At 37.7% G+C, this 72,089-nt stretch overlaps 6 protein-coding genes across 6 annotated transcripts; 4 read left to right on the forward strand and 2 right to left on the reverse strand.

Annotated features, from left to right (window-relative positions):
• Positions 1-12,238: 12,238 nt before the first annotated feature.
• Positions 12,239-13,419, forward strand: LOC129002208 (uncharacterized). Its single transcript, XM_054429856.1, has 2 exons — positions 12,239-12,261; positions 12,514-13,419. The coding sequence occupies exons 1-2, from the start codon at positions 12,247-12,249 to the stop codon at positions 13,417-13,419; spliced, it is 921 nt and encodes a 306-aa protein (XP_054285831.1). The 5' UTR covers positions 12,239-12,246.
• Positions 13,420-23,348: 9,929 nt separating this feature from the next.
• On the forward strand, positions 23,349-24,257 carry LOC128988820 (uncharacterized). The gene is made up of 2 exons (XM_054410498.1): positions 23,349-23,372; positions 23,631-24,257. The coding sequence occupies exons 1-2, from the start codon at positions 23,358-23,360 to the stop codon at positions 24,195-24,197; spliced, it is 582 nt and encodes a 193-aa protein (XP_054266473.1). The 5' UTR covers positions 23,349-23,357; the 3' UTR covers positions 24,198-24,257.
• Positions 24,258-29,947: 5,690 nt separating this feature from the next.
• LOC128983704 (uncharacterized) lies at positions 29,948-31,285 on the reverse strand. The gene is made up of 2 exons (XM_054403106.1): positions 31,263-31,285; positions 29,948-30,571 (listed from the first exon to the last, which is right to left on the reverse strand). The coding sequence occupies exons 1-2, from the start codon at positions 31,275-31,277 to the stop codon at positions 29,987-29,989; spliced, it is 600 nt and encodes a 199-aa protein (XP_054259081.1). The 5' UTR covers positions 31,278-31,285; the 3' UTR covers positions 29,948-29,986.
• A 12,334-nt stretch (positions 31,286-43,619) lies between these two features.
• Positions 43,620-46,909, reverse strand: LOC128988506 (uncharacterized). The gene is made up of 2 exons (XM_054409864.1): positions 46,888-46,909; positions 43,620-44,246 (listed from the first exon to the last, which is right to left on the reverse strand). The coding sequence occupies exons 1-2, from the start codon at positions 46,900-46,902 to the stop codon at positions 43,671-43,673; spliced, it is 591 nt and encodes a 196-aa protein (XP_054265839.1). The 5' UTR covers positions 46,903-46,909; the 3' UTR covers positions 43,620-43,670.
• Positions 46,910-53,798: 6,889 nt separating this feature from the next.
• Positions 53,799-54,950, forward strand: LOC129002217 (uncharacterized). The gene has a single exon (XM_054429867.1). The coding sequence runs from the start codon at positions 53,799-53,801 to the stop codon at positions 54,948-54,950; it is 1,152 nt and encodes a 383-aa protein (XP_054285842.1).
• A 1,647-nt stretch (positions 54,951-56,597) lies between these two features.
• LOC129002225 (uncharacterized protein F54H12.2-like) lies at positions 56,598-57,920 on the forward strand. Its single transcript, XM_054429876.1, has one exon. The coding sequence runs from the start codon at positions 56,598-56,600 to the stop codon at positions 57,918-57,920; it is 1,323 nt and encodes a 440-aa protein (XP_054285851.1).
• Positions 57,921-72,089: the final 14,169 nt, after the last annotated feature.

Consider the following 72,089-nt stretch of genomic DNA (forward strand, 5'->3'; position numbering starts at 1 on the left):
CAATGATATGTTTGCTGCCTTTTCATGTTAAACCACTGGAGTGATTCAAATTATTTATTGAAAATGACATCAACAAAAGCAAACAAAGAAGAACAACAATCTGGTTTTTACACAAAAGATATGGTGTAGGGATCCCTATTCTGACACATAGATAATGTTATTCTGAGTTTGTTTAAATACCGGTATTGCAAAAAGTTGTTTTACATTTGAGCTTTTTAGGGACTTATGTCCCTACAAGCCACTAGTATTTATTTAATTAGTGTCGGGGTTCAACTTAAATGTAACTGGATAATTGGTTAAACTTGTTGAAGTGTATAATAAACATCACAAATCTTTGACTAAATCTAACACTTTATGTTCATGTTATTAAGTGACAGGAGTTAACTCATGTACCTGGAAAAATTGATTGTGCTTGCGTTCAAACTAAAATACGAAGAAAGAGATCATCATAGAACTCGGTCGGGACTTTGTAAACCTAATTTAAAATGTTATATAACAACAGATTTGAGATGAACAGATCGATCAAAAGCCATGTAAATTCAATTAACTAAATAATTACGAAGATTTTGATTTTGCGATATTTCCTTTCCCTACCTATTATCATAAAAGTTTCAGATAGGCTGCTTGAGTTAGAAAAGTGGTGCTATCAAAAAGTAAACTAACTATAATAAAACATATTTATTACGTTGGGTGAACAAAAATTATAATGACTTCAAATTAAGAAGAAACTGTTTACAATTATTTTTTGCTCTATGCAGGAGTCGTTTAAAAAAATAGAAGACATCTTATAGTCATGTAAAATAAATCAAAAAGCGAAAAAAGACATGGAGCAGTAAAAGTTTCTATGTTAACTAAGTTGAAGGCCCAGGTGAAAAGTGGAACAGATTCTTGATGAACTTCATTATTTACGGCGCACGCTGAAAACTTAGTTAGACACAAAATGAGCTTGGGAATTGAAGCTTTAACATTCTAAATGCATAAGGTAGAAGTGATATACAATATCATTGCTGTAGAGACATTTTGCTGTCGTATATATATTGTGTTATTTACGGTACTATTATTGTAAAAGGTTTTCTATATTTGGTATTTGTAGTGGCAAATCAAGTACCCTAAAAGCAATATATTTAACTTATTAAAATATTCGGCCACATTAATACAGTTATCTTTGGCTCAGAACACTTTTTTGTAAATTTGTTTGGAATTAAATAATAAGGGTAATATATAAATAGCTATTAAACTATAGAATCATAATATTTCACAAAAAAACCCGTGCGGTACCGGGTTAGAATAGCACCGCAGCCTTCTCGGGCTTGTCGTAAGAGGCGACTAAAAGGGTGACCGACGAACTCACTGGGAGTCCCTGGGAGTGCCCCTGTTGTGTTGCAGGGGTTGATGTGTGCTCTGCACTGCCGATGGGTATTCTTAGTGGGTCGTGAGAAGCCAGCCACTTCGGTCCTTGGTCAGGGAGTGCGGCATGGATGTAGAGGTCGGGCTCTGCATTGTGACGGGCGACCCCCGGCACGTCAGGTATCCGGTGCTGGGCAAACGGAGGTCAGGCCCCGGGGAACTGGGGTAGGGGTCTTTGTCCCCGAGGGTATACCCGTTCCTGACTGATTCCGGGCCGCTCCTTGCCGCACGATGCGCTGGAATAAACACGATGGATTTAAATAAAACCCCTCATAACACATTTTTGATTAAGAGCTCAAATGAGCCAGAAAAGACGTTGGAAGTGGAGCGGAACGCTTTTGTCCGTAGCTCCAAGGTGCAGCGGTCGCCACCACCGAAAAACGTGAGAACATCTCCCCCACCTGCCACCTTCAAATGCACCAAGGAGTTCCCCCATTTAGGAGCTCCTTCGGAAAGTGGAGCTGGGAACGGTGCGGAAAGCGTCGGAGATGTAGGTGTCGAGCTGGTGTTGCCAGCAACTCTCCCCCACTCTGCCAGTTCTGCTGTAGGGATGCCGGAGGAGCCATTCAAAGCACCGCTGAGGTCGGAAGGCTCTGAGATGGTGCTTCTGCGTCAGGAATATCTTGACGCAGAGAGTGACATTGAAACCCGGCTCCAAGACATGGAAGCTACGATCAAGGCTATGCTGGACACCTTCCGGACCCAGAAAGCCGTAAATCAAGTGGTCAAAAACGGCATGGCCAAACTGGAGGATGACCTTGGCTTCGTTTTTGCCTGCCGGGTGGTGAGTAAGGCAGCCATGGAGAAGATTGCCGAGAAGGTTGTGTCTCTGTCTGACGAAAGAACACTGCCTTCTAAGAAACGTAAAAGGCCTTCCACATCGGACAGTCCTCAAAAAAGAGAAGAAGGCGTCCAAACCAAAAGGACCACGGTAAAGGCCAAGGCAACTCAGACTGATCTATTGTCTGCTGTGCCCAGATCCTTTTCGGACATAGCTGCAGCTCCTGCAAAGAGCCAACAACCACAGCTACCTACGACCCCCCTTCAGGGAAGTTCCCGAAAGGGGTCAGTCGTAGAGACACCTGGGGCTGCGTGGGAAAAACGTCGTTCCCGAAAGGAGAAGAGGCAGTTGAGGCGGGCGGAGGTCGCCTCTATAAAGAATGTGGCAGTGAAGGCACAGCCGACCGGCGTGGCCCAAACTGGGCCCGGCTCGGTCTCTGCTCCGAAAAAGTCCCGGCCAAAAAAGCCCAGGACGGAGGCAATCCTGGTCAAGCCCTCAGGGGGGAGATCTTTCGCCGAGGTCTTGGGTGCAATTAAGGCCAAGGCTAAGCCAGAGCAGACCGATACGGTTGTACGGTCGATTAGACGAACCCGGGACGGGGACGTTCTCCTTGAACTGGGTAAGTCGAAAGACAAAGCAGCCTTTACTGCCGAACTGAAGGCAGCTGTTGAAGGCCAGGGCACCGTCCGTGCTCTTGAACCAAAGACATCAGTCGAGGTTCGAGACATTGATTGTGTGTCGACGGAGGTTGATGTTGTTGAGGCCCTGAAGAAAGCTGTCCCCGAGCTTGGCGGGCAAACGGCTTTATTTAAGGTGTGGCTCACAAAACCGAACAGGAGTCAGCAGCGGATGGCGGTCGCCGAAATGGCAGACGCACATGCCACGAAAGTGCTGGGACTCCAGCATCTGAGAGTCGGCTGGGTCAACTGCAGGCTCAGACGGAGAGTGGAAGTGAAGAGGTGTTTTAAATGCCTCTGTTTCGGCCATTCCTCCCGAAACTGCAAGGGACCCGACCGAAGCAAGAACTGCCTTCGGTGCGGGGAGGTCGGTCACGTCCGTAAGGACTGCCAAGTCGAGTCCTGTTTCCTTTGCAAAGAAAATGGGCTCGCTGACAAACACTTGAAGCATATAGCTGGGTCTGGACAGTGTAGTGTATTCAAATCTGCACTACAGCAAGCGAAAGTCCTTTCACGAAGATAAGAATCCTTCAGTGCAATCTTGAGCGATCCAGGTCGGCTGACGCACTTCTATGTCAGCTTGCCCTAGAACACGATGTCGACGCGCTCTTAGTCAGCGAACAGTACCAGTACCGTGATAGGGACCCATCTTTTTGGTTCCCTGATAGTCTTGGTACTGCTGCATTCTGGGCGCGTAATGCAGCGAAAGTACAAGTACGGGGTCACGCGAAGGGCCGAGGTTTCGTTTGGGTTCGGTGCCGGGATGTCACTTACTTTAGTGTCTACCTCACTCCCAACGAGGCCATCCGTGAATTTCGTGAGAAGATAGACCGCCTGGAAGAGAGCGTGCGCAATACCACAGGACACGTCGTCGTGGGTGGGGATTTTAATGCTAGGGCTGTCGAGTGGGGAATGACCCTCACCAATTCCCGGGGCAAGTACATTCTGGACTTTGCTGCCAGAGCCGGACTCGTTGTCGTCAACGAGGGAAACACGCCAACTTTCCGGCGCCCCGGGATGCGGGGAACGATCCCAGACATAACCCTTGCATCTGAGTCCCTTTTGCCAAGGATCAGAGCCTGGAGAGTTCTGGAGGATTACACGGGCAGTGACCACCAGTACATTATTTTTGATGTCCTGGATGGTCATCAGAGACAAGTAGCCGCGTTTCGTCAAGTGCCCGTTCGATGGAATATTAAAAAATTGGACGTGGCAAAATTCAATGAAGCCATCTTACGAGGAACACCGGTGGTTCCCCCCGCAACTAGTGTGGCTCATGCAGAGGTGTTAGTTACATCCATGATGGGACTAATCGTCTCCGCTTGCGATGAGTCTATGCCTCGCGGAAGATCCCGGTGCAATAAGCGACCTGTGTACTGGTGGACTGCCGAGATTGCGGAATTGCGTCGGTCAGCATTGAGAGCCAGAAGACTTGCTACCAGGGCCAGAGAACCTGTAGACAGACGTCGTAAGTCGGATGCTTACAGAGTGGCTAGGAGGTCTCTTCGTCGAGCCATCAACCGGAGTAAACGTAGTTGCTGGGAGACATTAAGGGACGATATCGATTCCAATCCGTGGGGCTTGGGTTACAAACTGGTAACCAAGAAACTTGGCACCCGCTCTCCACCTTCCGTCATGGATGGGGCCACTATGGAGAGGATAGTCGAGTCCCTTTTCCCGGCTCACACGTTGCGCCCACTGCGGGATTTCGGAAGGGTGGATGACGTACCACTTTTCAGTCTTGGAGAGGTGGAGGCGGCCGTCCTATCCCTGAAGAACAATAAGGCTCCTGGACCCGATGGGGTACCCGGCGAAGTTCTCAAAAAGGTTTTGACTATTAACCCCTTGATCCTTTTACGCATGTACAATGCCTGCCTAGTCGAAGGAGTTTTCCCTTCGTGCTGGAAAACAGCTAGGCTTGTGCTTGTTGGGAAGGGGAAGGGAGATCCAGACCTGCCATCCTCTTACAGACCTCTGTGTATGTTGGATACGGCTGGAAAAGTCCTCGAGAAGTTGATACGTTCCCGACTGAATTCAGCCGTAGTCGCTGCGGGGGACCTGTCCCCTCGGCAGTATGGATTTAGGATGGGGCGATCTACGGTTGACGCTGTTGAAGAGGTGAAGCAAGCCGTGATGAGAGCTGAGGATTTTAACCACTACTCTCGAAGGGTTGTGCTGCTCGTCACTCTCGATGTGCGAAACGCATTTAATTCGGCGAGGTGGTGCGATATGCTGGATGCTCTGGAGAACACCTTTCACGTCCCGGCATACCTCATGCGTATCATAGAGGATTATCTCCGGTTCCGCCTCCTCTTGTATGACACTACAGAGGGCCCACGGACGATGAGTGTCACTTCCGGTGCTGCCCAAGGTTCCATACTCGGCCCGGACCTCTGGAATGTCGCGTATGACAGCCTCCTGAGGTCTGAAATGCCTGAGGAAACTGTTTTGGTTGGGTACGCGGACGACGTTGCAGTTTTGATAGCTGCACGTAGCGTTGAGCTGGCTCAGCTAAAGCTGAACCGAGTTATGCGTACTATAAACGCATGGATGACAGACCACGGTCTCTCGCTTGCTTTGAGCAAAACTGAGATCGTGATATTAACAAAAAAACGGATTGACACCATCGTGCCGTTGAGGGTAGGGGCCGTTGAAGTCCAGACCGTTCGTTCTGCCAAGTACCTTGGGATTATGGTGGACAGCAAGCTTAGCTGGCGGGATCAGATTTTCCGTACGGCGGACAAGGCCGCTAGGGTGGTCTCCTCTCTTAGCCGGTTGATGGCCAATGTCGGAGGGCCTCGGTCCAGCCGTAGAAGGCTGTTAATGTCTTCTGTCCAGTCCGTACTCTTGTACGGTGCTGAGGTGTGGGCAGACGCTCTAAATAAGGAGGTATATAGGATGCGGCTTGCCCGAGTGCAGCGTCAGGCAGCACTAAGAGTTGCATCCGCCTACCGAACAGTGTCCGAACCCGCCGTCCTGGTGGTTGCTGGAGTCATCCCCGTCAAACTTTTGGCGGCGGAGAGAAAAGCAATTTATCAGCGCCGTGGGGAGGACCAGGCACGAACAGAGGAACGCACCCGCACCTACCAGCTGTGGCAAGAGAGCTGGGAACAGGAGACTCGGGGACGCTGGACCAGGCGACTGATAAAGCAAGTCCAACCTTGGGTTAATCGGCGGTGCGGAGAGGTGGACTTCTACCTCACCCAATTTCTGACGGGTCACGGCTTTTTCCGGTCGTACCTGTTCAGGATGGGCAAAGCCGTGTCACCCGATTGCATATACTGCCCAGGCATTCCCGATGACGTGGAACATACATTTTTCCACTGCCAGCGTTGGGAAAGGCCCCGCCTGGAGGCTCAACAGTTAGTAGGACTGCTGTCGGTGGACACGGTCATACCGATGATGACGGAGGGTGAGGACAATTGGACCTGTGTGTCACATTACATCCAGGGTATTCTCCGCGCCAAGAAGCTCGACCTTGACCGGGATGCGGTGTAGGTCTTAAAGTATCCAAATGCCATAAACGGTGAGAGCCCTGAGGGCTTAGGTAACATGTTGGCCTGACTTGAAGTAATGTGACAAACAATTCCAGATCTGTGTCCAACAGAGTAGAGGGGGTTTTTTAGTGAGTAGTCTGCGATAGATTCAGGAGTCTCACACTACAGGCTGGCTACCTGTGTGCGTAAAAGCATTTTTACCTCCTCTCCCTTAAAAAAAAAAAAAAAAAAAAAAAATATTTCACAAAAAAATGTTTGCAATTTTAATTTATGTGCGGTTCAAAACATTCTGCTTCAAATATGTTTAAAATAAAAATAAGGTATAATGTATATAAATAACTATTCAACTACAGAATTATCAAAACTATTCAATAAATAAATATGAAAAGGGTTGTATTTTCATATTAACTCATGTTCACTAGCATCGTCCTATATACATTATCCTACTAAAACAATTATAGTATTTATTAAGCCAAAATAATTCAATTCGCTCTACAAATCTAAATTATGCAGGTTTAAATCAAATCTCCGTTAAATGTTACTAAGCTATACAAGCTACCCCAGACTCGCCGCTTAATACAGTACTTGATAAGCGGATTAAAATCTGTATCATTTTGTGATCCACAAACAAAATTACTTGTTTCGAGTAGATTTTTGATAATCCTTATCAGTGTAAAATACATAACACATACAGCACATGATTATTATTAAAAGCAATATAGCTGATGTAATAAGTAATGTAAATCACATTCATATTATCATTGATATTTCATGAATATAATACGCTGTAAATATATACAATTGACTCGGATGAGTGAGTCAAATTATGTTGGTTGGTATAGTGTTTAAATTTATATTTTTCTATGAAGAACATTACATTGTGTTGTTATGAAGAATGTTGTGAAAAATGTTATAGAGGGGGGGGATCCCCTTGCAAGACACAACATCCAACATCCTACAACATCCTAGGTGTACAGCAGGTGTACAATAGGTTCGCATTTTCGTCGAAAATTTAAATATGTTTGCTCCTCGTTACAGCATACATGAGGGCCACACAAGATCATTTGTGTTGTTATGTTCATGTAAGTTTGAATTTCCTTATATTATTAAGGGTTACTGTTGAAATACATTACAGATTCATTTTTATTAATTCATTTCGTACACATATTTTGCAAGATGTGGGTATATTGAAATTTAAAATAATAGTTTACTTAGATGAACATGTCTATAAACGCTGCTCCATGGTTAATCTATTTCAGAGAGTTGACACAAAGGGGACAGCTATGAAAAAATCCAGTGCAAAACCTGGTGTCAGGAGATTTTAAGTTTTCAGTCAGTCTGGAGAGTCGGCATTAATTAGAATTTTTATGGCCACATTTAAAAACTTTGTTTTAACTAGGTTTATTATGATATTCTGTTATGAACGAGGGAGTGTTGTAATTACAGAAGTTTCTACCCTAGAGATTAGTTCGTTATCGGTTCGGACACGTGATCCTTCATAGCTCTATTTCGGCAAGAAATAACTAGTCCAAAAACCTCATCTTTTGATGTTGTAAGAGATAGATTCTCGGTCAAAATTTCTTTTATTGATCATATTATTCAATCGCATACTTTTTATTAAAAGGAGTTCCCTGATACAGATTTTTTCTTCTTCTTTCCTCACCTAGAAGATGGAGTTTTACTTTTTATACCTAGGTGAACAGCTTTAGGAGTGTTCTAAACATTATTGTAAGGATACTAAACACCTAAATGTGCTAAAAACCATTAGTGTTTTGCATATTTTAAATCTGACCTCGCCACTTAGCCATTAAAAAAGCCGCGTTAAGTTCATGTTACAAAACTACCTTCTACCAAATACCTTAGGTAGAAAATACATAAATTATACTTTGCATAAAAGTGTACATAAAATATGAGTCTTATAAATAATTATACTATTTCGAATTAAGATGTTCCAAAACAAAATATCTAGAATAATAATGTAATACCGACAATAGTAGTGGGAATATTTAGAGCAAGGCTTCAGGTTGCATAATCTCTTTGCTTTGAAGGTTTTTATGTTCGGAACGAAGCAAACACTTAGTGTTGAAACGCAGTTCTTTGTCACAATACACATTTTTATGCTTTTATCTTATGGTACTTAACATTTAGCCGTAAAATTTAGCTCACAAGAGTAGCCAATTGAAAATAATTGACTTCTTCAATTGTTTGTTAGCAGTAAAAAAATTCAGTGCTTCATTAATATTTTTTTAATAAATAATTGCAATGATAATGAAATTGTGGCATTCTTTAGGATTTTTTAGCATTTATAAGAAAAGTGATAAATTTATATAGCATTTTACAAGATTTATCTTCATATAATATAAGAGTAAAGAGTAAAGAGTAGTTTCATATAAGAGTAAAACCTATTTATTTGACAATGCTGATTGGATTTTGATCTTAAGGAATAATATTCATTAAATAGTTAGTTTGTGTTTTTTAACATTAAAAATCTAAAACATAACTTTAATTACATAATTAAGTACGAGATTATTCTCAACGATGGGAAAACTCAAGGACTTCTGATCATGATTTTGAGCAACTATCATAAAATCATAAAATGATACGTGAAGGTCATTTCTAAAAATAGATTAAACTAGATAAATTAAAAAAATATAAAAATAAAACTAGATTAAACAGTTATTTTTTCGTTGACATTGATATTCTCCTCTCATAATGTACCGTCATTTTAAACACTGTCGTTTACCAAAGGTGTTATGCAGTAAAGCACCCATTTTAAACCAAAAGATTATGCAAAGTTTACTTATTATTAGTTTTACTTATTTGAACCAATATAAATTTACATGTTTACTGCATAATGCTTTCATGGGTTTTATAATAATCAGCTGCTCCTTTAATTAACAGTGTAAATTTAAAAGTATCCATATGTTCAAATGTAAACACATCTTCTCTCCATAAGGCTGATATGGGAACATTAAAGGGCACTAGGGCAGGGCCCTGATGGAATTTCTTGAAAACGCCTCTTTTGCACATCTAGAGCTGTGCAAAAAGATGAAGACATAGCCAGCCTTAGCTTAGGTGGGACCTCCTTGTCAATTCCTGAGTTCTTACGGTTTGTAGCTTTTGATATATAGTATAATGAGCGAGTAAGTGATTGAATAAATTTGCAGTATAGATTATCGAAAAACCATTAAAAAACTTATTTGCATTTCTTAAAGTTTCTTAAACCAGACAATGCCTGAACAAAACTCTTCTTTCTCGCTACAATGTATTGTACTTTATCATTGTTTTGAATCCAATCAAAATAATTCGTACACAAGCCGCATGTTCTTAGTTGTTTTGTTGGGTTTTCCTTATCTTTGCATTAAATTGTATACAAAGGCCTCGTTTTAATGGCAAGGAATCATATTAATTAAATGTACTCAGTGAAAATTAAACCTGAGCATGGAAAAATAATAATATGGCTAAAATGTTTTTGCAAATAATAATCATTAAATTTTGTTAGAAATGTATCACGGCTTATACATAGCGTACCTATTAACCAATGTAAAATTGTACGCGTTTTATTCCTTACATTTAAGCCTTACATTGCCACTAGATTTATATATATTATCAAAATACGCTTAGTAACACAGCCCAATAAATACTCGTAAAAGATTGTGTAGTTAGGTAACAATGTGTTAAGCAACAATAGCTTTTTAACTTAACTTGTTCTTTCACTTATTCTCGTTACATTGATTTTACTCTAATTCTTAAACGTAGACTATTAATATGAATAAGTGTCTATTGATATACATTGGCCAGTATTATTGAGCTCCATTGACCAGTTTCACTTCGTTAAGATCAGAATTGTAATTCAACTCTGTGTACAAGAATGAATAAAATCACCTGTTAAACTATACATTGCACTTAGTACCATTAGCATTGTAATCCTGCAATAGATCGACAAAGCTAGTGATGTTAAATGGCTGTTGTTGCTAATAGTCCATTAACCTAAAAAGAAAAACTAGTCTCTAAATTTTTACCATTACTACGAAGCTTAATGCAAGTATTCTAGTTTTGTTGAGCAAAATGTGTTACGTCATTTTATATCCAGGTATTCCTGATAATTTGGTTTTTAATAAATGATCCTGACTAATGAAATAGCTTACCTAAGTCAGTAACAAAGCTACACAGATCATCACACCCAATTCTTCACTCATCCTTCGCTCATATTTGGGTGAAAATACGCACAGAGGCGGCGTCTCTATCTCAATGATTGATATTTAAAAAGTAAATTAATATACTTTCTGTTTGATTGAATGTTGTGAAACGTTCTATGTAATTTACTTGTACCGAATAATGTTCCGTGTGATAAAATTTTTATAAAACCATATATTCTATGAAGAATACACAACGTTCATTCTATTAGAATAACAGCTGGTCTCGTGGTTAGAGCGTGGGACATCGGTCGAAGAGGTTCCGGGTTCAAATCCCGCCAAATAACCAATGGATTGTATCTAAGTGATAATGCCGCAACCCCTAGTCCTAGCCCGAAGTAATGTGAACAAAATCCCAGGCTCGTGCCTAGCGTCCTAGGAAAAAAACTACACAGTATACAGCATTTACGTATTTTTTTTTAGTTTTGATTCGTAAAGTATATGGATGTTTCAGAATATCTTATGCATTCCGTCAAGCTTAAAATTAGAAGTGCTTTTATAAGACTTCGTTTCCTTTGATCTTTCTGAACGCTTTGTTTATGCTTCTTGTGATACCTTTACGTTTGTATGAGAACTTCTGATTCACGAGTCGGAATAACATGTTTCACCCACTGGAAACATTCAATAATAGACGACCTAAGGTAAAAATAGTAAAGAAAAACAATAAGTATCCTCTACTAACAAAAAATAAAAAAATAAAAGTAAAAAAATACAATTGGTATATTTTTTACATTGTACTGTAAACCCCGACGTTGTTTATAGTTATAATAGTTACAAAGCTTGTTACTTTTAAATCGATTTCAGCTGAAGATCGTGGTCGAAAAGTGAGGATATTTACATTAAAGTGGTGGTATTTATATTAATACGTACTTTACGCATCTCATATAAAGATAATACAGATAAACGGAAATATTTACAATAGCTGAGTTGAAAATTATTACATATACATATCCTGGCTCATATATATATATATATCTATATCTATATATATATATATATAGCTATATATATATATATATAGTGTATTAATCTAAAATCCATTTTGAGCGTACAGCGGAACTTTTACCTTCATTTATACTTTAAGTGCTCACTTAAACACTAAAAAATCCATAACATTTTAATCCTGTGTTAGAAATTTGTTACGGTGACAATAACTTAAGAAATAACAACCTCATGGTTTGTGAATGCAGAGTAACTCCTTGAAAAAGTACAAAAAAATACATCAAAATCAATAAAACCATATTTGAATTAATAAAAAAAATTATTGCTCTGAATTAATTTGAAAATTATACTATATTTTTTACGTGATAAAAATTTACTTATCACTGACTTGTAATTTTGCTAAGCACGCCCTGAATATGTTTTTGTAATTAGTTTTTCCAATACAATATGAAATCATTTGCTCAAAACACCTTTAGCTGTTTTTTTGACGTCTAAAATATAAAGCACCACATAAACTACATACTTCATTAGTCCAAATTCAACACATAGGGAATTTATTGAATTGTCCATGTTAACCATGCACTAAGCGTGCAAAATCCTATCAAAACGTACTCATTCCCTCGTGATGAAGGTTACCATTTCCCATATTTCACGTGTCTGACTGATGACTGAGGATGAGTTACTCAACATGGATTGGTATTTAAACACTCTCCCTGACAGACCATCAGTTCCATACAACAGTCGTAATGAAGACAGCTCTGGTCAGTGTATATATTTAGATGATTAGCTTTTTATTAGCTATATTTTTCGTGTTCTTTACTACTTGTTAAAACAACGTCATAAAGTAAAACATTTGAAAATATTACATAGCTTGAAGGGATAGATGCTGATAATTAATAACGCTTGCAATAATTAAAAAAGTCATACTTACATTTATATTCTTTCAGTAAACAGGTTACATAAAGTCTTGTCACTAATAATAGTAAATATAACAAGTATTATTATTATTGCAGAGTTTGGTACTTGTTGCTGCCTTGTACACCCGGAATGTGTACTGTAGCTACTACCACGGACCCACCGCCAAGCCTGTCGTCCTCCACAATGGCTACCTGGAAGACACCCAAGAGGTAGCAGCAGCCAAGAACGCTCATCTCGCCGCTCTAGCCAAGGAATCTCACTACGGAGGAGACTATGGATACGGTCACGGCGAGGAATACAGTGGACCTTATGACGGTCATCATGGAGACATCAGATACCACGGACCCACCGCCAAACCTGTCGTTCTCCACAACGGATACCTGGCAGACACCCATGAGGTAGCAGCAGCCAAGAACGCTCATTTCGCCGCTCTAACCAAGGAATCTCACTACGGAGGAGACTACGGATACGGTCATGGGCAGGAATACAGTGGCTCTTATGACGGCCATCATGGAGACATCAGATACCACGGACCCACCGCCAAGCCTGTCGTTCTCCACAACGGCTACCTGGCAGACACCCATGAGGTAGCAGCAGCCAAGAACGCTCATCTCGCCGCTCTAACCAAGGAATCTCACTACGGAGGAGACTACGGATACGGTCATGGGCAGGAATACAGTGGCTCTTATGACGGCCATGATGGAGACATCATATACCACGGACCCATCGCCAAGCCTGTCGTTCTCCACAACGGCTACCTGGCAGACACCCATGAGGTAGCAGCAGCCAAGAACGCTCATCTCGCCGCTCTATCCGAAGAATCTCACTACGGAGGAGACTATGGACACGGCCATGGCCAGGAATACAGTGGCTCTTATGACAGCCATCATGGAGACATCAGATACCACGGACCCATCGCCAAGCCTGTCGTTCTCCACAGGGAACATCATCTGCAAAATTTCAATGGAATTTTTGAACCATATCATTACAAAAACTACTGATTGCTTTTATGTTTCCTGGAAAAGTGTAATTTGACTAATGATAAATCATATTCTGTGTATTTGGCATTGCTCATTTTTATATAATTTAATATTTCCTTTGAACCTCATCAAATCCTGTTAACGTTCTGTTTACAACTTAATGTTTCAATTGTACTATTGACTATATATACCTACAGGTAGGTATATATAGTCAATGGTTGTATTGAGATTGATTGGTTTATTTTGTGACTTTAGAAATAAACTTAAATTATTAACACATTATGGGTAGTGACTTGAGTAGAGATTAATTTAAAAAATACAGTTTTTTTAGTTAACACTTCTTATCCAATCATATCTTGTTGTGGCCTTAGTTTTATCACTTGCACAGAACCAGTTAAGTTGTTGTATATATGTAGGCTGAAATTCCCAAACCAACTCTGAATTGTTTTCTACAATGTGCTTTATTCTCTATTTGATTTCTTGCACATAATCTCAGACCATCAATCAACACCAACATTTCTTGTACTTTTCAACTGTACAGCCAATCAATCAATCGATGGTTTCAATGATACAGTAAAGCTACAGATATCATCTCACACCATTCCACACTCATATTTCACTCTTATGTTTTGGTAAAATTTGCTCATAGGTGGCGTCCCTATCTCAATGATGGATAATTAATAAATGTGTAATTTAAAGTATAGTATAATTTCTGTTTGGTTGAATGTTGTGAAGATTTCTAGGTAATTTACTTGTACCGAATAATGTTTGGTTTGATAACTTTTATATAAAACCACACATTCAATAAAGAGTACTCAACGTTCATTATATATCCGAAGTCATTTCAATAATCACCATTAGACACTATACAGCATTTACGTTATATTTTTTTTACCAATTTGGTTCGTAAAAATATGGACGTTTCAGAATATCTTATACATTCCATCAAGTTTAAAAATAGAAGTGCTTTTATAAGACTCTGTTCCCTTTGATCTTTCTGTACGCTTTGTTTATGCTCCTCGTGATACCTTTACGTTTGAACAAGAACTTCTGCTTCGCGTGTTGGAATAACAGGTTTCACCTACTAGAAACATTCAATAATCAACAAACCAAAGAAAAAAAATTTCACCCTTTACTAATAATTAAAAATAAAGTTAAAACACAATTGGTATATTTTAAACTTGTTAAAAACCACAGCAGTTTATTAGTAATACTAGTTGCATTGTTGCTTCTATTTTATTCCTATTTACTTGAAGCTTGTTACTTTTTATGATATCACAGCTGAAAATCGTAGTCACAAAGCTAATGGTGGTATTTATATTAATACGTATTTCAGAAAACATGTAAGTAAACGCATCTAATATAAAAGATAAGCCAGACGGACACATACACACAATTTAGATGAGCTTATGTCAAATTAATCCTGTAAACTCTATCCTGAGAACAGAGTGAAACGCCTTCTTGCATTTATACTTAAATTATGTAGGTATTAAAACAATACATACCATTTTAATGCCGTATTAGAAGTTTGCTATGGCGACAATATATTTGGATAGAACATCGCTTTTCATAAAACAAGAGTTGTTCAACATGTTTTGTGAAGGTATAAGACTTTCTAAAAAAAATATTTTTGTAATGTTCAATGTGGTAATCAGTTCGTTATATATGACTCAACATGATGCTAAAGTCTCTAGGGGATTCAAAGTGTTGTATATATTCATACAGATTCTGATTTGCATGCAAATGCCACATCACCACCTCGTGTAAAATGGCGACGAGATAAAGGTGGAAATAGAATTCAAAACTAACTTACGAGTCAATGTTTAGTAGGGGATAATTTAACTAATATAAAATATGTAAGGTGGATAAGTAGCATATTAATAACCGTAATATGTTTTATTATTGATCAAAAGTTGACAAGCTAAGTGTGTTTCAGGTAAAATGATTGTCTGTGTTAAGTATAATTTATTAAATAAAACAATCAGCATAGGACAGTATATTTACTTATTGTAATAGATCCTGTATATTAATAGGCGAAAATGTTCCTTGAAAACCTTTCTCCACAGCTCGTGTGCATCGATGGGAAAATCTAGAAATACTGTTAGAAATATATTTTTCTATAGATGTGCAGAATCCCTTTATAAATTAAAATAGGATCAAAAATAAGTGCAAAAAATTCAATTAATTTAAACTTTAAAAAATTAACATGGGCCTTATAGGTTGCCATGCTAGTGACGAAATAACAACGAATTATACGTAAAGAGTAAATCAAAACAAATGGAAAGAATTCCAATCACACGTTTTATTTAAAGCGTGGGGTGAAAATGGAGAAGTCTGTACAAAATAGTGTACATTACATATTTTTGATCGAGTTTTTAACCACTGGACGACCTCTAGATTTAATAATTACTTAATAAATAGTTTGTTATAAAACTACACAAGGTTAAATAGGTTATTTTGAGTTAAACAACATGGTTTTCGATATATTTTATAAACCCAAACAAACAATAATTTGTTATACCCGCCCCCCTTACCACTTAAACCGATGCTCAAGACGTTGCAGCTTTTTACTACTGTATACAATACGTAGACTATATTGAACAGTTCGGAGTCAAAAGCTCTATTTCTATAAAACTTTAGCTGAATTAGGCCAGTGGCCCAGTAGTCATGTTTGTTACTATGTGAAATACATACTAAAATCCGAACTTTCCCATTCATAATATTACTAGGATAATATACGATTACAAAATGGTGTAACGATTACCAAATTCATTTTCTCGTAAACAGTTATTTTGCATACCTAATTTTCTAACGAATATCAATAGTCCTGGTCAAAGTTTTACTATACAAGAAAATATTTAATTGCTAAAACGCACAGGTGTTTAAAGCGTTGAAACATTAAGATAGTGACGTTTGCTCTAAAGGTATCTTACTATGTCGACTCAATTATATGAACGATACCATGGTATTTCATACACTCCATTTTGATTTAGGTTTATATATAAAAAGTAAGAATTAATGAAAGACAAAACTTTATAAGTATTGCAAACAAGAAGCGTGTTATAAATGTACTATAACTCCAAAGCAATAAACCTATGGCTTTTCTAAGACGTATTTATAATTTATTAAAGATAAGAGAGCAATGAGAATTCAATTACGTTTTCCGAAATCTTCAACTTAAACATCCCGTTTACTTAAGTTTAGTTGATAAAATAAGATAAAGCTGAACAGAGCAACTAATTATGGCCTAAGAGAAAAACAAGATTGCTTTTCTAAGATTGTTTTTAGTTTGTTGAACGCTTTTGATCTTGTTAAAATAAGAGAGACATTTAATTTAAAGTAAACATTTGAGTTGGTTTCTTTCGAGTTATTTATTATTATTTAGGAATTTCCGAAAACACGTTGTTTTATAATGGTAATTTTTGTAAAATTAAAATTAGATACACAGACCTGGATCTATTCAGAATTTGGTGAGAAAAAGTCAACATAAGTAAACTGCGTGCCTTTTTGATCAAACTACACTACTGGACATGGTATCGAACATGGATATCAAAATATATATTAAAACTAGCTGTTGTACCCGTGCTTTGCAACGGGAAGAGGACACAAAATAGAAATATTTTAATCTTTACATCTGTTGCATATAATAGTTATACATCCGCCAACACTTTTAGAAACAAAATTCAACTTTTATGGCCTTAATAGAAACGTTTAAGTCATGAATTTTAAATCTGGTAAGTAGTGGATACCACCATTTTGGTTTTGATTAATTTTAAATCTTGTGTAGGCTGATATGAGAAAAACTAACCAAATCTTTAAATAAAACTTTGACATACATGATTACGTATCTTTTAATTTATCATTGACATTTTAAATTTCAATTTTGAAGTTGCAAAAGTACCTCATAATTATTAAATTTAAATGAACATTTTTATAATTTCACTCTTCTTTATATTAAATCGCAAATCCTTCCATCTTCAGTTTCTTCACTCACAATAAATCATTAGCAAAACTAAGTCAGCTGTTATAAACTTTAGAAATATTGCTGTGCCTTATTAATACAGTATTTTGAAATATTAAAGAAACTATATCCATACGTACTATAGAAAATTTTAAACAAATCATTTAGTATAAAAATGGTTTATTTTACCTTTTTGCGTCGAACGATCCGTGTGTAGTTAGTACAACTACAGCTGTTTCATACCACTGGGTACATCATCAGGTTGTTGGCAGAACGTTAGATAAAACAGCATTCATTCATAGATGAACTTGTCTATGAATGCATAGTGAATGAATGCTGTTTTATCTAACGTTCTGCCAACAACCTGATGATGTACCCTAGTGGTATGAAACAGCTGTAGTTGTACTAACTACACACGGATCGTTCGACGCAAAAAGGTAAAATAAACCATTTTTATATTGCAATTTACGATCCAGAGGCTAACCCATCATGAAATAATTTAGCATTAAGGACAGCAGACAAAACTAATATGATTATCACAGCATCAAGGACTAAAAAATGTAATAGCAAATACAGTATATGTTTCATTGCATCTCTGATTCTACTCTACAAAAATATCAACAAACAACTTAATATACAAACCAGTTCTTTTAATCAGTTCCATCGTCCATTGGCTTTACATTTTCACACTTACCATAAAGTAAACATAGTATTTATCAGATATTTCATTGATGAACACTGTGTACTGCTTAGAATATTACAACAAATATCAACCGATATAGAACATTGCACTATTTTTGACAGTAGTTGCTGAACTGTATTCGATTTCGAAAATCTTTTCTTGTCTGGTTTGTGAAGGTAGGTTTTCGGTATATCTGAATCTTCGTTTGTTTTCATCAGAGCATTTTAAAATATTTAGGTCCAGAAAATTTAACGACTTGTTGTTTCCAAATTCAAGTGTGAGCTTAATATTCCGGTGTAAATTGTTTAGGTGCATAACATTCCCACTTGTATTTTTGTTCCATTAAAACGGACAATGGTGTCGTCCACATAACGATGATAAAATATTATCTTGTCTTTTAGACGGTTACTATCAGACCACAGATGTTTGTTCTCTAAGTTCTTCAAGTAGATTTTTGCTAAAGTACAATATAAGGGTGATCCCATAGCAAGTCCTTCTTTTTATAAAAATATTTTGTTTTCAAATTTGAAAGTATTTTTTAATTCCATTCCATAAATATAATATAATTTACAAATACATAATATTAATGCATTTTGTTTGTGGTTTTCAAATATTGTAATATATTCCTAAACTATAATATCTGAACAAAAACCTTTTTTCTAATTTTAATATTGTTTTATTAATGTAAGTTAAATGAGTGTATTATTATGGAAGTAGTCGTGGGTCGGTCTGGTAGCTCCGGGGTGAAACCAGGGGCCCTAAAAGCCACAGGCACACAGTTCCTACATTCCATATTAATGTCAGTTTGTTTGATAGCGATACTTTTCATACACAATAAATATATGTAGCGAGAATATACATGACATATAATAACGAGTTATACATATTTTTCTACACTACCAACAGCTAATACGAACTTTGTATACACAGATTAAAACTTAATACACTAAATAATGATACACTGAAGAGTGAAAGAACGAACTATTGATAAAGAATGATTTTTCTTAAGCCTTAAAAAGCCTTACTCGCCTTCATCAATATTATACATGCAAGTATATCCTTTGAGCACAAAAAATCATTCCTCCAAACCTGCCCTCCACATGGGTGAAAAAGACATACAAAGATGCAGGCAGATAGATAGGTAGACACTAGGCAGTGACAGTGAGGTTATGTTCTAACTCAAAGCTTCTCTCATGCTTATAACAATTATAATCAATAGACACAATCCTTATAAATTTCCTGTATATAACTTCCCAGTTTTTGTTGTGTGTTTCCTTATGTAATACAGGTAATACCATAGTTAAACGGAGTATATAAATGTCTACTTCTACTTCTTCTATGTCTACTTCTTTTAATCTATGGTAACTAGAGACCCGTGCGGCTCCATGAGCCGCATAGTCATAACGTTGAGGAAAACTTTATGCTTAAATTTGTGTGATTCTAGTTACATCTTAGAGTTGTTTCAAAACTTGTTATAAATCTATATATAAAGCCAAAAGTACCCATGAACTTTTGAGAAAACTACAAGTCACACCCCCATAAACCATATACTTAAAATGTTCGTCATGACGAGAACCCTTGCGCAAAACTATCCATTATTTCATAAATCGCCCTTTACCTTAACCTCAGCTGTCCTTATTTGTATGTTATTCTTACAATTTATTTCCTTATTAAAATCAGGTGTAATTATGTGTTTGTATTTCTGTATTCTGATTTATTTATTTCAGCTTTCAGCTTAACTTAACCAATCAATAATTTTATTAATACTTATGAATTAAAACGGGGTGAAGCCCGTGGGTAACAGCTAGTATAAACTAATTTTAAATATCTCTATTTGCGTCGTCAAGGTTCACCTACATTATTTCTGCTGTCAGTTGTAACTGATAACTTCTAATGAATGCTAAACGCTCTGCTCCAATTCTATTCAACTTGTTGCAACATAGTTTTTCCAGCATTGAGAATTGAAGAAAACTGTTGCCTTACTAATAACCCGTGTTAAGTAATTTACGTTGGGTCATTTTATTTCTTTGATTTGAGACATTCCCCTAAACCAACGAATTTTCCCCATAAAGAATCCTGAAAAGTGGGGTGATATCAAATATTTCATCATGTGCTCAATTTTTTACCCACAAACTCTGGGTTTCCGACTGGACAGCCATAATCTGCCTCGAATAGGCTAAAGCAGCAACACCATTAAATGTTGTCTGTCAGTCACAGTATATGCCCCGTATCAGAACATACTCGCGTTGTTCAGTGGAGTCTTTCTTAATACCTGTCCCAAAGTTTTTAAAGTGTGGATTCATTTGTCGAAATAGGATGGATAATACTTGTAGCTATAAGATTTGGATAGCAATTTTCATTTTCTCCTTTTGAACAGGGTATATTATTTGCCTCTTCTGAATCATAAAAATAAACTTGACCGTAACTACTCGATCGTTGAATACATAAACACTAATTTCTTCAATTATGTTTGGTCTAATATTGCTACTAAAACTTTCAACAGCAAATGAGTTTTTGAACTTCTTATTTTGACTTGAAATGTCTGGATTGTGTTGGTCAATTCAGTCAGAGAGATTTGTATAAGTTTGTCCAAGGAACTGGAAACATATCCTAGAAGTAAACAATTCATTTGCGTTTTTTTCTCAATTTAAGTAGAGCAAGTAATAGAAACGTTTACAATAAAAACATAAGGTCCGCCAAGATTTGGTATAATCTTACTACCGTACTTGAACTTATCATAGCCAAGGCATTATTATAGTTTCTACTAAATGTTTTGAAATATCTCGATCTGTCAGTGAAGAAGTAAACATTTCTTGCATGTATTCATTTGATATGACATTAGGCAAGTTTACTTTACCACCGTGACAACACTATGTGCTTTCATATATTTTTTCACTTCCAAAGTAAGATGCACAGCAGAACTGGCGAACAGTATTCATCTCATCAAGTGAATGTGTTCCTGTTAGACCAAGCCTCTCTTTTTCTACTCTCCTCATTCGCATAAGATATCTTAGTACTGTATTAATAATTGTTTCCTCCCGTTTTCAATATTTCTTCTTTGAACTCGAGGCATTTTCTGTTCTTCCTCAAAAAAAAAAAAAACTAACCTGGTCTTAACCTAATGACTGTTACAAACATAATATTTACTCCCAAAAAGCTAATGAATTTCTTTTTATAAACAGCTGATTTTTGTTTTTGAATTTGTTCTATGTATTTCTTACGGGGAAAACGTGACCTTTGAGAGTGTCTCACGCCTTTAAGGGTAGGAATTTTAAAATTCTACAACCTTATTGCAAAACTACATATTAAGACAAATCTTTTGACACCTTAAACGTTGAATTTGGTCCACAAATAAGGGAGGAGTTGCGTTAACGAATAACGGCTTCACGTATTATATATATAGATACTTACAAATTTGTGTACATTGTGACTTTTATTGATAGCTTTATTCGTGCATTGTGACTTTTGACTTTTATTGATAGCTTTATTCGTAGCTTCATTGGTTAAAAGTTCCACTACATCTATTGTTGAGGTTGCAGGCCTGAATCCTTATAATTTCATTTTTGTACAGATCATTTTGTAGCTTGGCACACATGTATAATGCTATAATATTTTTGTGATTGTTGACATTGACCTCCCTGGCCTGACAGTTGTTGTCTTTCTTTGTACCCTTTTTACTTATAGGTCTTAGATAGGTTACCTTCATCAGTCTAGGTATAATGCTTGTCTCTAATATATTTTCCAAAAGGTAAATTAATATAAGTTTTAAAATCTAACTTAATATAAGTTATAAATATAATTTCAATTAGTTTTTTAGTTTCCAATGCTACAAATAAACATAAAAAAATAACAGTTATTTTTGTAAATGTAAAAGAAGTTTGTCCAATTATTTTCTGTACTTTTATAGCAACATCAGGAGCAAAGCAAAGTATTTTTGATGCAAAGCCATCAAGCCAATCTAAGCCAATTAACAGGAAAACTTCTACAATTTAAAAAGGCAAGCGAGCAAGCTATTTTCGTTTCTAACTATAAACAACTCAAAAAGGTCAAGTTACTTACCTTAATGACAAACTGAGAATGAATTTATTTATGGATTGAAATTGAAAAGTAATATTTTTAGGAAGGGAATAAAACTACTTTCGTCAAAAGGTGAGAGACCCTAAGTGTGAAGCTCTTAAGTACACTCGGTAATTATACTTACCAAATTGTATCATCACAGTTAATCTTTCTACCACAAAAATAAAAAAATATGATAAATGCTTTTTATAAATAGAGTGGACTTAAAAATGCCCCCACTTCGGTAAACTTGCAGACAAGATGAATTTCATTTCGTATGATCTGATCTTTGACAGGTTGTTTTCATTAAACATTTACATTTATATTCCCTATTAGGTTTACCATTAATTAATTTTGCTGCCTAAGGGAATGTGGTACAGTGTTTTTAAGATGTATACGAAATAAATAATATGTCAATTTGGATAAAAATATTTTCATCAACAAGCACAATACAAGAAGTAATTTGGTCTAGGGGCTTACCATGGCACCCACGGTTACAGCTTGATCTCTATAAGGAAAAGTTTGCCAAAAAAGGTTTAGGCATTTAATTAGATCCATAATCATTAATTCAACAAAATTTTAATTAAAAAACTAAAATGAGAATTTGGGCTGGAACCTATTTTTTACCTTAAACATCAATTTAAAACTGATTAACTAGGGCAGAACAAAACTCCAGAAGTGTTTGAGGCACAGCAAATGCAGTGTGGGAAACATTACAACTGGGATTTCTTTTAGGGTCAAATTAAACATGTTCAACAAACAAAACTCTGTTAGGTAATTTTTTAGTGTTTACGTAAGCGTGCCACAACCATTAATTTCAGCAAGAGTTTAGAAAGGCTCTTACTCTCAATTCATTAACTGTTTAAGAAATGTGAGATTTAGTATACTGTTCATTAGATATGACGACAAGATTGAGTAATTATAAAACAAGAAATCCATAGTGTATAACTTTTTATAATGTTGGAAATAATTCAAATAGAAGTATTGCTAAGCTTATAACTGCTATTGAGTTCGGTATAAATTTAAATGGATTTTATTATTAGATGAATTAATTCGTAAAAATCATAAAACACTACCTCAGTTATTCTCAAGTTATGAAAATGCCACATATTTACCTCCTCTTTCATCCTCGATGAAGGTTGTCATTTCACATATTTCACGTGTCTGATTGAGAACTCAGGATGTGTTACACAACATTGGCTGGTATTTAAACACTCTCAGTTGCCTGACAAACCATCAGTTGCATACAACAGGTATACGATGAACACAGTTCTGGTCAGTGTATATTTTTAGCTCATTATTATAAGCTATATTTTAGTTTTCTTTACAGATAGTTAAAAATTTGTAAACATAAAGTATTTGAATATATTACATGATTTACATGTATCAATGCCACTGAATTTTCCGCATATCATGTACTAGCTTGCAATAAGTAACACAGTTATACTTTTGTTTATATTCTTTCTGTAAACAGGTCACACATAAATTTGTCACTAAAAGTAGTTAGATAAAAAACTGACATTATTATTTCAGAGTTTGGTTCTTGTTGCTGCCTTGTACACCCAAAGTGTATACTGCAGCTACTACCACGGTCCCACCGCCAAACCTGTCGTCCTCCACAACGGCTACCTGGCAGACACCCATGAGGTAGCAGCAGCCAAGAACGCTCATCTCGCCGCTATAGCCAAGGAATCTCACTACGGAGGAGACTACGGATACGGTAACAACCAGGAAAACAGTGGCTCTTATGACGGTCATCATGGAGACATCAGATACCACGGACCCATCGCCAAGCCTGTCGTCCTCCACAACGGATACCTGGCAGACACCTATGAGGTAGCAGCAGCCAAGAACGCTCATCTCGCCGCTCTAGCCAAGGAATCTCACTACGGAGGAGGCTACGGATACGGTAACAACCAGGAATACAGTGGCTCTTATGACGGCCATCATGGAGACATCAGGTACCATGGTCCCACCGCCATCCCACACGTCCTGCATGACGGACACATCGCAGACACTCACGAGGTCGCTGCCGCCAGGGAACATCATCTGCAGGCTATTAATGGAGTCGTTGAATCGAAGTCTTACAAAAACTACTGATTGCTTCAATGTTTCCTGGAATAGTGTAATGTGACTGTGATAAATAATATTCTGTAGAAATTGATTTTTCTTTTATTTGATATATTATTCCTTTTGAACCTCATCAAACACTGTTTACGACTTTTTTAAGTTTACTGAGATCGATTGGTTTATATTGTGACTTTAGAAATAAAAACATTACATTAAGGATATAGGTTTAAGAACTATAGTTTTTTATAGTTAACACTTTTTATACAATCATATCTTTTTGTGGCGTTAGCTTTATCTTTAACACAGAACCAGTTAGTGTTAAGTGGTTGTATAGATGTAGGATGAATGTTCCCAAGTAAAGTCTAAATTGTTTTTTACAATATTTTTTATCTACACTTTGATTGCCTGCACATACTCCCAGACTATCAATAAACACCAGTAACACTTCTTGTAATTTTAACCCTATAATTACTAATAGTTTCAACATAGTTCTCTGTTAAAAAGTTATCAAAAAATGAATGTTAGAGCTTGGTACTACTAATCAATTAAACCACTCGATTCGCCAAATAGCAGTGCAACTGGTGAGTTACTAAGCCTGTTTAAATGAATTAATGAAGTCGTAAACTACTTGGTTATCCTGCATCAAATAACTGTAAAACGAGAGAATAATACTGCTTTATACTGATTCTTGGTCACCTTGCTAAGACAAATAGTTAAGGTACTAAAAACAATTTCTACTTACTATTAGTTTCGATAAAGAAATATTTTGAAAGAAGCCTAGCAAACTAGTCTTTGTGGAAGTTTTGAAAATCTTTCTATTCTGATAGGAGTTTTAACAGCTTAAATTTTCCGACAAAACTATCTTTTCGCGGTCTTACAGCTTAACAACCTTTAAAAGACTGCTATTTTTTATAGCTCACGCATTACTATTTTTTTTAAGTAAAGAAAGAAAATTCAATTTTATAGAGTAACTTCATCTTATTGTACAAATTCTCTTTCCTTAATAACTGCATTTCGCCATTGTCTCTCGAAGACTTAAGTAATCCGCTAGGGTTAACGTTGTTAAGTCTCGCTAAGCTATGTCAGCCAGTGTGTAATATTTGTATTTGTTCAAGTTACTTTGGTGTTCGGTTTGCAAGCAATATGGTAAAATCTTTCATAAAATAACTTAGGAACCCTATGTAAAATATAAATTAAAATTGATCTGGATTACAAATAAAATGTCTCCTCTATACGTGAGAGGCAGTAAAGATGGACGTAATTTATTTGCATAAAACATTCCTTCAAATATGAGCGAATCAAAATTGGTGCACCATAAGAAATGTAATATGGTATACGATAAAAATGTATATACTAAAATAAAATTAGATTTTCTTAACAAAACTAAAACCATGACAACAAAACCTTTAGAAAATATTCTTACGTGATTCAACGCGTGTCTTACAGTGTAAATTAAGCTTTATCTTGGAATTAATTAAAAAAAGTCATTTAAATTGGTTTGTTAGAGAAATGCACACAACCATCCTTTCTTAGCTAGCCCTATGGCTAGCTTTGTAATTAATGAAGTACCATGAACAAAATACACAGTGTTAAAAAAGTGCTGTTGTGTAGGCTAAATAATAATAAATAAAAAGGACAAAATCAAGTTTAATTTAGGTGCAGCTCATTTTGGCATACATGCATGAACACAGACTCATTGGTAGTTATTTCTCTTTTCCTAGTTGGCAATCCTGACGGTGATGTAGCATTACCTACTCCTCTTTCCTCTTGTCTTTTCTTTCTTGTCGATGTCAACTTACATTCCCGCCCGCTACCGCTTATCACGCACCAGTTTGTGCCTTGAACTTTCTTTACACCGTGATCGGTTTTAAACTAAATAAATATCGTGTCTCACCTCCGGGATTATCTTTGTGTCCGTGAACGACGTTATCCACTACGGCAGGATGATCTTCGCTGGACCAAGGGGCCCCTGAGAATTCTACACTCCACACTTCAGGCCACCGACCACGCTTCGTACAGAGAAGAAAGGATCGGTCGTGAGTGATTTTACTATTAGATAAGACTTCATTAATTATTTTCTTTCAAGTTTCAGATGTGTAATTTTACTGCTCAATTTATTCCACCTTCATAATACAGTCCATTATTCAAATTACGTAACTAATTCAATTCTAAAACAATCCACAACAAGTGCATATATGTTAAAATGTTACATAGGTTGATTCGGGAGATAGAAAGTCACTAAAGGTATCTTGCTAAGTGGGTTCCTTAGTGCTAGCATTGACGTGTAACAAGACTTTTGCAGATGGAAATGATGTTTGCCAAGTAAACGACGTCCGGACAAACAATGGCCCAGACTTGAGCCGATATCTAGTATATAGTTGTTCATATTTAAAAGGAATTATTAAAGAATTTTGTCAGCTGTTTCAACTACACAAGTTGGTTCTATGATATTCAATAGCATAAAACGTCAAGTTTTACAACAAGGTGCAGCACTATTTTTCTGCAATTTTTTTTACAACAGCTAATTTGAACCAAGCAGCAACAAAAAGCTGTGAAAACTTTACCTTTTAGCGAATTTCCCTATAGGGAAGTAGCTATTACCGTAGGTGGCACGGTAAGACCTAGACCCGGGACCGATTTACTTTTTCATTTTGATGTCCCCAGAGGCCAAAAACACCATTCGTTCAAATGTTTATATATGTATATATATATATATATAGACTTATATATATATATATATATATATATATATATATATATATATATACGTCCGTGAACGCGATAACTTGAGTAATTTTTGTCCGATTTTGATGAAATTTGGTTTAAAGGTGTAAAGCGGGATAAACTTGAATGAGTTCGCAAACCAGCACGATCGGACCATGGGAACGGGGCTTTACGGGGGGTTTTATGGGGTAAAAATTGGTTTTTCTCACTTTTGACCCTCAAAACACAAAATTTCCCGATTTCTCTTTAGACCTTTTTAAAGAGCTTAAAAAAACAAATAATTTAGTATATAAAAGTATTTTTATTCGATTATTAGTAACGGATAAAATTAAAAAAATTTTAAATTTAAAATTCCCATGTTATTCTTATGGAGAATATTGTCAAATGTTGTAGTTTGCTTGTTTATGGATATATTTTGATCAAACTTGGCAAATTTATTTATTTTGTACTAAGCTATCAATATTTTACTCAAAAACACACTTTACTAGTTTCCTTGTAGCAGCAAACCTAGGTACTCGTTAAACCTAATGTTATTAAAATATATTTAACTGAAAATCAATTCAGACAAATGGAAATTCGCTTAGTCGGCAGGTTTGCTGCGGCGGGGGTATTTTTAAGGTGTGGTGGTAGACAAAAGACATGATGGCTATGGTAGATGTGCTTACTATAGTATACCATAAATTAAAAGAAGAAAATTTTCTGAAACCGTGCAACTAGAATAGCTTAGCTTAGCCTTATTATATAATAAGCAACGAGATATAGTTGTGTAATATACCATAATAAGACCCTTATTTGGCCTCATTTTACAACTAATACTCGTGTAAAATCATTTTAAAATTTGCAAAAGTCATTTTATAGAGTATTCATCGAGTTGTTAGTTAGATAGATTTGACCAATCATTACAGAAATATTTTACGATCCATATTACAGAGTTAAGATCACAATGTTTGTTGGGAAATAAGAGAAAGTTAAAAAAGTTATCAGATTGATGACTTGCATCAATCGTAAAGATTGATGAGTCTAAACCAAGATCCGATGCATCATTGGTTGTCATTTATTTTAAAATCAAACTTTATTTTTGGCTAAATGCAAACAAGGAAAGGTTTTTCCATTCTCCTAAATTAGGCTCATTTTGTATACCAACAAACTTTTAAAATAAATATTTAAAATTAAGATTGTTTGTATATCATACTTTTGACAGGAGTGATTAATAATTTACTTATTGTTCGAAACTTTAATTTCAGATACATTTGATATTAGGTACCATGTAACAGATTTTTTTTCACAAAGTGTGTGGATACAATATCTTAATTTCTGCAGTGCAGCCTAAAGAAAACAAAAAAGGGAAATGGCGCATTTTAGAGGGGTTCATAACATCTTCACATTCTCCAGTCTCTTAAGTAGAATTGAATAATAAAATACCCTTTCACCTTAAAATATTACTTTGTAGCTGATAAATTTTACATTAAAGAGAAACATCTTCACATTAAAATCAAAATAATATAAATGCTTGTTTAGGCAATTTGAATAATAAAACCTATTTTATATTTGTGTGTTTCTACGATATTAGCTTTGACTATTATCCAATAGTCAATGATATAAGAGTAACAAATGTTTACCTTTTTTTATAGGCTAGACAGTACCTTTTAAAAAAGGTAAAAAGTGTTAAGCCTATTATCGTAGGAACCCTGGTTGTGTTATTAACCTTTTTGTTTTTGATAGCAAAGTATATGAAACAACTGTCTAGTTTGTAATATAGGTATTTAAAACCCGTTGATTTACGCAATGAGGAGTGATTGTGCCACTACCTCAACCATGCTTCAGCTATAAATAAAAATAGCCTGCATTAAATTTTCAAAAATTGTTTCGTTTAGTACATTTTGACTAAGGTTAAAAATTCAACTGAGGGCAGGTAGTTAGCTCGTATATTGCAATTTAGATTAAAGATTAAGTAAGTTGGTCAGAAGCACTGAACCTTTGAAATGAATAAAGCAAAGGCTAAGGGGAAAATCTATAACGGAACTTAACTTTCTGAGTACCATTTTCCCCTCAGCTAGATTACAAGCTCGAAAATGCCACATCAATCGTAAAATCAGACAGTATATAAAAAAAAAACTGTGAAAGGGATAGCCTCAGAAACCAAGCAAACAAAGGCCACGGCCACTGAGATTATGTTTGTTCAGTAAATGGAGCACATACCTGAGTTTGTACTGAGGAGTACCAATATTTCAACATCAAAACACAAACTACTCCCATGTCTTAAGGCTTAACGAAATGTTTTATTCTTTTTTCGCAGTAAGATAAAATAACAAAATAAATTACGGGTTTTTAATCTCTTTATTTAATTTTCCGTGCTGGCTATCATTCTTAATTTTTGATTTCGGGTTAACTTAGTGTTGTGGTATAGTTTGCAAATATTTTAATGAGTTATTCATTTAAATATTATTTTAATCCATAATTTCAATATCATACAGTCAATGTCATACTAATACATTACTGAATATGAGAAAAACTTATTTTTGAAATGTATATATCCAAAGATACACAACGAATTAACGAGGTATCTAAGGACCCAATGAAGACTGATTGATTCATTTATTCATTAACATTTATACGTTTTATATATAAATAAGTTTATTAAATATTTTAAAATATATTAAAGATCCGGGTCTGATAAACTTTATACTCTGCTGTACTAAGCAATAACTTATAACTTAGAAATGGGTTACCCCATGTTCCTTTTTCTTAGTTTTTAAATCGCTTTAAGTTGTATGAACGTTTTGTCAATTATAAACAATTTCTGACAACTTAACCATTTTTTGCATTATAATTGAGTACAAAACGTCATAGAATATACATTAGTTGTTGTATTAGGGTGAAAGGTATTTTGCAACAACTAAAGACAATCATTACCTGTCGTGTTTAATTTATCTTCTCGAATCTTTTAAATAACATTCGTTATATAAATTCATTCACTAATTTTATTTTAATAAAATGTATAATTGAAATTCCATACTTATATAAAAATGTAATGCAATAAATAATAGACATTTGCAAATTGTGAAAACATATTTATTAGTAAAAAGCTAAATCATTCAGGGATTTTCGTTGCTCCCATGATAGACGGATCGAGTCATAGCCTGCAGATGATGTTCCCTGGCAGCAGCGACCTCGTGAGTGTCTGCCAGGTATCCGGACTTGAGCACCACGGGCTTGGCGAGGGGTCCGTGGTAAGGCACCACATGATGGGAGTGTCCATGGTCGGTGCCGTAGTCTGCTGAGGTGTATCTGCCACTGTAGTTGTCACCGTAGCCTCTGTGAGCCTTGGCCTTGGCTACGGTGGCGAAATGCTCAGCCTTAGCAGCGGCCACCTCGTGAGTGTCTGCAATGTGTCCGTCATGCAGGACGTGTGGGATGGCGATGGGTCTATGGTACCTGATGTCTCCATGATGGCCGTCATACCTATAAGAACCACTGTATTCCTGGCCGTGACTGTATCCTGATTCTCCTCCGTAGTGAGATTCCTTGGCTAGAGCGGCGAGATGAGCGTTCTTGGCTGCTGCTACCTCATGGGTGTCTGCCAGGTAGCCGTTGTGGAGGACGACAGGCTTGGCGGTGGGTCCGTTGTAGTAACCACAGTATACGCTCTGGGTGTACGCGGCAGCGACAAGAACTAAAATCTGTAATACCATACTAAATTAAGTTCGTTATTATAATAATTTATATGATTTATATAGGCTAGTGATATTCTTTAATAGTACAATATACACCTCCTTAAAGTTATCACTAAGTTAACTTTAAGCAAATTTCTCGAGTAATTTTTGTCTGATTTTTATGAAATTTGGTTTAGTTTTGTAAGGCGGGATAAACTTCAATGAGTTCACGAACCAGCATAATTGGACCACGGGAACGGTGTTTTATGGGGATAAATTAGGGTCTTCTCATTTTTTACACTTAAACATAACACAAAAACACAAAAATTCAGAATTTATCTCTAGACCTTTTTGAAGAATAAAAACAAAAAAATTAGTATATCAAAGTGTTTTGTACGGTTATTGGTAACGGATAAAATTCAAAAAATTGTAAATTTAAATTGCATATGTTATTCTTATAGAGAATATTGCAAAATTAATGTTGTAGTTTGCTTGTTTATGGATATATTTTGACCAAACTTGGCAAATGTATTTAGCTTATACTAAGCTATTAATATTTTACCAAAAACACACTTTATTAGTTTCCTTGTAGTAGCAAACCTAGGTACTCGTTAAACCTAATGTTATTTCAATTTAATTGAAAATCAATTCATACCAATTAAAATTCGCTTAGTTGGCAGGTTTGCTGCGATGGGGGTATTTTATATTAACTACTCACCCAAGACATGTCCATAGCTAGGATGCCGAACGAGACTGATACTTAGAATAAGAGAGTGTAGGCTTAAATACTCGATAGGTAGGAAATGTCTGGCATTGCAGCTGTGAATTCGGGTGTGCCTTTCTAGAAATATTATCACGCACTGAGGAAATCTGACACATGCAATAAATAAATCACAAACGCGATGGGTTGAATATTTGTTTCAGTAAAATACAAATTGAATATGAAATAACTATTTTTTCTTAGCCTGATAATTGATTACATAAATTTAAAAACACTATGTGGCCATAAAATGATTTTTTTTATTTATTATAAAATCATATATACACATATTTAGCTTGTATTAAGAATGTTTTATTGAATAGTTTAAACACACAGAAATAAATAATAAATATTAAAAATGTTAATGTGAATGGAGAAAATTGGAAAATATCATTATACAAATGTTGACTAAAACACATTTTAATGTTGTGTTTTAATGTAACAAAATTTATATTACTTACATCAAAGTTCATAAAAAAATACTGTATTCTTTAGCCAATTATTTACCTTGTTTTCTGCCAAACGTAAAAATTTACTTTAGTTTTGTCTCGTCATATTTTCCACGTAGCAGCAAAGCCACAGTTACATGCAAATCAGGCATGTGTGAATATACGTAACATGTTGAAAATCCAAAAGTCTTCAGTAATACCCTTGAGATGGATAGTGACTGAAGTACTAGACAAAAATATAATTACCTATCATAAACAAAATTCTTAACTGTATTAAATAGAAAACTATCAACTTGGTTTGTAATAGCTTATTAGGTATTGTACTGTATTAGTACCAAAAACATGATCTTTATAAAGTATAAAACGTTTAATCACTATGCACAAGCTATTCTATTTCTGTAAAGCACCTATAAGAGTGTTCAATGTAATTACTAGTAACAGTATTACATACCTGGCAAATATGTCTAGCCATTAATTAACAAAGCTCGTAAGTTTTTAAAATTAATAAGATAAAAATAACTTTAAAGTGTGGATGTGTTCAGTATTTACTTTACCTAATAAGGATAAAACGTTATAGAAACGAATGGTTAAATGAGTTCCTTCCCTTACACTTCATAAAGTTTTATCACCACAAAAGCTTTTACTTGAGAGGGATGCAATTTGGATTTGCTCTAGTTTTCTTCTTTAAGGAAACAGCATTGAATTGAATTCAAAGAATTACATCGAACAAAAGAAATTGTTTCCATTATTACTTTGGAATTCTATTGCATTTGATATGGTTTTATAATTTTTTATAGTTTCGAAAAATAATCAGAATATTCTCTTCAGTAATGCATTTGAATTGTTAATTTATTTTAAAGATTGCAAATTTGAGGTATATTAGATACTAAAAATAGGGTTATCTTCGTCTACAGCTCAATCCGTTGTACCTTGCATTATGATTATTTTGGATTTATAATGCCTTCACTGGACATAGAAGATTAACCTGAAAGTGTCGTCACAGTAGAAACGCATAATACGGACTACATTTTAAATTTAACTAAAATTCAAAAATAAAATTTATCACGCCTGTCTCACACACAGTACCAGTTGACATTATCTAAACTGGATGCAGACTGTTCGTTAAATGTAAAATGTAGTCCGTGCTATGTGAACGATGCTGTTAACTGTAGTTCTTGGTTGAGTTTGATTGTAACACAGAACAATAAAAATAAGCGTTATTAACAGTATCTTTCTTTAAACGTCATAAGGTAGTATTGGCACAAGTGCTTCTACTCAAGTCGATTGAAGCCTGAGATTTCCTATAGTTTCCCTTCAGGAAGGGATGTTGAACTTTTCAGTTAGATTTTAAAAGGTATTGTTTGATAAAAAAAAGTATGTAAATAAAATGTATTGATTTCGAATATTAACAAATATACTTGTAATTGAGGACAGTAAAATAACACTATTATGGGTGAATCTTAGGCAATATAAAATTATTAAATGTTTATAGCAGAGATTTACATTTTACACCACTTGAGAAACATTTAAATATAGTATCAAAACTAAAATATTTGTAGGCCTTCGTAAAAAATTTATATTGTTTATGCTTCTTCCACCATGAAACTCGTCATAACAATCAAAAGAATACGATACATACTTATGCTCTGTTAATTAATAAGTACAGAGAATGAAGGCGTAAAAGAACCCGTGCTCTAAATTATAATATATAGCAGACGATTAGTTCACTATTTCTTTTTATAAAAACTTATACTTTTACCTCATTTACTAAGTCTTAATCCATATTTTTCATGTAAAAATATACCATGTTCCGAGTAAAAAGTTTAATTTCACAGCGTGGAGTAGACAGCTCTGGAAACATTATGATGCCAACAGAAGTAAAAGTCAACAAAGAACAGACGCTTTGTGAAAACATTATTCCGATTGAATTTTACACAATGCTACAATACAATGTAGCAACTATGTTGTTTGAGCTTTTGTATTTTTTGTAAAACTGTATTTCAAGAGATTGCAATACATTTCAAAATAGTCCATTATCTATTTAGTCCAGTCAATAAAAGGTTTGTAGAGGACATGGAGAGGGGGAAATTTTTTTTCTGCGGGAATGTGTTCGGGGTAGTTAGAAGATAAAAATACCAAAAGTCCCCGCCCCTGACCCGGCTGCTTCAGCGGGGGGAGGGGGGGAAAGACCCCATTTTTTAGTTTTTTACTTCTACACTGAAAACCGTGCATCGTACGGAAAAAATGTAAATTATAAAAAGAAAGATGATGAAATTCTCTACAAGAATGGTCGTACTCATTTCTTCCGTATATGCATTGGTTTAAAAGATATTCTCAAAATAATATAAAAAATCTCAAATAAATTGATTTTTCACGCGTTTTTTGTCAAATAAGTTTGTATAATCCATTAGCCTGTTGTTGTTTCACATCAATCAGGATAGAAAACAGGTTTTTGAACACTAACCTATATAATATAATATATCAATCGTATACAGTATATTGTGTTGAAAGTAGTTTATATAAATTTAAATAAGTTATGTATATTTTGTCATGGAAACAAGTAATTTTGGCATAATTATTACACTAAATATTTTAAAGATTATGTTTGTAGCTATATTTGTCCAGGTTTATTTATAACAATTACCGAAACCAAGACTTAACACTATTGTTCATGGTCTCTCCATAATCCAATTCTTGTTCATTAGACTCAATATCTGCTATCGATGTGAGAGTGCAGTGTATATATTCTTTATCATCCTCATTTATCCGATTTGGCATTCTATTTAAACGGCCCCCTTACTGGCATAACAGCCAACGAGGAACATTTAATGGTCATTTCATTGCATGTACATCTTTCATTGCTACAATCTTTAGTATATTTGCAAAAAACAATCCCAACATTTCTCGTGGGTTAGGTGGTTCATTGGTTAAAACTGGGAATAGATTACATTTTTTGCGCTCCCAATCCCACATTTCTGAGGGTAGTTGGTTTTCCAAACAGAATTGTCCTAGATTAAATGATACAAATGATTAAATGTCATATATTTCTAAACTGACAGCAATGTTTGAAAATCGACCCACTCTTCCCTGAAAGCTCAAGACATCATGTCAATAGCATCTGCGGTTGTAGGAGATGTATCCGTTAACTGTTACGATTCTGTATTACGTAGTCTGCGAGTAATTAATAAAATTGTAATCATTTGCAGACAACAAGCTGTCACGGGAAAATATGGCTTTCCCTTTGTCCTCTGTGAGTTCAACCATCGATATCAATGATTAAAACGTTGCAGCAAAACCTTTAATTCTGTTTCAAAGGATTTGTATAAGTTAAAAAAGTTATCAAGATTTAAAGGATTGTTAACGATTTGAACTTGCTCCATTTCCCTTTATTTAATGAGAGTGGTATGAGTAAAGACCAAAAATGCCTGCACCGTTCAAGTTCTTTGGAACCAACCAACAACAGTTTTAACGACTTTTAATTTGGTTATCGATGGGGTATTTCTCACGCACAAGGTTATATGGCAAAGGGGATCTTCAGTGTCTGCGATATGTGATAGATACGTGAGGTACGTGGATACCTTTTACCTTGTAAGGTAATGCATTGTTGTTTTTGACAGATATAGCAATTCAGAAAACAGCACGAAGATGGCAGACCAAGAAAGACGCTACAGATTGAAAAAGTTTAATTTTTTTAAAAAGGATTTAATTTCCGGGGGGGGCCTCCGGTGGTTAACCCCCCCCCCCCCGCGCGGAAAAAATGTGGAATTTAAAGCACAATAACGTATTTTTATATGCATATGAGCTCTAAAATATCTTCAAGCTAATGGTATTTATGTTAGCTTATAAAATATTTCAGAGAGAATATATACCTCCCACCCCCCCCCCCCTCAAGGGACCGCCACTGGTCAGTAGATATTCATTTACTATATTATACTTATATTCATCACCGAAATTATAATAACCAGGAACAGTTAATCCCTTAACCAAGTTTTTTACAAATGTACCAAAGATTATAACAATGCCAGATGTATAATTTGTGCATGCAAGAAAATGTCCAATAATTGTTCTCCGTTATGCCAGAACTGCTAAGGGAACTTTTTACATGAAATGCCCTTTCTGATGAATGAGGGAGATGAAGAAAATACAGGCCTACACCGAATTCTCACTTCGATAGCCAATATTGAGTCTAATCAACAAGAATTGAATGATGGAGATGTCCTAGATGGTGGTTTTCAGTTCCAGATGGCACCAGTTTTTGGGACAGAAGTCGGACCCTCTCGTCCCAAGTGAGCCAGACCATGAACAATAATATTAAGTCTTGGTTATTGTTATAAATAAACCTGGACAAATATAGCTACAAACATAATATTTTAAATTTTTAGTGTAATAATTATTTGCCAAAATTACTTGTTTCCATGACAAAATATACATAACTTATTTAAATTTATATAAACTATTTTCAACACAATATATACGATTGATATATTATATTATATAGGTTAGTGTTCAAAAACCTGTTTTCTATCCTGATTGATGTGAAACAACAACAGGCTAATGGATTATACAAACTTATTTGACAAAAAACGCGCGAAAAATCAATTTATTTGAGAATTTTTATATTATTTTGAGAAAATCTTTTAAACCAATGCAAATACGGAAGAAATGAGTATGACCATTCTTGTAGAGAATTTCATCATCTTTCTTTTTATAATTTACATTTTTTCCGTACGATGCACGGTTTTCAGTGTAGAAGTACAAAACTAAAAAATGGGGTCTTTCCCCCCCCCTCCCCCCGCTGAAGCAGCAGGGTCAGGGGCGGGGACTTTTGGTATTTTTATCTTCTAACTACCCCGAACACATTCCCGCAGAAAAAAATTTCCCCCTCTCCATGTCCTCTACACCCCCCTTTTGAGCATTCATTGACTGGACTAATTGGTTGTACATTTTTTTTACTATGGGATTAAAGCGTTTTATACCATGCATTTTTGCTTAGCTTGCATTTGCGAAATACAGGCAGAACGTACAATAATGGTTTATTCAGGAAATCAATAAAAGGTTTCAGTACCTGCAGACTGCCTTGTGGGTTTTGTTAATCCAGTAGGATTACGTACGTTTCGGCAAATATATTGCCATATATTGCCATATTGCCAAATCTCGACCAAGGTCGAGGTCGAGACTTGGCAAGAGAGATGCTTGCATCATTATATCCTGTTCGGTGTTTTAATAGTAGGCATACATGTATTTAATGTTCGTTTTGTGCATGTGTTCTATTTTAAACTCTGACGTGACCATGTGTGTCGAAAAATCTAGATTTTAAGCTTCAAGTTCTGGATCTGATGATGGCAATATATTTGCCGAAACGTACGTAATCCTACTGGTTAACAAAACCCACAAGGCAGTCTGCAGGTACTGTAACCTTTTGTTGATTAGCTAACGTGGTTTAGAAAAACAACTACATTATGAAGTCATTCAGGAACTTTGTTTTAAGCTAAAGTGTTTTAACATCACATCCCAGGGATAAGAGACAGTAGAGGCAATAAACCTAATGATAAAAATCATAAATGGCGGCAGGCTAGGACTTTAAAAACTTTAAACCCGCACTAAAAATAAGCAATGTTTAATCTTAAAACTTTATTTAAATTATGACTATAAATGTTGCGTAATCAGTGAGCTGTGTTGTAATTATAAAGGTTTCAGCTTTAGAGATTAGTTTGTCATCAGTCCAGACAGGCGATCCTGCATATCTTACCCTTTTCAACCAAAATGCTTAAGCTTTTAAACAAAGCTTAGTCGTTACCACAGACGTTATGACCTGTATGACAGTAACTCTGGTTTAGGTACCGAGTTTACAACCACACTATTACAATCTCTTTGATTTTTAGAGTTAACGTTTATTCGACAGATGTGTGAATATTTAGATTCACGTAAGGTGTTAGCTCACTCTATAACATCAGTGAATATTGTATAGTATTGATACCATATAAATATTGAAACTAGGTACAGTACTTATGTTATAATTCTTTATAAGATTTTATATTCCGTCTAATATTTCTATCGCTTACTGCTCTATACATAGCAATTTATATGGTTAAACATTAATGTAGCTAATGTTTAGTTTGACTGATGTTAATTTACAAGTAAATTTTAAAGTTCAATTTCATGTTTAAAGGTTTTTTTGTATGTGTGGCTTATACAAAAATGACGCTGTGAGGAGGATATTCCATGTTTCTTCAGACGTTTTGATGGGTTCCACTGTTTGTATAAAAAAGGATTTGTTTGGGCTGACTTTTAATTTAGAAATCCTGGGGGGCTACATAAAAGAATAAATTAATACATCCCTCTATCGATATGACCAAACTTGTCCTTAAACTAATTTGTATTTTGACTCCGTTGTTGCTTCAAACAAACTTTATAGGACACATGAGTTTATAATTACTGCTTAACGGGTTGGATCCTGTTAAGCTCTCACCTAGGAATAATTATGACATTGACTAACAGAAGGAATAAACATACTACTTCTATATTACCCAGCATTAGAATATCGGCAATACTCATTACATAAATTTGTATTCATAACTTGTTCGAAAATCATATATGTTATCCTTAGACGTTATGGGGACTTGGATTATAAGAAGATAGCCGAATAGATATCTCTATCAAACTCGAAGAGCAAGCGTAGTTTGTAGGCTCAAGTCTGGGCAAATGGTTGTCAGGACGTCGTTTACTTGGCAAACATCATTTCCATCTGCGTCAGTCTTGTTACACGTCAATGCTAAAGCACTAAGGAACCCATTTAGCGAGAGACTTTTAGTGACTTCCTCTCTCCCGAATTGACCTAGGTAACATTTTGAATTATATGAACTTTTTAACACTCTGTATTTTTTCGTGACATTTCATTAAGTACAGAGCTAGCCATAGTAAGAGTAAGGATGGTTGTGTGGATTTTTCTACCTTTTCAGGTACGTATTTGCTCAAATATGATTAAACATTGTTGACCATGTATTTCGTTTACTATGGGATGTGTTCTTCATCTAAAAATATTATGGTTACGAACAAAAATAGTGTGGTATATGAAAATATATGTATTGAAAGACACGGGGGGATTCATTATGCTGCATGTATGCAAGAGATTCTGATTTGCATGCGAATGTCACATCACTACTTCGTATATAATGGTGACGAGACAAAACCCAGAAGACAATCCACAACGTTCTCATAAGTACAATTTTGTAAACAAATCTTGACAAATAGAAAAATAATAAGTAAGACGTCAAGTAGTATATTCTTCCTTCTGATACTGTTGATAGTTTCTGAAATATTAAAAATATGGGGGGTACTAAATATAAAATTAAAAGTAATTATAATATGCAATGAGGAAGCATTTTCAAATATTTAATCAGGTTTAGGGAGAATAGCCAATGATTTGCTGAAAGGCCACGTTTAACATTATTTTGATGGAGTTTTTTTGTATAACTAGCTTGAAATTGTACAATGAGCTGCTTAACACAAAATGATTAAACAAACGGATTTAAAGAGAATCGTTTTTTAAGATTTCCAAGACAAAGGCTAATTTTACACTGCAAGAGTCCTACAACGCCTCCATAACGTACAAATAATATTTTCTTAAGTTTTTGTTGTCGTTGTTATAGTTTCGTAAAGGAGATCTTATTTTATTTTACTACATTATTATCGTATGCCATATTACATATCTTATGGTGCACTAGTTCTTGATTTACTCATATTCAAAGGAATATTATATGCAAATAAACTACGCATCTCTTTATTGCCTCTCACTTTAAGAGTTTAAATTGTATTTGAAATCCAGAAATATTTTAATTTATGTTTTTACCTAAGCTAATTTATGAAAGATTTTACCTGATTGCTTACAAACCAAACACCAAAGGAACGTGAACAAATGAAAATCCTGCACACTGGCCGACTTCGCTTGGCGAGACTTAACAACGTTACCCAAACCGGATTACTAAAGTCTTTGGGAGACAATGGTCCACACGAAGTTATTAAGGAAAGAGGATTTATGAAGTTAACGGTACTCTAAAGGGGAAAGTTATAAATGCTTAATGCGTGAAATGGCTCGATAGAAGTGTGTTGCACCTTTTTTTAGGCAAATAATAAATTAGTCATTGCAAAGATTGGACGGTTAAAAATAAGCCTAGTTGACGAAGTGCCCTCATTTAATCTGGCCTGTACAAAAATAAATCAGCTCTTTGTTATTAGATATCTTTTAGCTGTAAGTCGATTGATATACATTTTTAAAATCTCTAATTTTTTTTTTACTTATTTTATAAAATCTGCAACTATTTTAGTAACTTAATTCATAAAAATCATAACAGCTGCCATTTGGAAATGTTACTGTTATTTATAGATTACCAAGCTTCATAAATATATCCTAAATAGTTTCAACAATATAGATTTTAAACAAAACATAGCGAATATCTCAATAATTTTGTGTTTTTTTGTGAACTGTTATCCTTATGTTTTCTTTGACCCATAAAACCTACTCCTACAATGTTTGTGCCTATTTACGGGGCACCCTGTATAAGTTTAATAACTTCCAATTGCCGGTGTATTTTTTATTGGAATTGGTAGCATAAACTAGGAACAATCATAGTACTCTACATATAAATATTATTTTAGGTATGTTTATTATTTATTATTTAGTAGCTCACCTAGAACTTAAAACCTTACAATACTTCGTCATTCATTTGTTTTGTGTATTGGGTGTATTATATGGCAAGATATCTGTATCTGTTTAGTTTTCAACTACACTTGTAGCATCATTCAAATCTGTGCCGGCAACCTCACTTTACAGTCTCAGTGTAAAGTAGGTATTTATTGTTTCAAAATAAAGTCAAAGGCAACCACATAAAATATTTACTGTAATCTTAAAACATTTAAACTTAAGTTTTTTTAGACATTCTATACCCATGTAAAATTTGTAGCTAGTTTTTTTTTATCAAAATCTTCTTAGTGGATGTGAGCCACCTACAGATTGCATTGATCTAAATTAATAAATTCTGTCGAGTACACTTTTTTAGTAGGTCAAACTTAGGGAATGACTTATGGTAAGCCATAGCAACTGTTATGGCCCATCAAACTGGTCAGCAACAAAAAATAAGGTATACAATAGAATTTTAGACACTAGCGCATTCTGTGACTGGCTCTCACAACTACATTCTTTTTAGTAATAATACCCCCGCCGCAGCTAACCTGCTGTCTAAGCGAATTTCCATTTGGCTGAATTAAATTTCAATTGATCTATTTAAATAAAATTAGGTTTAACGAGTACCTAGGTTTGCTGCTACAAGGAAACTAATAAAGTGAGTGTTTTAAGTAAAATAATTATTGCTTAGTATAAAATGAATATATTTGCCAAGTTTGATCAAAAGATATCCATAAACAAGCAAACTACAACATTTTACAATATTCTCCATAAGAATAACATGGTGATTTTAAATTTACAATTTTTTTAGTTTTCTCCGTAACCAATAACCGTACAAAAACACTTTGATATACTGAATTTTTTTTTTTTAAGCTCTTTAAGGAGGTTTAGAGAAAAATTGGGAAATTTTGTGTGTTCTGATTGTGTGGAATGATTCTCATTAAGTATGTGTTCTGCTACATTACTTTTCATACTAGTCACATTCTTTGATTTAAACGCTTGTACATGTTCTTTATATCTACAATTGAACGACCTTCCTGTCTGTCCAATGTCTTTTCACAATCTGAACATTTAATTTTATAAATACCGGAGTTTTCATATTTTGATGTTAGTTCTAATCTAACAACCAAGTTCTAACATCAAAATATGAAAACTCCGGTATTTATAAAATTAAATGTTCAGATTGTGAAAAGTATTACATTGGACAGACAGGAAGGTCGTTCAATTGTAGATATAAAGAACATTTACAAGCGTTTAAATCAAAGAATGTGACTAGTATGAAAAGTGATGTAGCAGAACACATGCTTAATGAGAATCATAAATTCACTACAAGAGAAACAGATATGACAGTTTTGGACTATGGATCAAAAGGAAATAAATTAGATACAAAAGAAGAATATCATATATACTGCAGCTACAAGAATGATCCAACAAATATAATCAATACGATGCAAGTTAATAAACAAAATCCTATATATGAAAAAATTTTAAAATTAAAGAATATTTAACACAAACATCAAGAGGAGGATAAATTAAACAACCATAATATAAATTTAATATATATATGACAAAATTCCATGACCAAAGATATTTTACTATACATTTTAAGAAAAAAAGAAAAATCATATGTAAAGATTATCACATGATGTTTATTTGTTAATTAATTTGTTGTGTTTGAAGTGAGGTTAAATGTTACTCTTGTAAATGGCCTAAAGGTCGAAACATGTAGAGTTTTAAAAATAAAAATAATTTCAGGGTACTGAGTTAGTATGATTTCTTTATTATATATAAATCTATATATATATATACATATATAAAAATTTGAACGAATGGTGTTTTTGGCCTCTGGGGACATCGAAATGAAAAAGTAAATCGGTCCCGGGCCTAAATCTTACCATGAGACCTACGGTAATAGCTACTTCCCTATAGGGAAATTCGCTAAAATTTGCGACAGCTGGTCCATATCGATGGGATGTCTACTTCAGTTTCCAATAGTCAATGATATAACTTACTGAATCGATCAAAATCCTAGAACGAAAACATAGTTTTCATATAGAACATAGAATTTTATATAGAAGAGTCTCAAGTTAATCAGAAGTTAAGTCTAACTCATTAAAACTTTTCTCTTAACAGATTAGAAAAAAAATGGTGTACGATAGATTCAAAAACATTTTGAGTTATTCTTTAAATTTACGAAAGCTGCACTTGACAGCTACGTGCAATTTAAAAAGTTGTCAATTTGTTGGACCGTAAAACGATAATCTTGTTGAACACTTTAAGCTGCTTTAGACTCCGATTAAAATTGAAAGATTTTCAAAACTTTCACAAACCCTGGTTTAGTAGGTTTATTTCTACATAATTTTTATCGAAACTAATATTTAAATATTTAGTTGTATTACTAGTTATCTCTTCGAAGTGATCATAACTCGAAACAGTAGTATAATTTTCTCATTTTACCATCACTTGATGCATGATAACCAAGTAGCTTATGTTTTCAGTAATTCATTCAGGCTTAATAACTCATCCAGAAAACAAAATTGTACTAATAATTTATGAATTTATTGGTTAAGTTGTTTGGTAGAACCAATCTGTAACATTTATTGTTGACTAGTTTTGTAACTGAGTACTAAGTTGTATAATTCACGCTGTTTATAGGAACAGTAGGAGGGTTACTAATAGTTACTTTTAGCTGTAACTATTGATTTGTATAGTTAAAAAGTACAATAAGTGATTTATGTTTTCAGAGTATGTGCAAGCCATCAAAGAATAGATTAAGAACAATGTAAAAGCCAAAACAAAGTTTATTTGTAAACTTTTAACCTAAATATATCAACCACTTAATACACAGACTGGTTCTTTGTTGAGAAAAAAAGCGAGACTTCAAAAATATTATACTTGGTTCAAACATTTTTACACTGATCGTGTGAATCGCCGTGCAAATAAACAATGGAACATTTTCTTTCAATAGTATTCAGTCTGACATAGCTTATTACTATTTAGTCTAATTTAAAATGTAGAAACTGTTTATTTCAAAAATATTTGGTTTATAGATTTTTATTTGAATATTGGGCAGTAATTCTAAGCAAAAGCTCCAAACCTAAATTTCATGAAAAGTAAGCAAAATTGATTAACGAGCTATAAAGATAGATACTACTTAAAAAAAGGTTAATTTCAAGATATGCAGAACATTATTATTTATCACAGTCTCATTACATTTATACAAAAACGTAAAAGCAATTAGTAGTTTTTGTAATAATTTGGTTCAACAACTCGATAAAAATTCTGCAGATGATGTTCCCTGGCGGCAGCGACCTCGTGAGTGTCTGCCAGGTATCCGGACTTGAGCACCACGGGCTTGGCGAGGGGTCCTTGGTAAGGTGCCACATGATGGGAGTGTCCATGGTCGGTGCCGTAGTCTGAGGTGTATCTGCCACTGTAGTGGTAGCCTCCGTGAGCCTTGGCCTTGGCTACGGCGGCGAAATGCTCAGCCTTAGCAGCGGCCACCTCGTGAGTGTCTGCGATGTGTCCGTCATGCAGGACGTGTGGGATGGCGGTGGGCCCGTGGTACCTGATGTCTCCAACATGGCCGTCATACCTGTAAAAACCACTGTATTCCTGGCCGTGACCGTGTCCGTATTCTCCTCTGTAGTGAGATTCCTTGGCTAGAGCTGCGAGATGAGCGTTCTTGGCTGCTGCTACCTCATGGGTGTCTGCCAGGTAGCCGTTGTGGAGGACGACAGGCTTGGCGGTGGGTCCGTGGTAGTAGCTGCAGTACACACTCTGGGTGTACATAGTAGCAAGAAGAACCAAACTCTGGAATAATAATAATACAGTAGTTTCATACTAACTATTTTAGTGAAAAGATTATGTGTTATAGGAATAGGATTAAACGCATTTACTGAATAATATAAACACGAGTTGTGCTATTGATTAAACGTTAGTACACGATATGTGAGCAAAATGCAGTGACATCGATCCTTGTAAATGATGTAATATATGCAAATTGGCTGTGTTTGAACAAGGAGTGAGGCGGACGAAAAATAAAGTTGCCCTACTAATATTATAAGTCATACACTTTGGATGTATGGATAGATGTTTGTAACAAGTAAACGCAAAAAATACTAAACCGACCGGGTTGAAATGTTTTATTGAGCGGAGCGAAGCGAAGCGAGCGAAGCTCTTATACTACACTCCTGCTTTTGTATTACAAATACTCCTCCTGAACGGCTGAAGCGATCTTCACCAAATTCAGCACAATCATTGCAACCGACCATGGGAAGGTATAAATCTGAAATGGTACAAATCTGACCACAGGACTTTTCTGTACGTGAATTCAAACTTTTGGAAATTTAACATTGGCCTTATGGGTTAATTGGTTGCCATGACATTATTTGCGAGATAACAATAAAAGGTAAACAAGAGTCCCAGCATATGTTAGTCAACGAATCATCTAAATAGCACATTACAAATACCGTACAGAGAAAACGGGAAGAACAATCGGATTAATGCCATTGAGCATAATTTACTACAAAATGAAAAACAATTAATTATGGTCGCCGGAATAAGGCTGATGTACCATTGACTTAAATAATCCAAATAGTCATTCCATTTATGTGAACCAAATCTAGGTCTACATACGATTGAGTTTGGATACTGCAAGTAGACTTTCCATTTATGCGAACTACTGAAATAGACGTACCATTCAATTGTGCAGACTTTAAATAGGTATACAATAACAATTCTAATAATGAGAACCAAATATATCATTGACATTGGATTCTATAATTAGACATATGAGAACCGGATGAAACATAGACTTTGTTCATGCAAGTAGACCATTCGTTTACGTGAACCAGACTTATAATTGACTTAGAATACTGCAAATAGTCATTTCATTTAAGTGAACCAAATATACCATTGACATTGGATACTGCGAGTATTTAATCTTATTTACGAGGACCAGATGTAGCACTGACTTTAGAACAGTATTGGATTAATACGCTAGCTGCGCTCAATATTGCAACCAGACAACTGCATTGTACACCTAGTAATGATAGCTCACATTCCCGATTAACATATAGACATATTATTATGTCAAAAATCCTTCGGGCTCTACCCTATTGGCTCTTGAGTTTTCCATGTTAACCTTATGAGTATTCATAATTATTTATACCCCCGCCGCAGCAAACCTGCAGACTAAGCGAATTTCCATTTGACTGATTGGATTTACACTGAAATGTGTACTTAAAAATATAACATTTATTACCGATTTAAATAGAATTAGTTTAACAAGTACTTAGGTTTGCTGCATCAGGGAGGGTAAACTGTTTTTTTTTAAATGTTAGTAGTTAGTAAGAAATAAAAACATTTTCCAAATTTGATCAAAATATGTTAATAAACAAGCAAACTACAACGGTTTACTTATCCTCCGTTAGAATAACATGGGAATTTTAAATTTAAAAATTTTTTAAATTTTCTCCGTAACCATTAGGCGCATAATAACGCTTCAATATACTAAATTATTTGTTTTTTTAAGCTCTACAAAATGGTCTGGAAAGAAATTGCTAAATTTTATGTTTTTGGGGTAAAAAATGGGAAAAACCTATTTTTACCCCATAAAACCCCCCGTAAACCCCCGTTCCCATGGTCCGATCATGCTGGATCGCGAACTCGTTCGAATAAACGTAGGTTTACACGTTTGTACCAAATTTCATCAAAATCGGATCATTTTTGCTCGAGTTGTCGTGCTAACGGACACATATAAGTGAACACCTAAATTAAAAAATATATATAAATATATATATATATATATATATATATATATATATATATATATGAATTTGAACGGATGGTGTTTTTGGCCTCTAGGGACCTCAAAACGAAAAAAAAATCGGTCCCGAGTCCAGGTCTTACCATGAGTACTACGGTAATAGCTTATTCCCTATATGGGAAATTCGCTAAAAAGGAATTAAATAATTTTGTCAGCTGTTTTAACTGCACAGGTTGGTTCTATGATATTTAATTTATAAGGTTTACCAACAGGATGCCGCGCTATTATTTTTTGCATTTATGACTACAGCTAATTTGAAAAAAAAACTAGCAACAAAAATCGGTGGTGCACAATGAGAACGTAACTTTTTCCTATGGTTTAGGTGCACATTACGGCTATGGTATAAGTGATATAGCATACCGTATAAATTTAAAGAACCAAATCTTACCGTGTCCTCTCCTAGTAAGAAATATAAGAATCAATATGACACTTTTTATTCATATGCATAGTTGTTACAAATAAAAATAAAATAGAAGTCAAGAAATATATCTCTAATTTTATTTATCATTGTTCAATTATAAATTAATTACATTTTGACGTGTCAAAGTAAATATTCAATGCATTGTAAGAAACCCTACTGGGCCAATTATAAACTAAGTCAATTTCCTTCAATAGATAACTCACCAGAACAGTGTTCATCGTATAACTGTTGTATGCAACTGATGGTCTGTCAGAGAACTGAGAGTGTTTAAATATAGTCAATGTTGTGTAACGCATCTTCAGTCCTCAGACAGACACGTGAAATATGTGAAACGGCAACCATAATCAGGGATAAAAGAGGAGGAAATTATGTGATATTCTCATAACTTTAGAAAAGCTGTAAAATTACCCACACTTAGTTAGGGTTTTATGATTGTTTACGTATTAATCCATCTATTAATGATATCCTTCTAAATTAATCCCTAATTTAATCGTGTTTATTTGGATACTTCTTGGATACTTGGATACTTCTTCTCGTGTCCTAGAATACTTTGATTTGGATTACAAAAACTAAAAATAATTACATAACATGAATTATAGTTTTATTCTGGTAACCAATATTTTATTTTATACTTACTCTCAGCAAAAACATACTCACAGCTTACTCTACATATTTTCCACATACTATCAAAACATCAAAAACTCAATCTTTAAGTAAAAAAAAGTATCTTTCCAATTAGTATATGAATATTAAATTTAAAAAGCTATATACAAGTGTTTCAGTCTTCAAAATAATAATAAACCGTAAACTAAATCCCTAACGTTTCTCAAACAGTTAATTAAGTGAAAGAACTTTACTTAACACTTGCTGAAATTAATGGTTGTAACACGCCTAAGGTAAAGGCTTGAAAAATTACCTGATGTTTGTTGGTTGAACATGTTTAATTTGACCCTAAATAACAATTACAACTGTAATGTTTCCCACGCTGCATTTTCTCTGCTTCAAAAATCTGCGGAATTGTTCTGGCTTAGATAATCAGATATTTACGGTAAAAAATAGGTTTCAACCTCAAATTTTCATTATAGTTTTTGGAATAAAATTTGGTCGAATGAATATAATGAAGCTAAATGAATGGCAAAAGCTTTTTGTTTAGCAAATATTCCCTATAGAGACAAATCTACTACCGTGAGTGCCATAGTAAGCCCTTAGACCAATTTACGTGTTGTTTTGTGCTTGTTTATGGACATATTTAGATCAAATTTGAACAAATTATTTTTTTTCATATCAATAATTACCATTAGTAGTATTGTTATGGGTGCTTTGCGCGATGTGCAATTGATGTGCACTGATGTGCCAGACCACCCACGGTGGCACCTCCCCCCCCCCTCCCCCCTGCACCTCCCCCTGCACCTCCCCCTGCACCTCCCCCTCCCACTGCACCTCCCCCTCCCCCTGCACATCCCCCTCCCACTGCACATCCCCCTCCCACTGCACATCCCCCTCCCACTGCACATCCCCCTCCCCCTGCACCTCCCCCGCCATGCACCTCCCCACGCCACTGCACCTCCCCCTCCCCCTGCACATCCCCCTCCCTCTGCACATCCCCCCCCCCCCTGCACATCCCCCTTCCCCCGACACATCCCCCTCCCCCTGCACATCCTACACCTCCGGATGTGCTAGACCTCCCACGGAGAGAGGTGTAGTCGGCGCTCCCTCTGATCCTAGGATACAAAGGAATCCACTTAACAGGTGATTGACGGATCCATTATTTGAGTTTCTAAAAGCTTTTAGTAAGACTATTACATTTGACGAAGGTGAGCAAATCTTGACAAGCATCTAAAAAGCTTTGTTTAGTTCACTAACAAAGGAAAGCTTCTAGAACGTTCCTTCGATTGACGCCGACAAAGGAACACCTGTTGTTGTTTACCACTGGATCTTCGTGGAAGTTTCTATCGTTTCTGCGTCGCACATTCTTTACCCCCTCTCTCTGGCTACACTGCGTTACTCGCCCGTTCCCTTCAGTTAGGGTTTGGACTTTGCACGAGATGGCTGACAAACAACAACAGTGGGCGAACGATATCGACGACGCCGATTTACACCGGGCGTGCGTCGAGGCGGAGGAGCGGGATCGGGAACATCAGGCGATTCTACTTCAGCTGCTGGAGGAGGAGGAGAGAGAGCTGAGTTACAAAATAGAGCATGTTTGGTGCTCCCAGCCTCGGGACGACGTTGAGTGGGCTCATCATGATGCAGATATGGTACGATGGGCAAAACTTCAAAATAGGATTATGGAGTTGAAGAAATAAACAGAATTTAAATCATCCTTCCCCTAATCCTCCTCCTGCTTCATCATAAAACGGTCTTTTTAAAGACCACCTAAGCCTTAGTGAGTTAAGTTCACTTTAATGAGAAAACTATATGGTCCATACTCGCACTGTTTAGTTTTTGAGACCACCCACGGAGCGATGTGCCAGACCACCCAGGCATGAAGGCACCTCCCCCCCCCCACCCATCGTCTCGTCCGTCCCATCCTGCACCCCTAGGATGTGCCATACCACCCACGGAGCGAGATGCTGGCGGCTGTCCCTTTGATCTTTCGATACAATGGAAAGCTTTTATCGTAGGCACTCCCTTTGGTCCTAGGATACAAAGGAATCCACTTAACGGATGATTGACAGATCCATTAGAAGAGTTTCTAAAGGCATTGTTTAGTCCAATATAACAATGGATAACCTTCTGGAACATTCCATCGCTTTACGCCAACAAAGGAACACGTGTTGTTTACCACTGGACCTTCGTGGAAACTTCCATCGTTTCTGCGTCGTGCATCCTATCCCCACCCCCTCTCTCTGGCTATACTGCGTTACTCATCCGCTACCTTCAGATAGGGTTTGGAGTTCACACGAGATGGCCAACCAACAGCAAGAGAAACAGCAAGAGTGGGCGAGCGATATAGACGACGCCGATTTACACCGGGCGTGCGCTGTGGCAGAGGAGCGGGAGCGGGAACGTCAGGCGACTCTACTTCGGCTGCTGGAGGAGCAGAAAGAGTTGCATATTAAATTTTTTCGTATTTGGTCCCGTCAGCCCAGGGACGACTTTGAATGGAGCTGGTGGGCAGATGATTCTAAGAGAATGAGAGAACTCGACGATGAAATCGAGGAGCTGAAGAAATAAAAAGACAATTATATCATTATTCTTCACCTCGCCTCCTTTTCCTTTCCCTTTTCCTTCGGCGTCAAACGGTCTTTTTAAAGACCACCTAAGCTTTAGTGAGTTAAGTGCACTGTAACGAGAAAACTGGAAGGTGCAATGTCGTGCTGTACAGTTTTCGAGTTGGACCACCCACGTATCTAGGTCCTGACGTCACCTTGTGATGACGTCATATCGTAGTATTAGTTGTTGGTTTACCCGCAGCAAAACGCTAGTGGTGGTGTCAATATCACATGATACAACCGCCGACAATTCAGTTAGTTCTGTGAGTGCGTTGAGTAAACTCGTGTCGTGCGTTCATAGTGTTATGATCACTATGACTACTACTACTACTAGTACTACTACTGGTGACGTCGGTATGTCTAATATTGCTGATACAGAAAAAACAATACGTTTTATTATGGAGGAGATACAAGCGTTGGAGGATAACGCAATCAGTGGTTTTTCTACAGAACATGTGGAGCAGCCAGACTTTGAGCTGAAACAATTACAGCAGCAGCAACAGCATAAGCAGGAGAAAATTAATAACAACAAGAAGAAGAAGACTCGTGATATAAATGTGCAAGCTGATATTGGTAGTGAAATTAACAAAGAAGAAGAAAAAGAAGATGAACTAGGTCAAGGGCAAGACGAAGGATGGGTGTTTAGATCGGCTAACGATTCGCCAACCATTACGTGGATTGACGAAGATTTTCAATACACCGTACAGAATCCCGCTAATCGAGGGCGAGTTTTATTGAAATTACATTTATTTGAGGAAGGAGTGCAAACACACAGTTGCGGCATATATTTGAATGAAAAGAAAGGAGATAAAATATACAACAGTGTGAATCATTTACTGTCACAATTAGAGAATTTATGGGTCGATCGTTTGACAGGAGTCCCGAAAATACACGGTGTGACAAAGTCAATGACGCCGCTACCCGCGTGGCGCCGACCAATGGATTGCGCAATCGAAAACGGTGGAAGAATAAAACAAAGGAAGAAACGTTCTGTGGCGCCAGAGAAGATGATGCAATCGGATGAGACAAAAGATTATACCAACAATAGCAGCGTTTCCAAGAAGCCACGTGTTGATGTGCAGCTGCAGTCGAGGGGGCGAAACAAAAAGAAACAACTACAAAAAACCGGTCTGTGCTAGACTCTTCTACAGGGGTGGATTCTGAGAAATATTGAGACACACCTGCATTCTTCACCCCACCACTGCGCTGTCGCTGCTTCTACAACAATTCATTCATCGTCTAACCACTGTGCGGATCGAACGTGTGTACAGTTTTGCTTGACTTAAACTTTTTTCACTAAAACATTTATTATGCCGAAATGCGAGTCAGTCAGTGTCGGTGGTAGTGGAGGAGGTGGAGGCAGCAGTGATGTGATGGACTTAAAAAATGAACTCAACGCCGTGCAATTAAACACGCCATACACGAAGATCATCGATCTTTGTGAAGAGTGCGCTTATCGTATTGTGAAATTCGAACGAGTGAACACACCGTACGGAGAGACTATCATGGTTGTGCTGGAAGGACTACTCGGCGATGAGCTCTACATCCGTGTCTACCTACCACGACGCTTTAACGAGGCGATCACAGATCAACGCATTGAGCAGTACAACAGGGGATTCGGTGATCGACTATGCCTCGTCAGAAGAAGCGCTCCAGCTGGCAGTAAATATACTCCATTGGAGTTTGTTTGAAATAAATTTAAATTAATGTACAAAACTGTTTTTATTATCATTTTTACTAACCTCAAAAACTAATGATTATTGTAATTTTCTTAAAATGAAATTGTAACTTTGATAGGTTTTGTAAGTCAATACGTATAGTCACGTTCACAGCATAATCAAATAGTCTTTTTATTTACACTCCTTTTTCCCTATTGTTATAAATAATTAGCATAAATTAGTTTGTGGTGATGTTAGTGTAGTCAGTAAGCAAAATGGACTTGAGGTGGAAACATCCGTTTTCGGCCATAGTAGCCGGCCCTTCGGGCTCTGGTAAATCACAATTCGTCATGCGATTCATAGATCACTCAAATGAAATTTGTGATACGGATTTTGCTAACATATATTGGCATCATCCGCACTCGAATGATATTGTCCAACAGAGCAGTAGCAGTGGCAGCAGAGGCAGAGGAGGTATTGTCCAGTACAGAAACAGTCTGCCAGACATGAACGATTTCGACGGAAGTGTACCTAATTTGATCATCGTGGACGATATGATGCGTGAAACAGACAGCAGTGTGGTGGATCTGTTTACTAAAGGATCACATCACAAAAGCTTGAGTGTTTTCTTTATAACGCAGAATCTGTTTCATCAAGGTCGCGGTCAGAGAGATATTTCCCTTAATGCTCATTACATAGTGTGTTTTAAGAACCCTAGAGATCGGGCTCAGATAAAACATTTAGCTCGTCAAATCTATCCGGATAATACTAAATTTATAGAGGAAGCATACGCGGACGCTACACGCGATCCACACGCATATCTGCTGATAGACTTAAAACAATCTACACCGGATGAGATGCGCATTCGTTCGACTATCTTTCCGGACGATCCGATTAATTCTGTATACCTACCGAAGATTAGTGGTAGCAGGGGCCACATTAATAATAAATAGAACACATCCACATCGGGTAAGTATCAGTCGTCATGTCGCAGTGTGTGAGGAAAGACGCGGCTCTACTGTCGGCACTCGTACACGCTACACCGAAGGAACGTAAAGCGCTGTTAAAGGTGTGCGACATCAGTCGTATACGGTCGGTGTGCGAGTGCGCATACAACCTGTTACGCGGTAACGTATCGGTGTCTGACAAACGCAAGAGACAATTGAACAAGTATAAAACGAATCTCAGACGATTGGTAAAAAGAGGTGAGACTTGGGCTAAGAAACGCCAATATCTAGTACAGAAAGGAGGCGGTTTCCTACTGCCCATACTGTTGAGCACCGTACTACAAGCCATACTTCATAAATCCATTCCACAATAATAATGGAGTACGCGAAGAAAATGGTCGTCGTACCGCAAGAGTTGATCGAGCGGTTACGCAACAGTGGTGACAACAACAACAACAACAACAAAAACAACAACAATGATAATATAAAGTCGTCATCGAATCGATTCGGAGATGACAGAGGCAACAGTATCGATAATGAAATGCATCGCATATTGACGGATAAAACTTTGAGCGATTACGAAAAATGGAAGCAATATCAACAGGTGTTGCAAAGATTTTTACATTTTGCCTCTGTCAATAGACAACCGATCAGTATTCCCATCATAGAGACATCAACATCATCATCATCATCAGCAGCATCATTACTGCAAGCAGCATCAGCGTCGTCGCCGCCACCCGGTACAGTGGAGGAGATAGTGGACACTTTTTCTAAAACGTACAAGCCGGATGTGCGTAATCTGTTACGATTCATCGTCCGCGAAGGTAGTGTGATAAATTGGGATAAGGACTTTGCGGTGTATGTGCGAAATGAAAAAATTCCCGATTCGAACATCGTGGACATATTACACTGCATAGTGAGAGTCCGTATGGTGGATTACATGCCCGCCGGTTGGTACGAAGTCATGAACGCGTTACGCGACATGAATGTGCCCAAGGAGTATATAAACAATTCAACGGCGTTACAGTATCTGGGTGCGGGATACAGATCGTTACGTGGTGACGTGGCGTCGGCTGCGGCAAGTAGTCCGATCATATCGTCGGCACCGAGAACACCTATGCGCGATCGTTTACGTTCTGCTTACGTTAATCAGCAGCGGACGCTATCACCTACGTCACCGTTACCCTCGTTGGCGGCTCATCGAAGACAACGAACACAACAACAGCAAGATAGAGATCAATCACTTTCACCGTTGGACAGGTGGGAACCGTTTTCACCATAGTGCGGATAAATCATGGAACGATTGTACTACGATCCCGAAGATCCGGCATCATACGGTGGCGTCACACCTCTAGTGCGAGCGATTCGTGACGGGATTGAGAAGAAAAACAATAACAAGGGGAAAAATAAAAAGACAACACGAAAAGTGGTGTTGGACTGGTTACGAACACAAGACACTTACACATTGCACAAGCCGGTGCGTAAACGATTCGCACGCAACCGTTACGTTGTATTCGGTCCGGACGAATTGTGGCAAGCAGATTTGAATGACATGCGCGGTCTGAGTGCGTTCAACGACGGAATCAATTATCTGTTGACGGCGATAGACGTGTTCAGTAAAAGATTGTACGTGGTGCCGTTGAAAACTAAGAGCGGCGCAGAAGTGGCCAACGCGTTCGAGAACATATTTAAAAAAACCACCGTCACACCTCCGAGATGTCTGCAGACGGACAAGGGTACGGAATTCACCGGCGCCAAGGTGAAACAATTGTTCAGAAAATACAATGTCAGATACGTCACGACACAGAACCCCGACGTGAAATCGGCGGTCGTTGAACGTGTCAATCGCACTTTGAAATCACGCATGTGGCGCTATCTCACGTACAAAAACACGCACCGTTACATCAACGTGTTACAAAAACTGGTGAACGCCTACAATCGAAGTGCACACAGAAGTTTGGGCACTGACGGTGGCAGAGGCTTACGGCCGATAGACGTGAAGAAAGAAGATAAGAAAATCGTTTATAGAGTGTGGAAGAACATGTACAGCAGTGGCAGTGGCAGCGGCATCAAGACTAAATTGCCTAAGCGTAGAAAGGCGAAATTCATAGCGGGTGACACGGTGCGTATCGCTAAGGAAAAAGGTACGTTCACCAAAGGATACGAGACGAACTGGAGTAAAGAAGTGTTTGTCGTGGACCGCGAATACGGCCATCATCCGTTGCCGTTGTACTTGTTGCGTGATTTGAATGGATCACCATTGATCGGTCGTTTCTACGAAGAAGAATTGCAGAAGATCACTCTGCCACCGGACCGTCTGTACGAAATCGATAAAATACTTGACACCAAAGGTGTCGGTCGCAGTAAGCGTTACCTCGTCAAGTGGATAGGTTACGGTAACGAGTTTAACTCTTGGATACCGGCGTCGGAAGTTAAACAATTATAAGGCACGCATCAGCAAAAAAAACAAAATAAATAAATAATAATAATTATAATAAAAAAAATGAGCAAACACAGTCAGTTCTATTTGACACTGCCCAGTAACAGTTCGATGAACTACTATCCGAACAACACTGTGGCCGATTATATCACTCAACTGCCCACGTCGATACATCTGACGGACGGTGAATGGGAAGTGGCACTGGTCGAAGCGCATTATCCCTGTTCGTTTCTGACGGTGGGCAAAGACGCGAAAATATTCATCTACTACGAAGGTCTCAGCGACATAGCCACCGGTGGTTCCGACAAAACCAACAAAGTCAAGGTGAAAATTCTCAACGTTGAGCCCGGCAACTACAAAGATATCGAAGAACTGATACGTGTGATAAACACTATGGAAAGCTTACAGTTTTACGCAACGTTCGTCTACGACAGAAACACCAAAGTGGTGGATATAGCGATTCGCAGTCACGTGGTACAAATGGAATTGAGCACAGGTCTCGCGCTGCAGATGGGGTTTGATCCCGCCGAGACGGACTTGAAGAGCAACAAGAAAGCAAAACTGCCGGCCAACATACAAGCCGGACTGCCGGGTGACATGTACGTGTATTGCGATTTGGTCGAGCCACAATTGGTTGGCGATACGGTGGCGCCGTTATTGAAGATCGTCAACATCGATACGTCAAACTACGTGTACGGCGCACACAAGACCGTTCATTTCACGGATCCACACTACGTGCCTGTCATCAAGAGTGCGTTCGAGAACGTGGAAATCGACTTAAGGGGCAGCACGGGTGATCGACTGCCATTCCACTTCGGGACTACGTGCATGAAGCTACACCTGCGCCGATCGCTCGCGACAGCTTAAATAGACGACGACGACGACGACGACGACGACGACGACGACGACGACGACGACGATAGCATAAACATCAGTGGCAGCAGCAGCAGCAACGATGAATACGAACGATCCGTATTTGGCATACTACCGGCGACAATTGCAACAGTCGGGACATGGCGTGTCATCCGTGTACAGAGGTGCGGCATTCCAGCGTGGACACGGTATCGGCAGTTTTCTCGCCGGACTCGTACGTTCTGTGGCACCGTTACTGAAGTCCGGCGCGACCACTGTCGGCAAGGAGGCGTTACGTTCGGGAGTCGGATTCTTGGGTGACTTGGTGTCCGCCGGTGGTACGCAACATCCCAAGTACGCGGCTGCTGCTCGTCTCAAAGAATTTACCGGCTCGCTGAAACGCAGAGCTGATGACAAAGTAGAACGTGTATTGAGTGGTGGCGGTGGCGCGGTGTATAAGAAAAGACGAATACGTCGCGTCACGCCACAGTCGTTGGCGACACTTCTAAGAGTACGGACGTCCACTGCTACCGCCACTAAACGGAGGAGGAAGAGGAGCATGAGAAAATATTCTACCGCCACCAAGAGACAGCATAAGAAAACGAATAAACGGCGCAGAACTACGACCAAAAGGATTAAAAGAACGAAAACTCGACGTTCTACAACAGGCAGTAAGAGGAGGACGACGCGCAGGAGCAGGTCTAAAAAGATTCGATCTACGAAAAGAACGAGAGCACGAGTAGGATTACCGGCAATAGATATATTCAATTAGACGTGATAAAATTTTTCTACAACAACAACATGTCGTTCATCCATCAGAAATCGTGCGAATGTGTGAAAACCGAATTGGATTTATTCTCGTTACCACCCACTCAGACTAGTATAGAGAACGGTAAGTGGATTCAGTACAAGCCTATCTCGTCTTTGACAGACGATTCGCCTATAGAGTTCGTCATACCGGCTAACGGAGAAGAATACACGGACTTGACGCAAACACTGTTACACGTCGAGGCGACAATAGTGAAAGGCGACGGCACAAAAGTGGAAGAGGCGTTAGTGGAAGAAATTGGTCCGGTAAACAATTGGCTGCACTCACTGTTCAGTCAAGTGGATCTGTTCGTCAATCACAAACTGGTGTCACCGCAAAACAATACGTACGCGTATCGTGCCTATTTGGAAAACCTACTGAACTACGGTGGTAGTGCGAAAAAGTCACATCTCACGACTACGCTGTTCTACGAAGACAAAGCCGACAAAATGGACGATTGCGACATTGCCAATGACGGACTGGTCAAGCGACGAGGATTCGTCAAGAAGAGCACATACGTCGACATGGTGGGCAATTTACATCTGGACTTGTGCAATCAAGACAAGTTTATGTTGAACGGTGTCGAAATGCGATTGCGTCTCGTCAGATCGAGAAACTCGTTTGCCGTCATGTCAAAAACTGCGACGGATTGCAAGGTGCACATTCGAGAGGCGAATCTGTTCGTCCGTCGTTGTAAGATCAATCCCGGCGTGTTGGTGGCGCACAGCAAGACGCTGGAGAGTGGCACGGCCAAGTATCCGATTACACGCGTGGACGTGAAATCCATCACGCTGCCGAGTGGTATCCTGGGCAAGACGTTGGACAGCGTGTTCCTGGGACAGTTGCCGAAACGTATCATCGTAGGACTGGTGGACAACGTGGCGTTCAACGGCGATTTCAAGAAGAACCCGTTCAATTTTCAACATTTCAATTTGAACTATTTCGCTCTTTACATCGACGGTGAACAAGTGCCCTGTAAGGCGTTGACACCGGCCTTCACGGGCGACTCAAAACTGTACGCTCTCGCATATCATACGTTGTTCACCGGCACCGGAATACAGTTCGCCGACAAGGGCAACGAGATCGACAGAACGGAGTATCCGAATGGCTACTGCTTGATGGCGTTCGACTTGACGCCGGACATGTCGGCCGGTGAATCAAGTCACTGGAACCTGGTGCGTAACGGTAATTTACGCATCGAACTGCAATTCAAAGAAGCGTTGGCCGCGTCCGTCAACTGTATAGTGTACGCCGAATTAGACAACGTCATCGAAGTGGATCGACACCGCAACGTGTCCGTGGATTTTAGTGGATAAAAACAACAACAAATAAAACAAAAATACATGAGCATCCGCAGCTCATGCCTACGTCACCGCCACTCAGCTCAGTCTAACATCGACATTCGACCGTGATGGATCGTTGTTACCGTCACGCTCCGTCGCGCCAGCAGACACAAACACCAACACATAATTATAAACAGGAATCTACAGCAGTTGTTTTGGACTTACAATGTTTCAAGGACAACAACAACGAATTCATAGTGAAAGAGGCCAGTGTGGTCGACGTGTCAACCGGTACTTTGTTACTACATCACGTAGCACGTGCGCCGTTCGATCGTGATTCACTGTCCGCAGATAAACTCAGAGAGTCCTACTGGTTGACCAAACACTGTCACGGACTCGACTGGAATCGTGGTGACGTGCCCTACTACGTGTTGATTGATAAACTGCGCACATGTCTCTCACGTCGCAGCGTCGTCTATGTGAAAGGAGTGGAAAAGAAAGAATATGTAGTCAAGAATTTAATCGTCACCGCGTCGGACGGTATGACTATCGGGCAGATCTTTGCACAGAATAACAAGTACGACAGATGGACCAACGAGATAGCTGCTGCTGCTGCTGCTACCACCTCGACTACGGTTGTGGTGGACTTGAGTGATATGGGTTGTGGATCACTGGCTTCGGTCGGTAATCTACTGTCTGCCAACGTGTTGCGATGCGGTCAACACAAGAGCGTAAAACACCGTTGTTCACTGTCTAACTGCACTCTCTTACGCGGTTGGTTACTGCTTACTTCCGCTGCCACAAAAGAGAACGCACACTGCGGTTTGTCGTCGTGCTACCTTTGTAGTAGACAACAGTTGAGGACTTGCTACAATGACGAAGTTGACAACGGTATATCAACAGCTGCGGCTGCATCATCACCGTCACTGATAACCCAAGCATCGATGACAGTGACGACTACATCGATCAACAGCAGTGGTATCAGCGGTCTCGATACCATTTCCGAAGAAGAAGAAGAAGAGAACGAGGACAACAAATACGAAGAAGGAGACGGCTACGACTACGAAGAATTATAATAATTAAATGATAATGAATACTACCGACATCACGAAATATTTGTCTCAACTACCACGCGAGAAAATAGCGAACACAGGAGTGTACGCGTCAGACCGCCTGCCAACACGTATCGAACCTTCGACGGCCATAGTAGTCAACACAATGCCGCACACGGAAAGCGGGGAACATTGGGTGGCCTTCTACATGGACAGTGAAGCTACGCATATAGAATATTTCGACAGTTTCGGCCGTCAACCGTTTTTGGCCGAATACCAACAGTTTCTCAGACGAAATTCTCGTCGTTACGTCTCGAACAAGTACCAACTCCAACGCCACGACACTTCCGTGTGTGGACACTACTGTCTAACTTACCTGTACTGTCGCATAATGTACGACAAGACAATGAACGATTTTGTACAGCTGTTCAACGGTGACACCTCTTCTGTCATCACACCCACCGATGCAGCCAACAACGACTTCCTGGTCCGAAGACTCTTCCATATGCTTTATCACCACTGACCATACCATACACTTACCTGAGTTTTTTTTTCTTTTCTATTTGAATTGTATAATTATCGAATTGAATTTTTGCAAAAAAATATATATTTATAATTATCTAATGTACATTAGAATTAGTAAATTTGGGAAAAATAAAAACACATGTTTATATTGAAAAATATTTGGTTTTGCTTTATTTACCATTATGACTCTATATAAATCAAAACAAGTTAGTGACAATTCACTATATATTTTATTATTATAATAACATTATATAAATAAATATTAAAATAAAACAATTTTTTTTTTATCTAATATCACAGTTAAAATAATTTATTACTTTATTCAATATAAAATCTGAATGAAATTAGTAACTAAAAATTGTTACTAATTCAATACTAATTGATTCCTAAATAAATTAGAATTTATTACCTAATAAAATTTAATTCCTCGTATATTTGGTTCCTAATATAATTAACTAGTTGTTGTCCGTCAATTGTCTTTGCCATCACCACCACGACGACGATCCGAGGCTTATGCACCGCAAACACGCGCACTATGTAGATGTTATTGTTGTACTGCTTCAATCTACTTCTTCGATGTCAACGTCGTTATCGCTCGCATCCATTGTCGCTGACGGTGACGATGCAATGTTGCGACGACTGTGGCATCTACTGGAGTTCCCGTTGCTGTCTTCTGGAGCCAAAAGCATTGCCCGGTGCGTTGGAATTTTATAGTGACCCCACGGTAACGTATTGACGCCGTCCTCTTCGATATAACGTTTGTCGTCGTACGGCGCCATCGATCGTTTCGACACCACAACGGAGTATATTATGTGGTGTCGGGACTGAAACCGATCGTTATCCGTGTACAAGACCCGCTGTTCCTGTAGACATCGTCTGTAATCGTCTACAGTCAGGCCTTTGGCCACTACGGCGCGATTCACCCCCTTGGCCCGTTTCACAGGTGGTAAACCGTCGCCGACACCGTCTTCGCTGCTATCGCTCCGCAGGAACATGAAGCAGTACAGTTTCGCCATCAGGCCGATGAATTCACTAATGATCACCCCATTGGCTTCGTCCTTGAATTTCCCCAGGACCCGGGCGTTGGTTGGATCGTAGCAGATATGGTCCCGGGGATAGTTGCTGGTATCGAAGTCGTCCAGGTGATTCACCATGTCCTCGTAGACGTCTACGGTACGGATTAAATAGATCAGCCCGTCTGTGTCTATGTAGAGAAGTCTGAGCCGATCTATTCCATACCGCTCTTGCAGACGGTAGTGGAATCCGTACATCCACGTCTTACTGTGGTCCAGAATGCACATACCCGCGTACACCGGCTTGTCCAAGATGACGCGGACTTTCTTCATGTGTAGTAGGGCCAAGTCTTTGTTGTACCACGTCCGGTCACTGAAATTAGACTTGGCCACATACTTGGTGTACGTTTTCGGGTTTGTAGCCAATTTTATGTTAATATGTTTTCTTACATTCTGGAGGCTCATACCATAGACAGCGTTGACCATAAGCTTAAATAGTTCCACCTCGAACTTGTTCTTGGCCTGCTGCCTGAGTCTGGTATTCATCGCCACGTACGGTTGTAGCCACTTTCGCTGCTTGAAGCGCAGAACACGATGTATCCGACGCACACGCAATCCGTTGTCCATCGCCTGCTGAAGTGCTCGATAATGGATTACGTATGCGTCTTTATCAAACAGGGTGACCATTAGTTTAGCAGATTTGCCTACGCTGTATGTGCGGAGGACGTCGTCCGCATATGGCAATTGGTCTCGAGGCGCTTTCCGCAGTTCCGGACAGAACGGCAGGTCTCGGTGTTTGTCATGGAGTCGAGGATCTCGTGGATACTCCAAATCCACCTCCAAGACGTAGCCTACATCTCCGTCTGCCGGTATGTCCTCGATGACCAATTCGTCTATTTCCTGACGCGACAGCCACTCGAAATCTTTGTACGGGAGCGACTGCGACATGGCCCATCCGTATAGGTTGTTTGCGTCGTAGTACATAATATAATCTCCATATATGTGGTTGTTGTTATCTACGGCGCTAACGCTAGTCGAAGGTGCGAACCGACCGTCTCGGCTGACGCCATTTTCAATTCGCCTCTTATTGTTGCTACTCCTGCTACCACCTGCTGATGTTGAAGGATTGTTGACGGTGGTAGCGTTGGTGTATTTATTATTGGCGACAGCGTGTCGGGTTGCGCACTGGGTCAAGCCACCCCGGATCCCTTTCTCGAAGAACAGGTACATATCTACGTCCTGTAGGGTATCCAGGGTCACGTCAGTTTTGAAGAGCATCACGTCCCAAGCGTACGACGGTAAGGTCAACCAGTGGGCTGGATCGAGGTCGTAATGTTCCAGACACTGGTCCCGAAAGCCCTCGAAGACGTCCGCCAACAGCAACACGTCTGTTTTCAAATACAAGTCGGCATAGTCTCCGAGGGTTGTGCAATTGAAGTGTGACCATACGCGTCGGGCGTGAGCATAATCTTCTTCTTTTACGTCCTCCTTGCGTAGGCTGTCTCTGAAGGATTCTGGCGGCGGTAACACGTTTTCGTCCAATACCGAGAGTGACGTTACGTACTCGTATGGAAAAACTCCTTTGCGATGTACTAATGCAAAGTCAGCATCGGCAGGAAAAAAGGATTTTGTGATTTTAAGATGTTCTATTGGCATAAGGGAAACTAAATTTGACAAGGCTCGGGACAAAAATCTATAAGAATCTACAAATCTAAGTGTGAGTCGGTTGTGACGATTCGCACCGTCATGTACGAATCGTTTACTGAAGGAGATGTATTTTTCTTCTGTGTTGGCGAGTACGTTTACGTCACCCCCGTCTATGGCCAGCTCTCTTACCACAAAATGAGCATCAAAATTGCTCAAATTGTGGAAGTAGCAATGTATCGTGTCTTGCTCCTTGAATTTTAAATTGCAAGACCGATGTGCTGCACCTCGAAACGTGTAGGGGGGTGAGTGTTGGTGATCACGAACTGCTGGATCGTTTCGGCCGTCACCGTCACCGTCGACGAATGGTTTCTTACAGATGTGACATCTGGTGGCGGCACGAAACTCCGCTTCTTGCTGCGCATCTAATTGTGGTTCGGTCCGGCGTGTTTTGTACAAAACATCTCCTATATGCCGGACGTCTTTCTTGATGGATTCCATAAAATGATGCGCAGCGTTCTCACCCCTATAGAGACGAAGTTCCGAAAACGTGTTACCGCGGTCTACTTGATTGGCTCCTAACCTGTGGCTATCACGAACGTAGTAAGCGTACGCGTACGGTCTGTGAACCTTCCTTGTCCTGACATGATCAGAATCCGGTCTATTGTTTTTATGTGGTTTTCCCCCTCGCTGTGTTGCTGGATCTTCATCCGGAGGGGGGACTGTCGGTGGATCTGTGAGAGGTTGTTGGTCGTCTTCTTGATCGTATGGTACGAGCGCACACTCAAAGTCGGCATAAATAGTAAATCTTTGTCGCTGTGTACGCTCGTACCTATCAAACTTAATGTGTTTCTTAGGAGCCAGATCGGTGCGCAACGGCGCATGGTCTAAACAATATTTCTTGTGTTCTGCAAGTCGCTGCTCACCCCGTTTACCGTCAACTGTCGGTGTGTTGTCAAAATGAGCGAAACAGCGCTTGCAAATGAACAATCTACCATGGTGTCGAGTGATCTGGCTCCTGACCAATCTCTCGAAGTTTTTGATGAGTGCATAATGTGTAGTTTCATGATCTGACAGGTACAAGAGGTCGAAATGGTCATCGAGTTCTCGGTCTACTACACGGAGTGGATATACGATGTATTCGTACTTTGATGTTAATTGACCGTCTCTCCGTGTAGTCCGGACCCGATCCAATCCGTACACGTTTACGCTTACTCCAACGTTTCTCTTCTCAAATGTCGGGATTTGCTCCAGCCGTACAGGAAAAGTTAATTGGGAAAAATCTAAATCAATTCGCGCACGGAACTCGGGTGAAAAGTCCGTGGCGTTTAGCTGGTGACGATAGGGATTATGAATAAATTTGGACAAAATGGCGTACATGAAGCATTTTTGATCCCGATCATTCAGCACGTTGATCACGGCCTTTTTAGCAGCGACGCTTTGGGGCAACGGGACGTACGAGCTACCTCCGAGAGGTCGGTAAACATTGACGCGGATCTCCATGTCTACGATCCTCGCGAAGGTCCAGCCCGAGCCCTTCATTTCGCACGCCTCCTTTTCGTCCACCAACTTTTGGAACAAATTACTACACAGTTCATCTATGTCGGTGGACCGGAGAACGGCGACATTCTTTGTCTTAAAGGCGCGTCGACACGTTTGGTCGTGAACGTTCGTGAATTCGCAATCTAGCCACAGGTTGGTCTTGATGGCTGTCACGTGTTCCAATATGCGGTGCATAAGCGTTACAATATCCTCAAACAATTGAGTCAGAAACTCGGGGATAGTAAGCCGAGAGGGCGCTTCGTCACGTAATCTGTACGTTTTTAATCGTCCGCGAAACGCCGTCTCGACTTCTTCAAAATTCTCAGGTGCAATATTCCCCGGAATTTCTGACGGTTCGTCACTACCACTACCACTACCACTACCACTAGGGCTGTAACTACTACTACCTTGGCTGCCACCGCCTCCATGTTGATTGGACGGTCCTGCAGTTGGTGGAGGCGGTGTCGGTGGTGGCGGTGGGGGTGGTGGAGGAGAATCCTCGGTGCCCCATATTTTCACCCTCTTCGACCTACAGTGAAAACGCAAGTGTCTGTTCATGCTGAACTCTGTTTTGAACTGGCGGCCGCACTCAGGGCACCGAAATCTCTTGAGGGATATCGCTGCCGGACAGTTGGCCTCCATATGTCTTCTGAGGCAAAATCTTCTGCCAAAGGCTCGACCACAGTCCGGACAAACGTATCGCGTCGCTGGGGGCGGTGGTGATGGCTGTGGGGGTGTCGGTTGCTGCTGCTGCTGCTGCTGCTGCTGGTGCTGCTGCTGCTGCTGCTGCCACGGACGCCAGAGTTGATGGGGCTGTGGTGGCGGCGGCGGCTGTTGCTGCTGCTGATGTGGCGGCGGCGGCGGCGGCGGCTGTTGCTGCTGCTGATGTGGCGGCGGCGGCGGCGGCGGCGGCGGCGACGGCGACGGCGATGGCACCGATGAAGCGCCGGTGGGAGACGGGGTCGTCAAATCTTAGATAAACAAACAAACAAAATATTTAATTAATATTTGATTTATTTAATAACTCTTTTTGAATCTATAATTGAATCAATAAAACTTTTATTTATAATTGAATCAATAGCATTTTTATTTATTAATCAGTCAATTAGTTTTGATTTATAATTCAATCCTTTCATTTTAATTTACAATTCAATCAATACATTTTAATTTATTATTCAATTATGTTATTAATTTATTTTTATTTTATTTTATTTTTATATATATTTTTTTTTTTTACTTTACGTTAATCAAGTTTAATTTATTTTGATTATTTATGTTTAAGATAATTAAGACTTTTTTTTCACAAATAGGTTATATATATTTTAAGTACAAATAATAATTACCGATAATAGAATGGTCGGGTGACGAGTTTTGGTCTACATTGTCGTCGTCGTCGACGTCGTTGACACTGTCTCCTTTGGACAATGGACCAGCCATCATGTCTGCCTCCTCTCGCATACTAGCAGAACGGCTCTCTGAAATCAAATGATTAGTTTCTTCAATCGATTGTTAATTTATAGCAGCTAATTGTAAAGAACAATCGTTATTGAAATAAATCCAATCATAAAGATTTTTTTTTTTTTTATATATAAACTAAATTGAAAGGAATTGAATGCATTTATTACTAAATAATTCATCTATTTATTTTGGAAGAAATTTTAAATAAATATTTCTTTTTGTAGATAATAAACTGAGTAGAAAAGAATATTTATAAATTGGTTTATAAATAAAATTTATGTTATAAACTAAATAACAAAGAATCTTGTATTGAAACATTAGTCTATTAACTAAATTTATCTTTTATTTATTTATTTTTTTTTATATATAAATCATATCCTTATTACCTCCCCGAACATTATCGACGAGCATCTGACGAGCCCCGTTGGTGTCTTCGTCCTCGTCCTCGTCCTCGCTGAGACCGGCCCATTCGTCCAGGGTCGACTGGACGCTGACGAGGTGGGTCACCCGAAGATGATCCCGAAGTTCACGCCGGCTCCCGAACGACGCCATGCAGCACCGACATGTGGCTGTCTCTGCTTCTATAGTAAACAATAACGATCCCCAGAATAGTTAATGTCGTATATTTTGAAAGAATATTTAAATAAATATATATTCTTTTGACCTATTTGCAATGAGTTTTTTTTTTTTTTTTTTTTTTTTTTTTTTGTTAAAATAAATTAAAATTTAATTATGAGCCATTTATAAATAATCTTCTCCTCGTTCAGATGTGAAAGAATAATTCTATCCTGTCAATGTAGAAAAAAAATTCGGTCATTAAAACAAATGAATGCATACGATTAACTTTATTTTATTTATTTTTTTTTTATTTTATTAATATACAAACCTTCAGGTTCTAGCTGACTATCAGTAAGCATAGGCACGTCGAGCAGCTCTTCGATCGTCCCCGATGCATTGTCGTCATCGTCATCAATGACAATGACGTCATCGTCGTCAATCTCCGGCGACTCAAACCGTTGATGGTGAGTCTGCGGCGGAGTTGGTAACGGACCACAGTGCGACGCGTGAGTCTCCGCATAGTGCTCTCGAACATGATCATGACAAGAAAACGTCCTGTCACAACATTCACACTCGTATCCACCGGTCTGTAGGTGGACCGACTGATAATGGTGCAGGGCGTGTTCATGACACGAGAATGGTCGATCGCACACGGGACACACGTTCGGACCGAGGTACGTCGACGGCGGTGGTGATTGCACGTCTCCGTTCATCTACAGCAAGACACGCGACAGAAATAATAATTAATTATTCATAAAAAAAAATAAATAATATCTTTGATTATGCCAGTGTAGTCTAAAATTTAAGCTAAACCTGTCCTGAACCAATGTCACATATTCAAAAAATAGAATAGCATTTGAGTAAAAAAAAAAATAATAATAATACCGTATGCAGTATATAGTAACCACTCAGTTCCGGAGGTGTAAGATGACCAGGGGCGGGGGAGGGGGATGTGCAGAGGGAGGGGGATGTGCAGGGGGAGGGGGATGTGCAGGGGGAGGGGGAGGTGCAGTGGGAGGGGGAGGTGCAGGGGTGAGGGGGAGGTGTAGGGGTGAGGGGGAGGTGCAGGGGTGAGGGGGAGGTGCAGGGGTGAGGGGGAGACACTCACACGCATGCGCACCCACACGCACGCGCACCCACACAACAAACTATTTTTAAAATTTTTTATAAAGTCAAAAGCTTTGTTGCTTCCTATCATTCATAATATAGCATAAATAATCTGTAACTTATTTTTAGCTTTGTTTTAGATAAATAACTATATTTATATTTGCATGTAGAATTTATTGTCTTTCTAAAAACCGTGTTCTTATTAAATTATTCTAATTTTTTTTTTATATTTATAACATAAGTGTTATTTATATGATTAAAACTGTTGCAATAGGAAATGTCTACTCACTGTTCTGTTAAAGTTACAAAGAAGGAAAAATGAACTGTTTGCTGCCAGAAACAAGAAAATGAAATGTGTTTTTCATCCCGCGCGTGCTTTGCATGGCACATGGGATTATGTAATTAATTTAAGAATTGCATGAATGAAATTGATTGAATTGAATTGAATTGAAAAAATTTGAACTTATTTTTAATGTATATGTGTTAGAAATATTGTTCAAAGAAACATAGTAATGTTTAATGTGATTCGATGATTTTGCAATATGATAACGCCTCGTATTACAGACAGGAGTACTTCTTTTAATAATATAAATTTATCTTTAAAATAAAATGAAATAGCAATATTAAAATATTATTCAAAATAGACTCACAGAAAATTAACATTGACTTTGACTTGACGTTTATGCAATATGATAAAGACATGTATAATAATTACAACTGATTTTAATGGATTTCAATTTGTTTAAAGTACAATAATATTAAAATATTTTTTTTTTCATGAGATAGACTCTTAAAAAAAATAAACACTGCCTTTGACTCGATGATTACACAATATGCCAAAGACAGTTATTATAATTGTTAAATCTCCTAAAATGTGTAGTAATACTATTATACACTTATTATGTATTAATATTAACTCTAGTACTTACGATTTAATCCAAACAAACACTTGCACAACACTGTTCACTAATTTCCGTTGAGCGTGGTAGCTAAGAAACTAACAACTGCACACAGCGAACTCCAAACCCTAACTGAAGCTCTTGTGGCAAAAGGCAGAGACACGACGCACGGAGGGTGGAATCTTCCACGAAGATCCAGTGGTAAACAACACTTGTTCCTTTGTCGGTGTCAATCGACGGAACGTTCTAGAAGGTTTCCTTTGTTAGTGAACTAAACAAAGCTTTTTAGATACTTGTCAAGATTTGCTCACCTTCGTCAAATGTAATGGTCTTACTAAAAGCCTTTAGAAACTCAAATAATGGATCCGTCAATCACTCGTTAAGTGGATTTCTTTGTCTGTGCCAATAGGCAGAGACACGACGCACGGAGGGTGGAAACTCCACGAAGATCCAGTGGTAAACAACAGGTGTTCCTTTGTCGTCGACAATCAAAGGAACGTTCTCGAAAGGATCCTTTGTTAGTGAACTAAACAAAGCTTTTTAGATGCTTGTCAAGATTTGCTCACCTTCGTCAAATGTAATGGTCTTACTAATGGATCTGTCAATCACCTGTTAAGTGGATTTCTTTGTATCCTAGGATCAAGGGGAGTGCCGCTGATAATTGCTTTCCGTTGTATTGAAAAATCAAAGGGATAGCCGACTACACCTCTCTCCGTTGGAGGTCTAGCACATCCCAGGATGTGCCGGTGTATCGAAACATCAAAGAGAGCGCCACCGATAATTGCTTTCCATTGTATCGAAGCTTCAAAGGGATAGCCACCAGCACTTCGCTCCGTGGGTGGTCTGGCACATCCGGAGGTGCAGGATGACTAAGGGGGATGTGCAGGGTGAGGGGGATGTGCAGGGGGAGGGGGATGTGCAGGGGGAGGGGGAGGTGCAGTGGCGTGGGGAGGTGCATGGCGGGGGAGGTGCAGGGGGAGGGGGATGTGCAGTGGGAGGGGGATGTGCAGTGGGAGGGGGATGTGCAGGGGGAGGGGGAGGTGCAGTGGGAGGGGGAGGTGCAGGGGGAGGTGCAGGGGGAGGTGCAGGGGGGAGGGGGGGGGAGGTGCCACCGTGGGTGGTCTGGCACATCAGTGCACATCAATTGCACATCGCGCAAAGCACCCATAACAATACTACTACCATTCCCTTAATAAATGCTCCCCTTAAATAAATGACTCCTCCCTGAAGAATCAAACATAAGTACTGTACTGGTTAAACCTAATAAGGATTGAAGCTGAGAGTTTCAAAGAAATAATTAAGCAAAAATCCAATCAAACAAAATTAAATTCAATTAGTCTGCAGAATTGCTAAGGAGGGGGTATTTTAAGTTCTCCCTATTTATGAAAAACATTTATCATAACTTTTCTTTTTTTTAGAAAGAAAGATCTTTTCAAATGTTATACGCTTGGTAAGTATAATTATCTAGGGTGCTTAGGAGCTTCACACTTAGGGCCTCTCCCTTTTTATGAAAGTATATTTATTCCCTGCCCAAAAATATCACTTATTAATTCAATTTCATAAATTAATTCCTTCTCACTTAGTGATTAAGATAAGTAACTTGACCTTTATGAGTGCTTTGTAGTTGTAAACAAAAATAGCTTGCTTGCTTGCCTTTTTAAATTGTAGAAATCCTTCTGTTAATTGGCTTGGCTATCTCTTTATAGCTTTGCATCATTATGTTGCTATAAAAGTACAGTAAAATAATTGGACTAACTTACAAAAAAACTGAGATTTCATCGATGTTTTTATGTAGCATTGGAAACATATAATTTAGAATAAAACTTCTCTATATTTTCAAATGTTAAAGAATGTCTTAAGGTCAGGTAATGTGCTGACTTCTATGACATTATGATGTTTTAAACAATTGAATAACTAATTTTTTTTTAAGGAGTTTAATCAACGTCAAAGTATTATAAATACAGAAACATATATTTAGTCCTGTGCCGATAAAGTTATATGTCATAGTTTTTATAACTAAGTCATCTCTACATGATTTAACTGCGATTCTGTGCATGGCTGAAGTGACAAATAGTTATCGCTGTAAAGGGCTTGTATATGCTAAGTAACTCTAGAACGTAAAAAAAGTAATGGTATTGTGAAGGAACTTAACTAGGAGGAATTTATGTGATTTTCAAAAATGTATTTGACGCTTGGGGTATAAGGAAAAAAATACAGTACTCGGAATGTAACTCAGCTTTTATATATTGGCGATACTCACTATATAAATATTTTCTATTATTTAAAACTTGTTAAAAAAACAATTTCAAAAAAGTATATGTCAGTCTTCAGAAGCGATATGAACTTGGATTTTGAAAAGAACCCTCCTCACAGAATCGTTAACTTTCAATAAAACACACATACCATGAAGTTTTTTATGATACTTGTAAATGAAGATCAGAAGAATGAAACATTAGTTTAATTAATGTTTAATTAACATAGTAGTAAATAGGTCTATTACGTAAAGAACAATGATGGACAATACAAATATCAGACAAAATATAGACTATAATAATAAATAATATTATTAGTTTCAATGTTTATACAATGTCAATATCCAATAATGTTATCAGGCCTTACGTCTGTAGTAACGAGTAGGCTTTACTATTAACACTAAGCGTTTTGGTTGAAAAGGGGAAGATTTGAAGTATCGCGTGTCTAAACTGATGACAAAACTAATCCCTTAGGCTTAAACCTTTGTAATTTAAATTTAGCTCGTTCATTACACAACCTAGTGATGCATGTAGGCATACTCTTAAGACAGATACCTAAACGGTACTAGTCCGGTGCCATATTAGATCTTTTATTATTGTTTTTTATCATGTAAGTACCACTTTAGACCACTGTATCTTTACAAACGAGCACCTTAATAAACCATTATTGTAAATTAAAGTAATCTCAACTCACTTGTAGGCATGTGTGTCTGCATTTCGTAAATATTTGTTAAAAGAATATGCATACTATTCCACAATGAAAAAGGACATTACAACTATTACATTATCAAAATACTATTTTTTTTTTCAATTTCTTGTAAGACAGTTTTACAAATAATACAAACGCCCAAACAACGTAGTTGCTAAATCGTATCGTAGCATTGTGTAAAATGTAATCAGAGTATTCTTTCCACAAAGCGTATGTGCTTTGTTGCTTTGTCGGTTTTTCTTTCTGATGGTATTATATTGTAAACAGAGATTACTACTACACTTAATTAAATTATACTTTTTTATGTACCCTACATGAAAACATTGGATAAAGATCTAGTAAACATAGTAAATGTATGAGTATTAATGAAAAGAATAAATGTACAATGTTCTTATATAAATTACAGCTTTAAAAGTTGTGTCAAGTATGCACGAAGTACATTACGCCTTCATTTACTGTACTGATTAAATATTTAATAGAGCATAAGTTCGTATTTAATTCTTTAAATGGCGATAGTGAGTTTCATGGTGGCTGAATAAGAATAAACCATATAAATGTTTTTAATACATACTATAGTTCAGTTTTGATACAAAATTTAAACGTTTCTCCAGCTGCTATCCTGCTATAAACTGTTATATTGCTAAACATCTAATCATCATAGTGTAATTGGCTGTTTTCAATTCAAAGTCTCTTTGTTGATTTTCTAAATCAATGAATGTTATTTATATACTTTTATGTCACAGAATATATTTCCAAATTTCACTGAATTGTGAGATGAAAACTAAACGTCCCTTCCTAAAGGGGAAACAGAGGAAATTTTAGATTGGAATCCATTCGAGTAAGATAATTTGTGCCAATAGAAGTACATGGCGTGTAAATAACGATACTTTTTAGAACGTTAATATTCTTATCGTTCTTTGTTACTATCGAAAGTAACCAAGAAATACAGTTTTCTTAAGCAGAAACTATTAAGTTAATTGATAATAATTTGATTGCGTTTAAGATATTAATAACAAATGTTACTGTCCATTAAAAGTATGGACGAGTTCCAGTTTCCTATAATGTTAGTACTTATACTATTAAGTAAGCCGTAAACATTCGTACGCGTTTGAATTTCCTTCTATCACATTGACAAATGTTTAAGAATCTTGGAGAGGATCTAGTAAATAGTGCATACTTGAATTTTGCAAACATTTTCAGTATTGATTCTTTCAATGTCTCTGATAATCCTGACTTTACTACTTATGTCCTGCTTCAAACGCTTAAATACTAGTAGAAAGCTCTACCCTTTCTGAGAAAATTCTCAGTTCTGGATAGAACTTAATGCCAGTCCGAGTCACTGTCAATGTCCTGCGATTTAGCAACTTCTCTATGCTCTCCTCCTCCTATTAATGAAAAGGACTCATCCTGAGTTGTACAAGTTCCTGAATTGTATTATATTTT

This window comes from Macrosteles quadrilineatus, unplaced genomic scaffold (assembly GCF_028750875.1).
Source record: "Macrosteles quadrilineatus isolate MER2022 unplaced genomic scaffold, UCM_ALF_1.0 Scaffold_1__1_contigs__length_201487025, whole genome shotgun sequence".
In the NCBI taxonomy this organism is placed as follows: Eukaryota; Metazoa; Arthropoda; class Insecta; order Hemiptera; family Cicadellidae; genus Macrosteles; species Macrosteles quadrilineatus.

What these genes read in the sequence shown, in the direction of transcription:
- LOC129002225 (XM_054429876.1), top strand. Translation starts at nt 56,598, where the DNA reads ATGTCGTTCATCCATCAGAAATCGTGCGAATGTGTGAAAACCGAATTG.
- LOC129002217 (XM_054429867.1), top strand. Translation starts at nt 53,799, where the DNA reads ATGGAACGATTGTACTACGATCCCGAAGATCCGGCATCATACGGTGGC.